The sequence below is a fragment of the Schistocerca piceifrons genome, chromosome 5, assembly GCF_021461385.2.
Source record: "Schistocerca piceifrons isolate TAMUIC-IGC-003096 chromosome 5, iqSchPice1.1, whole genome shotgun sequence".
NCBI lineage: Eukaryota > Metazoa > Arthropoda > Insecta > Orthoptera > Acrididae > Schistocerca > Schistocerca piceifrons.
This window is the reverse complement of record NC_060142.1, coordinates 109,902,579-109,974,667: the sequence shown is the minus strand read 5'-3', so window position 1 is coordinate 109,974,667 and position 72,089 is coordinate 109,902,579. Positions and strand designations below refer to the sequence as shown.

Genomic DNA, 72,089 nt, shown 5'->3' with positions numbered 1-72,089 from the left:
TTTTAAGGAACATTTACGCGATATGCAAGAATTGTGTCAAGGGCACAACGGGTGAAAGAACTGCGCTAAATGCGATGTACAAGCCGCCATTTACATGACAGAGAACAATTTACCAGTGACTGTAATTTCAGATACCGAGTCGCAGTTAAATGCCATATCACCAAACATGTTCCAGAGAATTTGTGAGCTGAAACAAGTTCCGATGCTTCAGTTAAGTAAGTGCAAGTTTCTTGGAGCCGTGAGCCCCACATTTAATTTCTATATCTGGTAAAAGTGAAGTGCTCAAACTTGTTCCTCATTGAGCAACCGAATCCACAGTAGGGCTAGATTTATTGGCCAGGAGGGATGCAATAATAGACCTCTTCGCTAACAAGCTGCATGCCAGCGTAGGGTATAATGACGTCATCTTGAACTTACCTACTATGGCCATTGGCCACGGCAAAGTCTCCCAAGGAGTAAGTATGCAACGTGTCGTCAAGATAACTGATCCTCGTCATCCATTCAAAGAAAATCTGTGTATCAATTTGTAAGAAGTCATTCACTCAAAAATGTAAGAGTCTGATTGTCTTCCTGCCGCCCAACAAGATAACGTAGAACAGACCTGCGTCACAGAGTTTTATGAACGTCCCAGAATCGTCTGTTGGTATGTGTGTAAACTTGATGTCTACCTGCACGAAACGTACAGTCACACGTTTTACAGTGTTCTCTGGATTTAGTGACCAGTGATCTCAAAGGAGATGGAAAACCATTAATTAAAGGACCAGGATAGATGTATAGATGTGTTACCGTTTCATTACACTCTTATGTGGTGGCCAGAATACCAAACTCTGGCAGGTATTCGCTAGTTCATCCAGAATCAGTAAGGGCGAAGGGGCTGTGCCCCTTTTCGTGATTTATAACTGTTCCACAAGTAACATGTGAACATAAAGGAGCTGTCTCTGCATCATACAGCAGAATGTATTTATTTCATGTATTTATTTATTTAAGCTGACCTGATTAGTTCCATCAGTCACTCTCTTATGCTGCACCAGGGTTTCACACATACAGAAGCTTTTTTATATCATATTTACCTAAGAAATAACAATTTTAATATGGTAAATACTATGTAAATGATTTGAGTGTCTTTAGCGACAATGTGAGTAAATACTATGAACTAATAAACGTTCCTCTGGCAGGACTTGTACTACTGCTACTCCTTTCACTAATGACAATAATCATAATTATTATTATAATAACAGATATAAAAAGACCTTATAGGTGTACAAAATAGAGATTTTCCAATAACGTGAGTTCTGGGAAAAGGAAAGTTAACGAGATTGCATCAACTAAGAATACTGGGAAATGAGGAAGATTTGGTTAAAAAGAAGGATGTACAAGGATAATGAGTGCGTACAAGGACAACGGTAATCACTACTGTTGCTTTAGTAGATGTGTTATTAACTTTCTTCTGAAGCTGGAGATGTTATTCAAGCCTCTAATACAATGTGGAAGGTTAGTCCAGAGTCGGGTTCTTGTTACTGAGAAGGACTTCTGAGAAAGTGGCTGAACGATGGAGTGAGACAGACAGGATTTTGTTCTGGTAGGAACGAGTATTTCTGTCATGTTGTTCAGACAAGAGCTTTAAGGTTGAGGAGGCATATGAGGGATAATTAATGGTGATAAGACAATAGAAAAGGCAGATGGTATTAAAATCTCTGTACGTGTCTGCGTGTATCCAGGATAGCTGTAGCTGTGCATGTGATAGTGAGATACGATCAAAGAGTCGAACATCACAGATATAACGAATAAAGATATTCGTAACCAGTTCCAGCCGCCGTGAGCTTTCCTGAGAAAGGCCTTGTAGGCTGATATCGCAGTAATCAATAATTCGTACAAGTTTCTTTTTCATGTCAAGAGGGAAGAGCTCGTTACATTTTTGTACGACATGGAGACATGCTGATGCCTTCTTGCACATTGCAGTTACATGGTCACTCCAATTTGGATATTCACCTATATCACTCCTAGACTCTTTGCTGAAGGAGACAAGTTGATATTTGTCACATCTAGCAATAAAGGTGGTAGGGATTCCCGATAATTTCAGTTAGTGAGCCTAGAACGGTCAACCAGTACCGCTTGGGTTTTGGATGGCTTGAGCTTTCACCCTATATCCTGCCCATTCTGGTAGTGCACACAGGCCGATGCTGACTTCCTCGATAGCTGTCTCCAGGTTTATTGGTTTTGCACTTAGATGCAACTGTAGGTCATCAGCGTACATGTTGTATTTGCAGTAGTACAAAAGAGGTGTCACATCATTGACGTACAATGGAAAGAGTATAGGTCCTAATACCGGACCCTAGCAAAGGCTTTACTGAAGTCTAAGAATCACATGATAGTCGCCTCTTGTGCATCCATGGCTAGCTTCAGGTCACCTCCTATCTTCATTAAGGCAGCAATTGTGCTGCAGTGTTAACGGGAATTTGATTGGTATTCGTCTGGTAGGTTGTTTGTGGCCTGGTGGTTTGTTAGCTGGTTGTGGAATACATATTCTAGGGTCTTGGATAGCGAAAAAAATATGCAAATGGGTCGGTAATTAGAGGGTGCTGTGGCAACGTCCTTTTTAGGTAGTGGCTTAACTAATGTTGTGCTCAGGCCTCAGGGAAAACACTTGTGGTTAAGGAAAGATTGAATATATCCGTTATATAGGGCTGTAGTGTGTCAATAATAAGCTTTACAATTTTGACTGTGATGCCTTCGTATCCAGTAGATTATTATCAGAAACGGATGATGGATTTTTTGACAGTATTGCAAGTAACATGCTTTAGACATAATTTTTCGTGACTGCAGTTGCTTACGTCTATGAAGTAATCAATGAGATTCTGTTTCGCTTTTAGTTTAATTGTGGTTGTCCGTAATGTGAAGTACCGGTTCAGTGCTTCAGCTGGGATAATTGGATCAGCTGCAGCTTTCACTTTGCGTATACCAAGGCCACGCAGGTTCTTCCATAGTACTGGTGGTCTATTTCAGTTGTCAGTTAATGTAAGGGCATGCCTGAGTTTACATTTCTCACAGCTTGACTGACTCTGTTCCGCATCTGATTTTCAGATGTAGAGGGAAATTTATATGTCCGATATGCAGCTCCCTCAGATTCATGACATGTTTTAGTTCTTCTGTTAGGTAAGTTGCAGGTTTCCTTCTTGCTTTTCCGGTCTTTAGGGGAGTATATTTGTCACACAGTTGAGTAAGTTTGTTAGTAAATCCATGAAGTTTATCGTTTATGTCCGAGAAGGGTATATAAGAAGTCTCACGAACTATTTCTTGCACCTCAGTTGCAAGTTCAGATAAATTAATGCATTTGCAGTCTCGGTATGTAGTCAATTGTGGTTTATTTCTGGGACATTCTAGCTAATATGTTATGAAAATGAAGTCTTGGGCACACATGCCGAGTAGAGACATTTGAGACATACGAATTATTCTGTTTGGGAATTTTGTTGCAAATATATCTATGAGGGTGCGACAACTGTTCGTATGATGGGTAGGAGCTAGATGCAGCAGCGACACATTTTAAGAAGAAAGCATTCACTTAAATTTCACACTGGACGAAATGTGTAGAAAATTTATGTTGGTGTCACCAGCTATAATTACATGGTCGTATATCGATTCAGAGTTAAAAGAGCTGTTTCGAAGCAGACAAACCAAAGTAATTGAAAAAGTTTGTAGAGGACACATACCAGGTACTTTCGGTGAAGGGATTTGATCTCTATGAACATATAATATATTCCACTTGTCTATCTTCATTATTGTTGGATGTGTGCACAGTGGGTAATAAATCACAGCTTATGCACGTCGCTACTTCTCTTCCTTGTCTTTGACATCTGTCGTGTCTTGGAAAGATGTAGCCATGGACGTCTATGGTTTGAAATATATGACGGAACTCATCGAGATGAGTGGCAGAGACTGGACATTTGAGGAATGTGGAGCTTGGTACGTTCAGGTATAAAACTCGCAAGGTTGCCGCGGCTGGACGTTAGAGACTCTGGATCAGCGATAGCGAGGGAACAAAGCATAGCGAAGCGCGCTAAAGGTGGGGAGGATGGGTTTCTTCAAGTGAAAGTGTCAGATACCTTCAAGGGGGAGAGAGGTTTTATGGCCAAAGGCAGCGGGCTTCGCAGCAGTTGCTAAAAAGTCGAATTATGAATGGAAAAGAAACTCACTAAACAGAGCTAGAATAATCACTGAATATGAATGTAACACTAGGCACTACTCACACGAATCTTGAATATGTTAAACTACTTGATAACACCCTAACTGCATGATAAAACTTCTAAATTTCCGGTAAACTTGCAAGCAGAACTAGCTGTCGTCACTCACTCACCGCCATCTTGCATGTAGTTAATACTGTTACGTTTTTATGTATGTCATTTGTAGACATTTGTTCAACTACACTGGTGTCAAAAATAAAAGTGACAAACGGAAAATTTTCAAGGTTACTTTTATTTTGCCATAAAACAGTATAAAAGATGATAGGAAAGTGGAAACGATGTAAATAATACAGAACGTAAACAACTGTAACATGCATAACGGTAGACAAAAATGTTCTTCGTTTTTTCCAACCTGACGGATTCGCACACACATTCCGAGAACTGGTTAATGTGCTCAGTATGGGGTGTGATGATGTTATGTCTCATGTAGAGGCAATAACGCCCATTGTTCCTGCAGAGCTGCTTGCAAGCCAGGGAGAGTGAATGGTGGATGCTAACGTATGCAAGCCGCGTGCGTAATGGTCACTTCAAATAAGACTTGAAACTCGGCGGCCGAACTTCGCCGGATGGCGCCTGCCAGCCTTCAATGTCACACGATCATTTTTTTCTGTGGGATTCAAACCGGGAGAGCGAACACTCCACGACATGACTGTAAAATCTTTATCAGTACGACGTCTGGGCCCACAGCACCTCGCAACAACCGCAAGTGAGGTCCCAAGATCTCGCTGCGATACCTGACAGCAGTTAAACCTTGCCGATTCACCCACGCAGTTTCATGGAGAGGTGTTCGAGTGCTAAACTTAATCCTTGCTCACACCGTTGGAGACCATCCTCGATCTTGGTCTCTTTCCACGATGTCTGGGTCCCGAAATCGTTTTCCACGTTCTCTCGAGATGCGAATCCATCAAGAATCACTCTCCAGACTAAATTGGGACTAATCTGTGGAAACAACATTGGCCCAGTGTTCGATCGTCCAGGCAGCATGTTGATGACTACACTCCAGACGTTCCCTTCTGTGAAGACGCCTCAGAGGTAGACATACAGGATGCCTCTGACAATAAAGGTCACTCTTCTGTAGCCCTCTGCACACAGTTTGGCTCGATACAACACATCCAGTTGATGCTGCGAGGTTAAATGCCGGTTTCCGTGCAGTACTAAACCGCTAATGTCGTGCACTTACAGCCAGATAACGGTCCCCTCTTTGTCTTCCGGATACAGTTTCGGTCTCTACAAACTGTCACCACATCCGAGAAGCAACAAAATGATTCACATTAACCCATCGGCCCAAATCAGTTTGTGACTGTCCTGTTTCCCTTCTTTGTATGGCCCTCTACCGCACAGAATCTGGTAGACATCATCTCTGTGGCATAGGCCTACCACACCGTCTGTGAGACAGCGATTGCGGATGTGGGACTACCCAGCAAACACTACCTTGTTTCACAGGTGCCCTGACCTCAGCCATCGCACGGTTGTCCGTTGACCGGAATGCCCTATTTCCTACAGAACACGATAGTACTGGTTGACAGTTTGTATGATAATAACGTCACACACCGTCAGGTGGCTTGTGGAGTATGGATGTAGATCTAGATGTAGAAATAGACACAGGGCGGGAAATAGCGGTTTGTTGCTTTGATTTTGGACACCAGTGTATATTGCATAATATAGATATAGATAGAGATATATGGTGTGATGGGCATAAGTGCATGTTTTTTATATATGATACCTTAATTTTTCCCTTGTGTCGAACAGTCTTCCCAAATACACATCGCAAACTTTACGACCTGATGCTTTCTGCATGGTCGTAACTGCACCACTAAGTGGACTGTGCCTGTTAGTACAGACTAACCATTTTGCATGCATGCATCCACACTTCAACATCTGACCTGCTGCCCAGGGGAAAATACCATTAATAGCTTGCTCTTGCCACATGTACCTACAGGTACAGCCCAAACTAAAAATGTACAGCTAATAGTAGGTATAATTATTAATCTGAAAATGACGGAAATACTGATGTAACGTTGTTCAGTACACAGTCCTTAGTCACCAATAGGTACATCTGCAATTATGCCCGTTACACACTGTGTATGTGTGTGTGTGTGTGTGAAACATTTTTATTCCGTGCATACTGGCCACGGGATAAGATGTTTACTTGTGATATGCTAATCGTGAAAGATATTAGTCACATTTCTGTGATATATAATACTGAGTGTCTGATATATTCACTATCTGCTTAGTATTTACACAGTTTGATAAGCACAGTTGCGTCTATAAACAGAGAATTTCAGTCAATATTATGTTCTGCCTTACGGAGGTCTTGTCATGGGGGAAGCTTCGTGAGAGAGGTCCACCGCATGAGCGTCTAGGAAAGTGATTCCAGTGGTGTTTTCCCGTTGTCTTCCACTAATAATGATAGAGTGATAATGAGGACAACACAACATCCAGTCCTTGAGCGGAGAAAATCCCCGACCCAGCCGGGATTCGAACCCGGGTCCCTTGGCATGACTGACCGCCGCGCTGACCTTATTTTTTTCCTTCGATATAGTTCGTTGCGTTTGGTCTGGGCGGACATCACAAGACATCCGTTCAAGCTGATCGTTGATTCCTTGACTCAGTTTTTTTATTACAGAGAGTACACAGCCCTCTGACCGAACACGCTGAGCTACCGTGCCGGCGACCACTCAGCTATCGGGGCGGACAATATTGCTAGAACTAGGGTAGTTGATCTGACGAGATATGCATCTATGGCCACTCTCCTTTTTCCAAATACCATGAACTATTGTCAGCACTTTGATACGCTGTTCTTCTGACAGTCGCAATAGGCACTGTACAGGGATTTGACGTATTGATGAGGACGTCGTGTTCTGTTTTAGATTTTGTTTATGTGTTGGTTGCACGCATTTATCACTCAGCTATGGGGAGGGTAGGAGTATTTATCTGCAGTAGAAGTAACTTGAAGGTGATCTTATTTATTTACTCTGTATGTAAATACCGAGGCGCACAGTTCGATGTTACTATCTAATCCCCAGGTTCGATTCACGGCCAGTTCGGGGATTTTCTAGGCCCAGGGACGGGGTGTTTGTGTTGTTCTCATCATCTCATGATCATCATTCGGGTAGTGGCGATATTGGAAATGGAAAGACTGGAACTTGTACTGGCGCTGATGACCACGATGTTGAGCGCCCCACAAATCATCATCATCATCATCATCACTACCTAAGCTGACTGCATTCAGATCTATGTTTATTCAGAACTGTTAGTGTCCATTCTCTGATAGTCAGTGAGATTAGAGACTAACATTAGGTGCAAGTAATTAACTCTCGGTATTTAGTGACGAAATATGTGTTCATACGAATTACAATGCGAAGTCACAGAAACTCTGGTGCTCTGTGCGGCGTATTGTAACTTGTTCGCCTGAATAATAATGAACATTACCGGATAGAAGGGCAGACTATACTTTAACGACGTGCAAGGAGCAGGCTTCGCACTGTTGAAGCTAAATCATTTGAAATTACTTTTAAAAAAATCTTCTCGATCTACTATCCATGTCATTTAGAATAAAACATTCGAGCTTTCGACAGCTGTCTCCACCGTCGTCATTAGGAGCTGAATTCTCAGTCAGAGAATTGACGTTTGGAGCATTATGTACAGGCCCCTCCAACCGGCTTGGGACTTTGGCGAAGAATTTCGCACGATGTTCCTCAGGAGAACACTCAACTACTCTGTCGATCAACGCCAAGCCGAACAACTGCTTGCATAATGCCCAGAAATGGGCAAATGCGTTATTGACTTGCTCAATTTGTGAAGCTCTTTCTTTTGAATTTTTCTGAAACTGTGATTGTTTGTTTGTCTGTACGTGAACATCACATCTGTCGATTTCCGTCCCGTTCGGATAATTCCTTCGTGGTGCGGCGTTTGCTTTTTACTTCCCTTAGAGCGTAAATTACCCTCAACGCTGTGATGATAGTTAAGTTCATACGGCTTCCTCTGCGAAAGTACATAGCGACATAAGTTCCCACACTGTAGAAAGCTCTGAAATGTTTATTAAGTCACGGAACGTATATCGGAAAGACACATTAGACACCATAGGAAGGCCGTGTTCATTACAGTCGACAAAAATATTGTCTCTATCGCTGTCAAAATTGAGTCTGACTGTGACGTTATCTGGATGCGCGTAATTGTCTAGGTTTAATCAGCTTCATTGTTGGATGTGTTTACTGGACACCCGGTTTCGCAGTGAAAGTTTTATAAGTCTACGGTCAGCACCTCGGAAAAACCCAGCAATATTGGCTGGTGGCGATTTTAGCCTACCGACTATAGACTGGGATGTGTTCACTGCAGGTATATTGACAAGCAGTCTTGTGAAGTACTCTTGAACACATTGTCTGAAAACTGTCTTGAGCAGCTAGATCTACAGCCCACACTCAATGGAAATATTTTAGACCTTGTAGCTACAAACATAAGTGATCCCATCGATGGTGCCATTACTGAGACAGGGATTAATAATTATGATGCCATCATACCGACAATGGGTCCTAAAATTAATAAATGTATCACTGTGTCTAGGAGAGTATTTTTGCTAGAATGCGCTGATATCAGATGTTAGCATCCCACTTTGACAATGAATGGACGCCATTTAGTTCCAGCATGGTGAACATAGAGGAATTAGGGGTAAAGTATAAACGGATTGTAAATTGGGCTCTGGAGAACTACATGTCGAGTAAGTGGATTAAGGACGGAAAGACACTCCATGGTTTAATAACAAAATTCCGAAAGTGCTGAGCAAGCGGACAGCGTTGCACTTTCAGTTCAAGAAAGAACGCACACATGACGACTGACCAAAGTTAATAGAGATTCGTGTGTCTGTAATAAGATAAATGCGCAAAGTAGACAACTTCCACCGTCATACCTTAGCAAAATAACCTGCCGAGAATCCGAGAATATTCTCGTATGACGTAAAATCGATAAGCGGGTCGAAGACTTCCGTACAGTCAGTCGTCGACCAGTTTGCGGTGGCAGTAGAAGACAGCAAAAGTAAAGCTAAAATTTTAAATTTTTCTTTTAAAAATCATAGACGCAGGAAGATCGTACAAACATATCTTCATTTGACTGTCTCACAGAGTCCATAATGGAGGACGTAGTAAGCATCTGAAAGAGTCGAAAACAAATAAGTCACCGAGTCCTGACGGAATTCCAGTTCGGTTTTACAGTTCCTAACGGCAATATCCCCTTATTTAGCCCGCATTTATCGCGAATCTCTCGACCAGCGCAATGCTCCGAGCAACTGAAAAAAAGCACAGATGACTGCTGTATATACAGTAACGTTCAAAAGTATTTTGAAAAAAATATTAGTTGGATTCATTACAAACAAATATGAAACATGAAAATCAGTACTTTATTTCACTGATGGATACTCAATGTTCTACGGAATACTGACCAAGTAGCCCTTGATTGCAACATGATAGAGTGTAATTTTTTTAGTGCGGATAATGGTGGGGCAAAAGTATTTTGACATTGTTGAAAAACAATTTAACACATAATTATGATTTACCATCGTAAGATAATCAACATTTAATGGGATATCCCTTGGATTTTATGACAGCGTCACACCGCGCCGGCACTGAGTCGACCAACTTTTGGAATCGATACAATGGAATTTTGTCCCACTCATTTATGAGAGCTTCAAAAAAAGCTCCTTTGTTCGAATAATTCTTTATTCTTATTCTGCGGTCCAACTCATCCCACGGATGTTCCGTAGGATTCAAATCCGGACTTTGACTTGGCCACTCCAAAACATTGACTTTTTTAAGTTTTAAAAAATCACTAATGTACTTGGATTTGTGCTTGCGATCGTTATCTTGTTGAAAATACCATCCAGATGGCATGTGGTGTTTAACGAATGGCAGCATTTGAATCTTCATTACTTTTTCGTGAACTAACTGATCCATATTACCTTCAATTCGAACTAACGGTCCAACTCCAAAGCGTGAAAAACATCCCCAAACCATCACACTGCCACCTTCATATTTGACGGTGGAAATTTGGTACCGAAAGTCATATTTGTTATTTACAGAACGTAGAATATGCTTGATACCATCAGATGATATTAAATTAAATTTGTCTTCGTCACTCTATGGAATTTTAGACCAATCTGAATTTGACCATGATCTGTCCCGTTTTGCAAACGCAAATCGGGCCTTCGTGTTTCTCGTAGATAGTAAAGGTCTCTTCGTCGGTATGCGTCCATGTACTCCAAAGAGTTTCAAGCGTTGTTTGATAGTGTAAAGGTGAATGTCGACGTTATATTTTTCTTTCTATTCTCTTGTATTATTACAGCCGACTTGCGAGCATCACATGTTGATAACTTTTTTACGAAATGATCGACGTCAGAAGGGTTTTTTTTTTTTTTTTTTTTTTTTTGGACGTACACTGCGAGGCTTATTTTCGACAGTCTTTCGTTTATTATACAATGCACTAATGAGCTGACGAGACACTTTAAAAAAAAACGAGCAACTTCGGATTGTTTCGGTCCTTGCTTTAGTGCATTTATCACGGTGTTTCCAAAGTCACTGGGATATTCCTCAAGTTTCGCCATACTGAAATAATCACTGTAAATAAATATCAATAGAAAGCACAGCTAAGAAGCAAGTAAAGTCAACGAATTCACGGAGCAAACTGCTTCTCAAAATACTTTCGAGCTCGCTGAGAGACGCATTCGTCCGGCAGCGCAAAGTGCAAACAAACGAGTCGCAACCTGACACCTTCAAATAATCGCAGTTATACTGCTCTCCACTATACTCAAGACGCTGTCCGATACTGTTTAATTTTAAGAGAAGTAATAAAGAATTTTATGTTGTCAAAGTACTTTTGAGCGCTACTGTAAGAAAGGTAAAAGAACGGACTCGCTAAATTACAGACTAATATTCTTGCCATCGGTTTGCTGCAGAATTCTTTAACATGTTCTCAGTACGAATCTAACATATGTTGAGTCCAGCACGGTTTAGAAAGTATCGCTCGTGCGAAGACCAGCTTGCCCTTCCCTCACATGAGATCCTGCAAACCATGAATGAAGGGCAATAGGCGGACTGCATGCCCCTAGATTCCCGAAAGCACTCAACACGGTGCCCTACTGCAAACTTTTAACCGAGGTACTAGCATGCGGAACTGATTCCCAAATATGTGAGTGGCTCGAAGGGTCTTTAGGTAATAGAAGCCAATAGGAGGTCCTCGACGGCGAGTGTTCATCAGAAACAAGGATATCGTCAGGAGTACCCCAGGGATGTGTGATAGGACCGCTGTTATTTTCTATGTACGTAAGACCCTTTTCACACTGGTACACTGGTGATGGCCACCAGCGACGGTCACCGACAGAGATACATTCGTTTGAACTCGAGCATTCACACCGGGACACTATACTGCCTCAACGAACCACTGTGACCCAGCAGTAACTCTCCCTCGCCACATGTGACGGACAAAGTCACTGTGTTCACAGCAGTCACCAGCGGACATACATCAGTGTGAACTGGAGTGTTCGCACTGGGACACAGATCACAGACACGGCGCTGCAGATTTGCGAACCGACAGGCAGCCATTTCTGACACAGTGATGCGAAACATTCACTGCACATTATACTGTACACACTGTAGCCATGAAATTAGATTTGATTAACACGGAAGATTTTATAAGTAAAGTAGAAAGTCGTCCTACTATTTGGGATGTGAAAAGCGATGACTATAGCAACAAAGTGATAAAAACGAATGCGTGGCAAGAAATTATAACGAAGTTTGTGCCTGATTTTAATGAGAAGAGCATGGGTGAGGAAAACACAATTGGTAAGTTGTATGCTCTTTTTTCAAATTTAGTACGTTATTTTTCGGACCATAAAACTCTAGCGAAATTTAGTTGCTACCCCTGTACGAGTCCATTTCACTAATAATCAGTTGGTAATACCTGCGGCGTCGGACACCAGTGATCCAGGAGTGTTCACCACGGTCACCGGTGACCATCACTGGCGACCATCACCAGTGGCCCAGTGTGAAACGGACCTAAATGATCTGGCGGACAGTAAGCAGCAGTATGTGGCTCTTTGGTGATGATATTGTGGCATATGGGAAGATGTCGTCATTGAGTGTGCGAGCTAACATCCCAAACATGTTCGGGCTACATGCGATTCCTCTTCGTATGTCTTGGCTCAAACTCGCCTAGGGGTTGAACTGCACGCGTCGCATTGTTAAACTGTCTGGCTGATGGCAAGTTTGCGAAATACAAAGTTAACATAACATACAATAACAGTAATAATAATATCTGGAATTAAATTAACGACCCATAAATGATGTAGGCCACATAATTGCAATTTTGTTAGAATAATGTTTATTCAGAAAGCAAACTGATGGCGAAAGTGGTCGTATTTAGAGTTACAGTTACACTCGAGTGCATATCCATTTGACACAGTTCGATCATTCACAATCTCCTCGCGAAACACAAGTCCGGTAAACTGCCTATTGGCTTCTGTCTCGGGTTCTTCGGCCGACGTTCATCTAATGATTTTTCTGACGTTTCGCCAGCACGAGTGGCTGGCATTGTCAAAGCTTCACCCTCCATTGCCGGTGGTGAACTGGAGCCGAGCTCGCGGGCGCAGACTATATGTACTTGGCGCGCCAACGTCCGAGGGCTTCTCCGCGGTCATTTCCGGTGCGGTTCTCCTCTTGCTACCTGCGACGGTCGTTCGCTGCAGTACGGGAAGCCAGGATCCGTTTACCTTAAGGCTTTCTTCTTTCTTGTTCAAACTGTTCGCGTGTTTTTGTATTTCTACAGCTTCTCTGAACAAGCGCGTGTGATAGTGCTTCTCTAAAGCCAGAACTTCCGTGTCGGCGAATTTTATTACGTGGTCGGTCTCATTCAGTGCGTGCTCTGCCACGGCCGATTTCTCCACCTGCCCCAACCTGCAATGCCGCTTATGCTCTTTGATCCTGGTGTTAATGGATCGTCCAGTCATTCCGACATAAACTTTTCCGCATGTACATGGTATACGGTATATTCCGGACATTGCAAGTGGATCTCTTTTCTCCTTCGCCGATCTAAGACACTCTTTGATCTTCCTTGTCGGTTTGAAAATCGTCTTTACGCCATGTTTGCGCAATATACGGCCGATTCTGTTCGTCAGTCACTCTGGGAATGTATGGCAGAAAGGCCGTACCCGACATTTCTTTTCCTGGTTCCTTACTTCGCCGAGTGTTTGGCTCTGTTACACTTCTGATATAATTTGTGGAGTAACCATTGCTCCTCAGGACAGTTTCCAGGTGTTGCATTTCTTCTTTGAGGTGTATCATCGACGTACCTATACCACACCATAGGTTTGCAAGTCGCACAGTCCAGTGGTGGCCAACTTCTTCATGGAACAATTCGAAGCACACGCACTGGACTCGGCGACTTGCAAACCTAAGGTGGCGGCACAGGTACGTCGATGATACTTTCGTTGTGTGGAGCCAAAATGAAGAACAGCTCGGTGACTTCCTAAGACACTTGAACAGCCTCCATGCCAACATAACATTTACCATGGAAGTAGAAAAGGACAACAAACTGCCATTTCTAGATGTGCTGGTCACAAGGGACGGCGAAAACCTGGGACACAGCGTGTATCGAAAACCGACACACACGGACCGATACTTGCACAAACTGTCAAACCACCATCCGAGCCAGAAAAGAGACATGATTAGTACGCTCGTAACGAGAGCAGGACGAATATGTGAGCCGCAACACCTCAAACAAGAAATGCAACACGTGGAAACTGTCCTGAGGAGCAATGGTTACTCCACAAATTATATTAGAAGTGTAACAGAGCCAAACACTCGGCGAAGTAAGGAACCAGGAAAAGAAATGTCGGGTACGGCCTTTCTGCCATACATTCCCAGAGTGACTGACGGACAGAATCGGCCGTATATTGCGCAAACATGGCGTAAAGACGATTTTCAAACCGACAAGGAAGATCAAAGAGTGTCTTAGATCGGCGAAGGAGAAAAGAGACCCACTTGCAATGTCCGGAATATACCGTATACCATGCACATGCGGAAAAGTTTATGTCGGAATGACTGGACGATCCATTAACACCAGAATCAAAGAGCATAAGCGGCATTGCAGGTTGGGGCAGGTGGAGAAATCGGCCGTGGCAGAGCACGCACTGAATGAGACCGACCACGTAATAAAATTCGCCGACACGGAAGTTCTGGCTGTAGAGAAGCACTATCACACGCGCTTGTTCAGAGAAGCTGTAGAAATACAAAAACACGCGAACAGTTTGAACAAGAAAGAGGAAAGCCTTAAGGTAAACGGATCCTGGCTTCCCGTACTGCAGCGAACGACCGTCGCAGGTAGCAAGAGGAGAACCGCACCGGAAATGACCGCGGAGAAGCCCTCGGACGTTGGCGCGCCAGGTACATATAGTCTGCGCCCGCGAGCTCGGCTCCAGTTCACCACCGGCAATGGAGGGTGAAGCTGGCGAAACGTCAGAAAAATTAGATGAACGTCGGCCGAAGAACCCGAGACAGAAGCCAATAGGCAGTTTGTCAACAAGTGGCCACGAAAGTCTTAACAATTTTGTACAAGTCCGGTACTCCACCTCGTCATTTACACGAAAAGTTAAAGTTCATACCATGCGCGCGGCTGCTCACCGCTCAGAGACTAAGTCTCGCAATACCACAAAACGCGAAATTTCCTAAGTCGTTTCACTTCCCAGCGGCCTAAAGACCGACTGTCCGCTTTCGCGTCTCAATCAGAACTGTACCCTTTGGTGTCTCCAGCCGAACTGTACTCTTTGGAGCCGGCCGCTGTGGCCGAGCGGTTCTAGACGCTTCAGTCCGGAACAGCGCTGCTGCTACATTCGCAGGTTCGAATCCTGCCTCGGGCATGGATGTGTGTAATGTCCTTATGTCAGCTAGGTTTAAGTAGTTGTAAGTCTAATGGACTGATGACCTCAAATGTTAAGTCCCGTAGTGCTTAGAGCCATTTGAACCATTTTTTGTACTCTTTAGTGTCTGGACCAGAACTGTCCCTCTCTGCCCGTCTCCGGCCGCTTTTACCCGCGCGCCGAACATCGTCACTCAACTGAATAGGGCAGTTCCCTTTCCTGGAGTCGTCCATCTGATTGACTTCAGCTTATTCTACATTATTTTACATTTTAACATATTTAAATAATCAAAGCTTGACCACTTTCACGTTCTAAATAAAGCAGCACTAATATCCATTACACACCAAAGGTTAAATTTTTTAAAATTAAAACCAATACAATTTCCTTCTTAGCTTTAGCAGCAGCCTTGCACCAAAGTCCTTTGTGATAAATAAACGAAGACCAAAAGTAACTATTATGCACTAATGTTTACAACAAGTATAAAGTTACTTAATGATTCAATAACGTGTCATGCTGTCATCGTTCAATGTGTTTTGTGTGGAAGAAATGATGAACTGATGATTAACTGTAAAGACTGATAATTGAAATTTACTATATCTTTTAAACAAATAAAGTTACAGACTTGATATTTACAACATTTGTCATTTTAATGATGCGCCTCTATATGAAACGTCGATCGTTAAGATCGACCAAAGCATTCAGATTTTAGCATTCAGGTCTTTGTTACAAAACTTGTTAATTTCACTTTAACAGTAAATCCTGAAGCATTATATATATGATCAATATTCAAGTTTTATTGCGATCACCATAAAAATTAATGGAGGATGGCAGATTAAAATTACTGTGGCTTGATTCCTTGCATTACTACAGAATTAAAAAGTTTTCATAAATGTTTCCCTTTATGGCCGATATTAGGTCTGCCATATTTAACACTGCTACGTCTCCTCGGCAACAAAAGCCTTCTACTGGGTTTCCCTACGACGTAGGCTCTCATCTGTCTCACTTGTACACTACAGCGCTTAGGCCTCAATAGACAATAGACGTCTGTGAGTTCCCCGATCTCGTAGTGAATCTGCGCCCTTTGTGGTATTCGGTCCTGGACGACAGGGTTCGTTTCACATTTCAGGAAGGTTGGCTCTTTCAGCCATACACTTAAATGAGAGAGCAATGCTTGTTAACTCACAAGTGACTGTAGGAGGATACAAGGTGACTTAGACAATATCTCCATTTGGTGCGATGAATGGCAGCTAGCTCTGTTAATTCAGGTGAGTTCGAAAAACAATACCGTAAAGATAGAATATAGGATTAATAGTTGCCTGACACAGTTACGTCGATTACATATCTAGGCGTAACTTTGCAAAGCGATATTAAATGGAACGAGATCTTGACAGTCGCAGGGAAAGCGAACGGTTTATCGGGAGAATTTTAGCATTCATCTGTAAAGGAGACTGCGCACAGAACAGAAGAGCGACCCACATTTGAATACAGCTCGGGTGGTTGGTATCCTTATCAGACATCGAAGCAATTCAGAGATATTCAACTAGATTTGTCACCATCAGGTTGGAACCACACATGAGTATTACGGAAGTGCTTCGTGAACACAAATGGGAATTCCTGGAGGGAAGGAGACGTTCTTTTCGAGGAACATTTCTGAAAAAATCTAGGGAACCGGTATTTGAAGCTGACTGCAGAACACTTCTACTGCCGCCAATATACACTTCGTGTAAGGACCACGAAGATAAGATACGGGAAATTAGGGTTCATATGATGAGGCCCCATACTCCGAGGAGTGTAGTGGACAATGCGGGAGACCCGCACCGCTTTACTAGGCAAGGTCCTAGCGGAGGTGGTTTGCCATTGCCTTCCTCCGACCGTAATGGGGATGAAGGATGTTGATGAAGACGATGCAACAACAACCAGTCATCTCGAGGTAGGCCGGGAATCGAACCCGGGACCCCGTGCGCAGGAAGCGATAACGCTACCGAAAGACCAGGAGCTGCGGACATGGCTCATATGGAGTCATATAAATAATCGTTTTTCCTTTGATCTCTTTGTGAATGCAACAGGTAAGGAGTAATAGGGGTGCAGGGTAATTTGGGCCACAGATCATCCGGTGCCTTGTGGAGTTCGAATGTAGATATGTAGACATAGATGCAGATGTACTGCCTGTATGAATATGTACAGCACGCGTCAGTTTCGGTGGCGCTCTTTGATTTAGGTCCACACGGTATTCCGGCGTGCCATCAATTTAGGATGTAGTTCTGTGGCGTCTTTCGGCATGCCGTCAGTTGAACAATGGTCACCATAAATAAACGCTGGAATGGGAATTCGTTGTTCCCCGACACGAGTCCTGCTGTAGCCTTAGGAAGAGTCACGACATCAACAAGTACAACTCCACTGACCCCACAAATCCCTAGTAGTACAAACTGCAAACACCTAGAAATCATTTGACTTTAAAGAGCGCCAGAGCTGGACACAGCGGTAGCAGTTTGAAAGAACCAAATCAAATTCAACAGCAAAAACTTCACTTCGATCGGCATGATGAGTCACCAGGCACTGCGAAAAGGCATTACGACTGGTAATAAAAGCAACGTTATCAAGTTTACTCTTTGCAGAGCCGTAAGTTTTACAATAACTGGTGAAGGCCTTTCGTAACATTAGAAAATGGCCTGACACACGTAAACTGAAATTTTTGGTTCAAAAAATGGTTCAAATGGCCCTGAGCACTATGGGACTTAACATCTGAGGTCATCAGTCCCCTAGACTTAGAACTACTAAAACCTAACTAACCTAAGGACATCACACATATCCATGCTCGAGGCAGGATTCGAACCTGCGACCGTAGCGGTCGCGGAGTTCCGGACTGAAGCGCCTAGAACAGCTCGGCCACCGCGGCCGGCTGAAATTTTTGGCACTGGATATAATTTTCTTCTACCATGGAGCAATAAGATCATGTTCTAAGATATGCAATGAGAAACGACGACCGAAAACGCTTGTACACATTCAGCTGTGGCCCGCTAGTCACCGTTCTGCCGCTTAAAGAACTCACACATCAACGTGTGGAGTTGCAAGGACCCTAACGGTACCTGTCGCTGGAGGTACTCTTGGCTACTAGCAACGCTGACACTTCCTGTAAAGACTATGTCACCGTAACATTATTCTTGCTTTGTGGACCATCAATAAGACTTAACTTCACTTCCGCACTCGCATTAGTTTATTGCTTTTAGCGTCAGTTGTCAGCCTATCACGGCATAAAAGTATGTCCCATTATTGTGGGATGCGATAGTTTTCATGTCTCGCTTAGAGATTCGTGTCTGTTCAGTCGTGTTAACGCTGTCAAAAGGAAAATATTTGAATACTCTGTGCAGGAAGGCTTCTGATGTGGGGCGATTAAAGGCAGCCCACGCTAATGTGCCGCACCACAAGTTCCTCTTAAAGGTTACCGTCACCGGAGTGGAGACTAGTTTTCCTCACCACACAAGTTTTTGACGTAATGCATCCTTCACAGAAGCAGCTCTCTGGTGTAAAAATTCAAACAAGAGAAAATCATAATAAAGCCAACTTTCTGCACCGATAATTATTTTCCGCGTTCTTGCTATACGTTCTCACACATGAAGCGTATAATTTCTTAGCTGAGCAGAAACCTTATGTTACGTAAACAAGCTCTCCAGTTAGTGAAATGATTGCGCCATGTCAAATTAAATGGGTCAAATGGCTCTAAGCATTATGGGACTTAACATCTGAGGTCATCAGTCGCCTAGACTTAGAACTACTTAAACCTAACTAACCTAAGGACAGCACACACATCCATGCCCGAGGCAGGATTCGAACCTGCGACCGTAGCAGCAGCGCGGTTTCGGACTGAAGCGCCTAGAACCGCTCGGCCACAGCGGCTGGCGATTGTGTCATGTGTACTATCTATTGAACTACGACTGTAGCTGTTTGGTTTGTGCGGTTTGGAACATCATCAAGATTTCAATTTAACCGCAACTGAGGAGTATGTACACTGAGGTGAAGAAAGTCATAGGATACACATCCTAATATCGTGTCGGACCACCTTTTGCCCGGCGTAATGAAGCAGTCCGACTTGGCGAGCACTTGACAAGTCATTGGAAGTTCCCTGCACAAATACTGAACCATGTTGAAGCTACAACCGTCCATAACTGCGAAAGTGTTGCTGGTGAAAGATTGTGTGCACGATCTGACCTCTCGATTATGTCCCATAAATGATCGCGAACACTTGTGGTCTGGTGACATGGCGCATTCTCATCCATAAAAATCCCTTCGTTACTTGCATACAGGGTGTTACAAAAAGGTACCGCCAAACTTTCAGGAAACATTCCTCACATACAAATAAAGAAAAGATGATACGTGGACATGCGTCCGGGAACGCTTAATTTCCATGTTAGAGCTCATTTTAGTTTCGTCCACCTACGCTCAATGGAGCACGTTATCATGACTTCATACGGGATACTCTACCTGCGCTGCTAGAACATGTGCCTTTACAAGTACGACACATCATGTGGTTCATGCGCGATGCAGCTCCTGCACATTTCAGTCGAAGTGTTCGTACGCTTCTCAACAACAGAATCGGTGACCGATGGATTGGTAGAGGCGGACCAATTCCATGGCCTCCACGCTCTCCTGACCTCAACCCTCTTGACTTTCATTTATGGGGGCATTTGAAAGCTCTCGCCTACGTAACCCCGCTACCAAATGTAGAGACTCTTCGTGCTCGTATTGTGGACGACTGTGATACAATACGCCATTCTCCAGGGCTGCATCAGCGCATCAGGGATTCCATGCGACGGAGGGTGGATGCATGTATCGTCGCTAACGGAGGACATTTTGAACATTTCCTGTAAGAAAGTATTTGAAATCACGCTGGTACGTTCTGTTGCTGTGTGTTTCCACTCCATGATTAATGTGATTTGAAGACAACTAATAAAATGAGCTCTAACATGGAAAGTAAGCGTTTCCGGACACATGTCCACATAACATATTTTCTTTTTTTGTGTGAGGAATGTTTCCTGAAGGTTTGGGCGTACCTTTTTGTAACACCCTGTATATGATGTCGCAGATGGTGTCAAAGTAGCCAAACATAACCATTTCCACTCAATGATCGGTTCAGTTTGACCATAAGCCCCAGCCCATACCATGGAAACACAACTCACACCGTTATGGAGCCACCAGCAGCCTGCACAGTCACCTGTTGACGGGTCCATGGCTTCGTGTGGTCTGCGCCACACTCGGACCCTACCATCAGCTCTTACCAGGGGATGAAGAGGGAAGACAAGGCAGGAGGGAGTGCAGAGACACTGAAGGGGAGCACAAGAGAGGGAGGGGGAGTAGGAGGGGTAAGCCGCTCAGGAGACGGGAGGGGGAGGATAGGGAGCCCTGAGGAAGAAGCAGGAGGAAGATGGGATTGGAGTTGGTAGGAAGGGTAGATGTCAGGGCGAAGCTCACCATCCGGGAGGGGTAGATGGTGGAAGTTGCGTTGGGAAAGGAGGCGGAGGGTGTGGAGATGGAGAGAGGGTGGAACACAACGGTAAAGGCGCGGCAGTGGGCTGGGGGTGGAGAGGAAAGGAGGCACCAGGGGGGTGAGGGGGATCAAGGCGGCGGACAATATATAGTGTGCGGATGTTTTCAAGGAAAAGCAGAAGGTGGGGGAAGTGGATGAGGTTGTAGAGGATGTGCATGGGGGACTGAAGGCGGATGCGGAAGGTGAGGCGGAGCGCATGGCGTTCGAGGATTTGGAGGACTTTATAGAACCTGGGAGGGGCGGAAATCCAAGCAGAGGATGGGGTGGATCTAGGATTTGTGGGTGTGAAGGATGGTGGAAGGATGCAGACCTCACATCCGGCCGGACAGGAGTTTCAGGAGGCGGAGTCTTTTATAAGCTTTGTGTTGGATGGTAAGGATATGGGGAGTCCAAGAGAGCTGACGGTCGAGGGTGAGGTCAAGGTATTTGAGGGTAGGAGTGAGGTGGATTGGACGGTACACAAACACAGTTACTTGGGGTTGGGGTTGTTTTTTGGGAAGGAGACCAGACAGTGAGGTCATTGGTCTCATCGGATCAGGGAAGGACGGGGAAAGAAGTCGGCCGTGCCCTTTGAAAGTAACCATCCCGGCATTTCCCTGTAGCGATTGAGGGAAATCACAGAAAACCTAAATCAGGATGGCTGGACGCGGGATTGAACCGTCGTCCTCCCGAATGTGAGTCCAATGTCTAACCACTGCGCCACCTCGCTCGGTACACCGTTACTCTCGGTCTTTAAGTGTTGGCCGTGGTGAGAAGTAATGCCTGAGGCTCGGTATTCTCGGCGCGCTCTTGACACTGTGGATCTCGTAATATTGAATTCCCTAATGATCTCCGAAGTAAAATGCCCCATGCTTCTAGCTCCAACTACCATTACGCGTTAAGAGCCTGTTATTTCCCGTCGTGCGGCCATAACCACGTCGGAAACCTTATCACATGAATCACCCACGTGCAAATGTCAGGTCCGCCAATCCGCTGCCCTTCTTTTATTTTGTGTACGCGATACTACCACCATCTGTATATGTACAATTCACTATCCCATTACTTTCGTTTCTTCAGTGTGTTTCTACCTACCAAGTAATTTTTGCATGATTAATCATGTTATGCGTTTCCTTAAACGTGAGTGAACTTGCAACGTTACATCAGCTTCGTTACCTCTATTACAGCTGCTGCAGAAGATGATGTAATGTTACCGCAAACATTCGTGGTCTCGCAAAAACGAAACGATGCGATGTCTTGTTTTCATCGCTAGTGACTCCTGACCTCTCGTAGTTGCTTGCCACCAGACTGACGTCGCAAGTTGCCACGAAAGGTTCTTCGCACTGCACTGCCACCGCCCGTATCAAACCGACCCCCAGTCGTGTTTACACTCTAAGGAAGAGAGATACTCTACGTTCACCTCGCTGCTGATGCAAATCAAATCAAACATCTCGCAACAGTTAGGCGTCGATCATCAGTGTTGTGCGACACACACGGTATGTGTGAGCGACACACTATTAACTGTTCATCATTTGTCCACAGTGTTACCAATGCGGATCCACATCTCGCCGAAATAAACTGCTGGTCAATTGAATTCTGATGTTCCGTAATTTCATGGAATTGTCGTGTCCGGAACTAATTTTTCTTTCCCAAAAATTGTTATTTTAACTTCATCTACTTGTGGAAACGCCACTTAAGTTCCTGGCACAGGGTTCATAGGACCCCTCACAGTAAATTTCTATTATTCCAATCTCTAACAGCGCGCAGATAAAAAGAACACCTATATCTGTCCGGGCGAGCTCTGATTTCCCTTATTTTATTATGATGATCGCTTCTCCCTATGTAGGCTAGCGTCAACAAAATACTTTTACATTCGGAGGACAAAGTTGGTGATTGGAATTTCGTGAAAAGAAAAATGGTTCAAATGGCTCTAAGCACTATGGGACTTAACATCTGATGTCATCTGTCCCCTAGACCGAAATAACCTAAGGACATCACACACATCCATGCTCGAGGCAGGATTCGAACCTGTGACCGTAGCAGCAGCGCGGTTCCGGACTGAAGCGCCTATAACCGCTCGGTCACAGCGGCCTGTCGCGAAAGGCACCCACCGCAATTAAAAATTCCTTTGTTTTAATGATTTCCACGCCAAATCTTGTATCTCTCCCATATTTCTCAATAATACAAAAAGTGGTGCTCTTCTTTGAACTTTCTCGATGTACTCCGTTAATCCTATGTGGTAAGGATCCCACACCGTGCAGCTGTACGCCAAACGAGGACCAACGAGTGTAGTGTAGGCAGTCTCTTTAGCAGATTTGTTGCATCTTCTAAGTGTTCTGCGAATAACACGCAGTCTTTGATTTGCCTTCCCCACAACATTTTATATGTGTTCTTTCCAATTTAACGTGTCTGTAATTATAATTTCTAGGTATTTAGTTTAATTTTTGGCCTTTAGATTTGATAGATTCATTGTGTACCCGAAGCTTAACGGATGTCTTTTAGCACTCATGTGAATGACCTCAAGTTTTCATTATTTAGGGTCAATCGCTAATTTTCGGTACAGGTATCTTATTCAAATCGTTTTGCAATTGTTTTTATTTTCTGATGAATTTGCTAGACGATAAACGGCAGTATCATGGTCGACAGAAATCACTTCTTTTTTACCCGATGACTTTCAGTCAGTTAGTACGAACTGTGACCTCTCTGACAGTAAATCGCCGGCCTGAGTGGCCGAGCGCTTCTAGGCGCTACAGTCTGGAGCCGCGCGACCGCTACGGTCGCAGGTTCGAATCCTGCCTCGGGCATGGATGTGTGTGATGTCCTTAGGTTAGTTAGGTTTAAGTAGTTCTAAGTTCTAGGGGACTGATGACCTCAGAAGTTAAGTTCCATAGTGCTCAGAGCCGTTTGAACCATCTGAACAGCAAATCACGAATCGTGTCGCATAATTGAGACGATATTCCATAAGCAGACATTTTCATTACAAGCGCTTGTGTGGTGCAATGTCAAAAGCCTTTCGAGAATCCAGAAATACGGAATCAATTTGAAATCCCCTGTCGATAGCACTCAGCACGTCGCGTGAGTAAAGACCTAGTTGTGTTTTACAAGTATGTTTTCTAAAGCCGTGTTGACTATGTGTCAATAGACCGTTCTCTTCGAGGTAATTCCGAATGCTCTATCAAAATATATGTTCCAAAGTCCTGCTGCAAATCGACGATAGTGATACGGGCCTGTAATTTAGTTGATTACTCCTACTATCTTTCTTGAATATTTATGTGACCTTCCGTCCAGCGAGTTGTTTATATGATTACTAAGCACGGAGCTATTGCATCAGCATGTTCCGAAAGGAACCTAATTGGTATACAATCTGGACCGGAAGTTAATTGATTTAAGTTGCGTGTTAACTCTGAGGATACCTCCTTCTAAGTTACTCATGTTGACGGCTCCTCTTGATTCGAATTCTTGAATATTTACTTCGTCTTCTTTGGTGAAGGAATTTTGGAAGGCTGTGTTTAGTGACTCTGCTTTATCAGCACTGTCATCGACAGTATTTCCATTGCTATCGCGTAGAGAAGACATCGACTGTGTCTTGCCACTAGCATACTTTACAAACGACCAGAATCTCTTCGGTTTTTCTGCCAGGTTTCGAGACACCGCCCTAAATTTCGAGCTTCTGCAAAAGACCGCCGAACTTGGGTGTTGTGCGATAGTTTAAGCTATTTTAAACTTGTCAGCTTTAAAAATTTTAATAAAGATTTTTGATACAGCGAACAAAGAAATTTTTAAAATTTTTTTTCTTTTTAAAATACAGTCTTGATCGCACCACGTATGCTACAAGAACATAGGTGACCGGTTTCGGTCATATCACAAGACCATCATCAGACCTGTAATTTAATTTAGAAACTGATAGAAACCTTACTAGACTGACAATAAAATATGACAAAGTGCTTATAAGGATAAAATACAATAAGACTTGTTATACCCATGGCATCCTTCGAAGATGGTAGGTGGAGCACTCTTCTCAGCTGCTGTGATGTCAACTGGTGCCAGCAAGTGACGGGCATACGCTTAAATACGAAGATGCTCCGCCTACCTCTTCTCCCTCTACCTCACGTCAACCAGTCAGTGTAAAACTGATTAACATAATCGTCAAAACGTCAAAAAAGACAGAATTTTAAAAAGAATTTTTTTAAAGCTTTAAAAAAGCTTTCTACCAACGGGATTCTTTCATTGTGACTTCCTTTGGAAACGACGAAATCTAATTCAGAGTGAAATAAGCTTACAAGTTTTGAAAAATTACCTATTTATATTCTTTAGCGTATCGCAGCAATTACTCGCCAATTGCTCGTAATACTGTTGGATGATAACTATCCGGAGGGAGCTATGTAATGTGAAACTGAGATCTACATGTCATGGGAGATGGAGCCGCCAGTATAAAAGGCGGCGGGGTGTCTTGTGTTGTCAGTAGAGAAGCAGTAACGACAGAATAACAGCAGAGCTCGGTGTCTACGAACGTGGACTACTAATTGAATGTCACCTGAGCAACACGTCCATCAGGGACGTTTCAACCCTTCTAAAGCAGCTAAAGTCGACTGTTGCTCATGTGACTGTGAAGTGGACACGCAAAGGAACAATCACAGTTAAACCAAGACCTCAAGTACTGACGAACAGGGATTGTCGGGCATTGTGGAGAGTCGCTGTAAAATCGGCGAAAGGCAACACTCACGCGATGCAAAGCGCTGCCGGCAGCCCAGCTAAAACTACGACTATCCGTATGAAGTTAAAACGAATGAGGCACTATGGCCGTGCGTCTCCTCATAAGCCACATAACTGAAGCGTCAAAGAAGGCACGCGTATTCAAATACAGAGATATGTAAACAGGCATAATACGACGCTGCGGTCGGTAACGCCTATGTAAGACAAGTGTATGGCGCAATTGTGAGATCGGCTACTGCTGCAATGGCAGGTTATCAAGATTTAAGTGAGTTTAAACGAGCGATGGGACGCAGCATCTCCGAGGCAGCGATGAAGTTGGGATTTTCCCGTACAACCATTTCACGAACGTACCGTGAATATCAGCAATCCTGTGAAACATGAGATCTCCGAGATCGCTACGGCCGGAAGAAGATCCTGCAAGAACGGGGTCAACGACGACTGAAGAGAATCGTTCAACGTGACATAAGTGCAACCCTTCCGCAAATTGCTGCAGATTCCAATGCTGGACCATCAACAAATGTCAGCGTGCGAACCATTCAGCGAAACATCATCGATATGGGCTTTCGGAGCCGAAGACCCACTCGTGTTCCCTTGATGACTGCACGACACAAAGCTTTACGCCTCGCCTGGGCCCGTCAACACCGACACTGGACTGTAGATGACTGGAAATATTTGCCTGGTCGGAGGACTCCCGTTTCAAACTGTATCTAGCGAATGGACGTCTACGGATAAGGAGACAACCTCATGAATCCATGGACCCTACATGTCAGCTGGGAACGGTTCAAGCTGGTGGAGACTCTGTAATGCTGCGGGGCGTTAGCTGTTGGAGTGATGTGGGACCCTTGGTACGGTACCTCTAGATACGACTCTGACAGTTGACTCGTACGTAAGCATCCTGTCTCATCACCTACATCCATTCATGTCCATTGTGCATTCCGACGGACTTGGGCAATTCCAGGAGGGCAATGCGACACCCCACACGTCCAGAATTACTACAGAGTGGCTTCAGGAACACTCTTCTGAGTTTAAACACTTCAGCTGGCCACCAGACTCCCCAGACATCAACATTATCGAGTTTATCTGGGATGCCTTGCAAAGTGCTGTCCAGAAGAGATCTCCACCCTCTCGTACTCATGGATTTATGGCCAGCCTTGCAGGATACATAGTGTCATTTCCCGCCAGCACTACTTGAGACATTAGTCGTGTCCAAGCCACGTCGCGTTGCGGCACTTCTGCGTGTTCGCGAGGTCTCTACACCATATTAGTCAGGTGTACCAGTTTCTTTGGACCTCCACTATGTTTTACAGAACCGTGTATTGCATACGGTTGAGAAATAGCTCGAAGGCGATGGCTGTTTGTATCAAAGTGACAATGCACCGTGTTATAAAGCTGCATCTGTGAGGCAGTGGCCTGTGGACAATAACGTTCCTGAAATGGACTGACAAGGCCGGAGTCCCAACCTGAACCCACTGGAGTACCTTGGCGACGAGTTAGAACGCCGACTTCGCTCCAGACGCCATCGTCCAACAACAATGACGTCTCTGGTTTTGGCTCTTGAGGAAGAATGGGTTTCCATTTGCCACTGAAATTCAGACACCTCACTGAAAGCGTTCTCAACAAAGTTGAAACCGTTGTAAAGGTGACGTGTGGACACGATCCCATATTATTGTCCAGTAATAACTGTCAGAATACTTTTAATGCGACGGTATGTGTCTTAAATAGAATACTTGTGAGCAACTAACATTAACTTGTTTGTGACAGACAGTCGATGTCTAGATGCCAGAGGTTTTGATGGATGCGGAATTCTCCAATGAAATCCTGAGTTATAATTACGTCGATCTGGATATCTGCTGGTATTTCTACAGGGATGAGCCGTAATAATTGCTTCGAGGGTAAAAGTTAAAAGACAGTGATTATATTACGATTTTCTGTCTAATCGCATTGCATGGGATGAGCCGTAATAATTGCTTCGAGGGTAAAAGTTAAAAGACTGTGATTATATTACGATTTTCTGTCTAATTGCATTACATGCGATGGACGTGACTGCATGAAACTGCACAGCACGGCAATTGTAAAGGCTGCTGAAACCTTTCAGTTTTGAAATATTTCCAAGCCACACTCTTCGCAAGTCCATTTCCTCAGTTACCTTGTAACTACTACCGTTAAAGCGGCCGCTGTTTACTGTACATTGCCGAGACCTTGTCTTTGCTGCAGTCTGTGAAGCGCCTGACGGTTGACTCACCTAGCCGCTGACTGAGTTGTTGCCTTGGGATTACCGTCCGATAACCCTCTGTAGCACTTGAGTGGTAAGTTAAATCGGTGTCGAACATCAGACTGCCGTGAGTGCGCTAATAATATCAGCTACACTGACATAATTTGGAGTAATTTGAAGCAACTAATGAGGAAAACTAAACTGAAATCCACTGAAGACAGAAATTTGGCTTCGTTTTCGATGGCATGGAGAAAAAGAAAACAGTTACTTAATTGTTGTTGTTGTTGTTGTTGTTGTGGTCTTCAGTCCAGACTGGTTTGATGCAGCTCTCCATGCTACTCTATCTTGTGCAAGTCTCTTCATCTCCGAATAGCTACTGCAACCTATATCCTTCTGAATCTGCTTAGTGTACTCATCTCTTGGTGTCCATCCACGGTTTTTGCCCTCCACGCTTCCCTCCAATACTAAATTGGTAGCCGGCCGTTGTGGCCGAGCGGTTCTAGGCGCTTCAGTCCGGAATCGCGCTGCTGCTACGGTCGCAGGTTCGAATCCTGCCTCGGGCATGGATGTGTGTGATGTCCTTAGGTTAGTTAGGTTTAAGTAGTTCTAAGTCTACGGGACTGATGACCTCAGATATTAAGTCCCATAGTGCTCAGAGCCATTTTATCCATTTTTGAACTAAATTGGTGATCCCTAGATGCATCAGAACAGGACCTACCGACTGATCGCTTCTTATAGTCAAATTGTAGAACAAATTTCTCTTCTCCCCAGTTTTATTCAGTACCTCCTCATTAGTTACGTGATCTACCCATCTAATCTTCACTATTCTCCTGTAGCACCACATTTCGAAAGCTTCTATTCTGTTCTCGTCTAGACCGTTTAAAGTCCATGTTTCACTTCCATACATGGCTACACTCGCTACAAATACTTTCACAAAAGACTTCCTAACACTTAAATCTATGCTCGATGTTAACAAATTTCACTTCTTCAGAAACGATTTCCTTGCCATAGCCAATCTACATTCTATATCCTCTCTACTTCGACCAGCATCAGTTATTTTGCTTCCCAAATAGCAAAACCCATTAACTACTTTACGTGTCTCATTTCCTAATCTAATTTCCTGAGCATTCCTTAATTTAATTCGACTACGTGACATTCGACTACGCGAATTAATTACGTAAAAAAATGTAATCTCACAGACAACACAAAACGGTAACTTCAAGTTTGTTAAAACAGAAGTGTAAGTCTGGACAAAATCGCATAACTGGTATTTTGTAACGTTAACAGAGATGTCAGAGTTCTCGAATTTCCCCCGAATATGAAGGCTTGGCGTCGAAAATGACTTTTCTTTTTAGCTTTAAACGTCGCATTTGGAGATGGTTACGTTGAAACTGCACAGTTCCTTATTGACTGGGAGCGGGAAGGGGGGGGGGGGAGGGTGCTAACGAGGTGCAGTGGCGTTTAAGGAACTGGTACCTCGTCGAATTATCACTTCGAGAAATTTTAAGGAAACCGCAGAACTTCTGCTCGAAATGTCAAAAGAGGCGATTTAGGAACACTTCAAGACTATAGATCTTATAATTAATTTTCCCAGAGACATTTTAAGTCTCACTTCTGTCTAGGATAATGATGGAAGCTGAAGAAATTATTGAAAATAAAAATAAAAAATCCCGGCTGTGGCACAAATTTTAATTCATTTCTTCAGCTTCCATCGTTATCGTAGTTCAAGACTATGGAGCATTGCATATGATCATGATTGTCCTCTATGTTCTTAATCTGTAGAATGTAAATTTCGAGATCGACATTGATAAGAAGAAAATTAAGCTCACGCGTTAGCCTACCGCCAGAGTACTGGTGCACAGAACGGTTTAAAGCGCGGTACAACTTTTGATATTCGCCAATGTGGATAACAGAGATGTGGTTGCGATTAAGGTAATTGCGGATGCGGTGCTAGTAGCATTTTTCGTATCAGTTCAGTCGTCTACCTCTTACCGCGCCATCGTACCTGTTCCTCGATTATGTCTCTAACGATCCCGACTTGAACGGGACGCTAAGCTCCAACTGCCTTCCTTTTCTCTATCCGTATTTGGGTCACCACTCGTCAAACGCGTTCGGTCGCCTTCTCCGTCGCTGCCGTCCTCTTTTCAGCTTGTCGTCGTCAGCAAATTAATAGCGGCTCTTCGGCCTGTCCGTAAGGGCGCTTGCCACTATGTACTTTGCTGCGTGAACTATGGGAAAATGACACAGGGGACCTGGGACTATTACAAGACTACTCAGCTTCCGCTACGGCCACGAAGTCCTCTATCCTTTGGTAAAGACGCAATGTTCTACAATGCTAACTGTCTAATTCTTCTCGCGTTATCAAGTGAACGGTAGCGTCGTCGTGAAGCAACATTTCAACATGTTTCTTTCTGCTCACCTTCAGACTTCGCCTGACTATGACGAGTAAGAAAGATGTTGAAACGTTACTTTAAGATGAAACTGTAACTCGACTGATAACCCGAGAAGATGTGATTTGTGACATTCTCCAAGGATTCCTGCAATCTCATATTATAAGAATAACAACGTACTGGTATATGTTTCTTAATACGCACCATATGCCATGAAATTACTATGACGCATCTTGAAGCTTTGGTGATGATAAGATCGTGCGTGTATTACTGTTCAGTGATGGAGAAAATATAACGCACTGAAGACGTCCAGTAATCCACATGCTCCCTGCGCTATGCTAACATTTTATTTTATTCAGTCTTTCATTAAATTATTAGTGGCTTATGAATGAGAAATCCTTGAGATGATGGACTGGTCTAGAGGCAAACTGGTTATGTGGTGTGACCAGTTATTATGACACACCTGCAGTGTGTTACAGTAGCGCGTGGAGCTACTTGTATACTAAGCGCAAATTAGGAATCCGAAAGCGATCATAATTTTTTACTCACCGAATTAATAGTCTCTGAAGAAAGAATACAAAGGTTTAAGTACCACAGAAAGCCCAGACTACTGCACTTCAAGTAGCTGTTCTCCCACACACACACTTGTCTTGGTACTTTTTTTCTGTATCAGATTCCTGTAACTGTCTCTGTCCTGCACCAGCCTCTTCACCTCAGAGTAGCACTTACACTCAACGTGTTCTGTTATATATTTTCTAATCTCTGTCTTTCCCTAAAATTTTTCCCTGACGTCTTACCACATGTTCTGTCAGAGTACCTCTTCTTCTGATTCTAACAGAGTGAGATAGTGCATTTTGTAGAAACATTGGCTTCTTATCATAGAGGTTCATGCCCTGACTAGCCATCCAGAGTTAGGTTTCCGTAATTTTCCTGAATCAGTTCGCTCAAATGCCAGGGTCTTTCCTTGAACAATGTCGCAGCTGATCATTTACCCTTTCCTTATTAAACACACATGTCTTCACGCATTATAAAATGATCTTTAGACGAGTAAATTACTGGTACTAACTTTTTCCACATATTCCTTTCGTTGCCGAGTATGCGCAGAACCCAGTTTCTTATCAGTCTCCTTAATTTTCAATATACCTGTGTAAAAAAAATACCTGAAACTCTAGAATTATCTATTTTCCCGATTTTCAGACAATCCATGATTCTCTTCGCTACAATACTGTGCTCCAGACGAACATTGTCACAAATTTATTGCTCGTATTAAAGCCTACGCCCTATGTATGGTGCGAATAGCCCTCTTTCGGTGAGGAATGTTCCCTTTACCCGTGCTAGTTTCATTCTTTTGCAAGGGTTACTCATCAAGTATTAATTATTGAATGATACTGCAAGGTACTGGGAGGATCAGCTTCGCGAAATATCTCATTTCCGATTTCCTAAATCCAAAGAATGACTATGCAAGTAGAGTCTACGATCGCTTGCCTCGAACAAGTACCTACTCAAAATTTATGAGTAGTGGGCCAAATTTATTTAAATATTAATTAGTTAAACTAATGAAAAGGAGCCACGCCACAGATCATTTGATGATTTAATAAAATACCAATCCATATATTGGATATAAAGTAATCACGATAAATTTCATTGAAGCATCGCTAATGGAGGAGGGAGGGGCTGCAAACGGATTTTTTAAGGATCCCAACTAGGAAGTGTAATGAAGTGGCGCTGTAAGATGTAATAGCAACGAATTTAAGAATAATTTTATTTCCTCATTAAAGGTAATTCACATACAGATGTTAAGATAAAATACAGTTACTTGGAATTCTGGCGCATGAATCTCGAGACATGGTACATAATACAACGCAACAACTGAACCGACACGTGTTGGGGTAAGTCTACTAAATTACTGGTTAAAATTTATCAAGGTCACACACACCACATTCACACTGATCACTCACACAACAAAAGATAGAATTTAGGAGAAAGCTTCCATACTCCACATGTAAGTTCACTGGGTCAGAATGAGACTGGTTATATCTGTCAATTTCAGACAACAAAGTCTACTTCCGAAATTCAGTGGCACTCAGTAATTTTGAGAGTAAATTTACCAAACGTGACCGCATCTACTCCACAATCAAACTGAGGATTCAATTCGAACACGAGAGGTATTTACGCCGAGTTGGAGCCTTATGGTTTACAAAGAAACGCACGTGATACAGCAGAGCACGAGCTACTAAGTCCATGGGAATGAAACCAAATTGGACGGTAAATGAAATTTAACACAATCATTCCACAAAGCACACGACACATTCATACATGATACACGAAACTAACTAAAACTGTACATCACGTGGAGGTAAACAGCTAGTCCACCTCAAGATGAAGTTGCACAAAAGATCTAATCGAATAAACTAGATACTAGTGAGATTAATACCGTTCTCTGACTGAAATAGGTGATGCTGTATGATTATCAATGCTACACACCAGAGTGACTATCAGAAACTGAAAGGAAGCTAACTCCTACACATTTCAACTTTGCAACTAGAGGTACTACTAGGAGCATACGAACTCATCGGCGTTCTAGGGAAGAGAAAAACTAACCTGCGCGTCGTCGGGGTCCACACAGTAACCTGGAAGGGCTGAGAGAGCGTAAGCAGTCACTACTTGTACCAACCTCACAATGGATGCTGACGAGTGGCCACTGATGCCTCTCTGACCCAACGCAACCGTATTCGAAGCTCTACAGAAAGGTTCGCTAAGCTGCCCTTAACATTCAAGGAAACCTTCTGCAACAAGAAAACCCGAAGTGCCAGCTACAGAAAAACCACAAATTCATACTAGCAGACTACAGTGGGGACAGGAAAGATATGACATGAACACATGATAATGGATTACACAGATACGTACAGAACATTGTTATGAATTTTGACCTGAAGTATACGTTCTCATTCGGCGTTGAAATGCCGCTGAGAAATGCCCCTGTTACATCACGCACTCTCTCGTCTATCTTTCTCACCACGTATAGACGTACTGAACATCTGAATCGTTAAGAATACATAGAAATAAGGATCCTTTATTGTATGATTATATGATAGCGAAACAAACACTGGTAGCAGTTACTTGTGTAAAATATCTGGGAGTATGCGTGCGGAACGATTTGAAGTGGAATGATCATATAAAATTAATTGTTGGTAAGGTGGGTGCCAGGTTGAGATTCATTGGGAGAGTCCTCAGAAAATGTAGACCATCAACAAAGGAGGTGGCTTACAAAACACTCGTTCGACCTATACTTAAGTATTGCTCATCAGTGTGGGATCCGTACCAGATCGGGTTGACGAAGGAGATAGAGAAGATCCAAAGAAGAGCTGCGCGTTTCGTCACAGGGTTATTTGGTAAGCGTAATAGCGTTACGAAGATGTTTAGCGAACTCAAGTGGCAGACTGCAAGAGAGGCGCTCTGCATCGCGGTGTAGCTTGCTGTCCAGGTTCCGAGAGGGTCCGTTTCTGGATGAGGTATCGAACATATTGCTTCCCCCTACTTATACCTCCCGAGGAGATCACGAATGTAAAATCAGAGAGATTCGAGCGCGCACGGAGGCTTTCCGGCAGTCGTTCTTCCCACGAACCATGCGCGACTGGAACAGGAAAGGGAGGTAATGACAGTGGTACGTAAAGTGCCCTCCGCCACACACCGTTGGGTGTCTTGCGAAGTATAAATGTAGATGTAGATGTAAGAACTGTAGCAAAACCGAAGGTTGCTTTCCAAGATCAGTGGAACGGCTCACATGGAGACGTTTCATCATCACCTCGAAAAAATAAAGGTTGGTAATGAATATTGACAGATGTCAATATTAAATGGATATAAAATGTAGATTGGCAATGGCAAGGAAAGCGTTTCTGAAGAAGAGAAATTTGTTAACATCGAGTATAGATTTAAGTGTCAGGAAGTCATTTCTGAAAGTATTTGTATGGAGTGTAGCCACGTATGGAAGTGAAACATGGACGATAAATAGTTTGGACAAGAAGAGAATAGAAGCTTTCGAAATGTGGTGCTACAGAAGAATGCTGAAGATTAGATGGGTAGATCACATAACTAATGAGGAAGTATTGAATAGGATTGGGGAGAAGAGAAGTGTGTGGCACAACTTGACCAGAAGAAGGGATCGGTTGGTAGGACATGTTCTGAGGCATCAAGGGATCACCAATTTAATATTGGAGGGCAGCGTGGAGGGTAAAAATCGTAGAGGGAGACCAAGAGATGAATACACTAAGCAGATTCAGAAGGATGTAGGTTGCAGTAGGTACTGGGAGATGAAAAAGCTTGCACAGGGTAGAGTAGCATGGAGAGCTGCATCAAACCAGTCTCAGGACTGAGGACCACAACAACAACAATGAATATTTTGTTTGTTTATAGGTACATGTCTGCAATCCTGGTACACATTGAAATCCCCGCACCACTGCACTTTAGCATGGCGCTAGAGGGACCAAAAGAATGCAGCAGCCCATTAATGAGATGGAGTATCTTGTGGTAATTCGTTTTCTGCATTTCTAGGGGAAGAAAACTAGAACAATCTATGCCGATCTGTTGCAAGTGTAGGCAACAATGCAGCGTTGTATGATAAAGTGGTACGTGGCCCTGACATTTGCATTGTGGCCAGTCAAGTCTAAATGAGACGCAGCGAAATGGTAGACAATCTCTTTGTGATGAACCGACAGTCGAAAGAGAATTGGAATACCAGGTGCTGGGATTCCGGGGTATCACAATCGAGGCCACAGTGGGAAAAGTGAAAATCATTCCCGGATCAGTTTTCAACATCTTGCACGACATTTTCAACATGACAAGGGTCGACCACCCGCTGGGTCCCGTGACTGCTCACAGTCTTTCAAAATAGCCGTCGAACTGGGGCAGCAGCGGAAATGCGGGTGCATAAGACCATCCAAATGTGTCCTGTAGCCACCTATTCACCATCGACGGGTGAATCACTATGACTCTGAGACAAGTGAGTAAAGCAAGCAGTGGAAACAAGTAGATCCACCAACGCCCAAATACGCGAAGACACAACGATCATGGAACATCTATGACGTACATATGTAGACTGAAGCGGTAAATGAAAATATGCAACATGGACGGAATTCGAACCGGGGTATGCTGCTCACAGGCAGATTCGCTAACCACTGCACCAACCTGGCACAGTGGCTTTGCATAACAGCACGGACTACCTTAGCCGGCCGAAGTGGCCGTGCGGTTAAAGGCGCTGCAATCTGGAACCGCAAGACCGCTACGGTCGCAGGTTCGAATCCTGCCTCGGGCATGGATGTTTGTGATGTCCTTAGGTTAGTTAGGTTTAACTAGTTCTAAGTTCTAGGGGACTAATGACCTCACCAGTTGAGTCCCATAGTGCTCAGAGCCATTTTTGAACGGACTACCTTAGCATGTTCTATCTACGAGGGTTGTTTCTTTTTCAACCTCCGATCGATCGCGAAATGGAAACATTTAGCTACATCTTCCAGATACTTCTCTGCATAGTCACCGCTCCGACTAAATTGTATGTCGTAGCGCTATGCTAAATTTCCAATACCCTAGTCATGCAGCCTGTGAATTCCGTCCGTTCCGTACACTGGTCAGCAGCTGGTGGTCTGTGCCAAAATGCTGTCCTCACAGCCAGTGGTTCATGTGAACGAGGAGATGAAAATGAGAGGGAACATGTCTGCGCTGTGCGCAGGGTGATAAAACATTTGTCATCGAAAACGCTGCACAACCGTCTTCAATGTATCTGCAGTGCGCGGCAGAGGACTGTCGTGAAAAAGAAAATGCATGACAATTACGTTATGTGGGCTGCACGAAATCAGGAGAATATTCTCAGTGAATGACAGCACGCACTTCACACTTGGTGGGAGACTGTATCGTTCTGGGCATCTTTATTTGCACACTGTGCACTCAGAACGTACTAGAGGCACTGCACAATTCATCTGCGCAACGCTTCAGAGGATTTTCGCTGTGGTTTTAATTTCACGACCAATCGGAGTTTACGACAAAAAATAGGCCTTTGCGTTTCGCGGCAAGTGGTGAACCGACTGAACTACCTGAGCGGGATTCAAGATTGGTCGTGATAGCTATACTGCCGACAGTACCCCATGTCCTACCTTTCAAGTTTCTCATAAGTTCTCCTACATACCTTGCAGAATTAGCACTTCTGGGAGAAAGGAAATATGATAGAAATGAAACTTCCTGGAAAATTAAAACTGTGTGCCGGACCGAGACTCGAACTCGGGACCTTTGCCTTTCGCGGGAAAGTGCTCTATATCCCTTCTTCCAGGAGTGCTAGTTCTGCAAGGTTCGCAGGAGAGTTTCTGTGAAGTTTGGAAGGTAGGAGAGGAGGTGCTGGCAGATGTAAAGCTGTGAGGACGGAGCGTGAGTCGTGCTTGGGGAGCTTAGATGGTAGAGCACTTGCCCGCGAAAGGCAGAGGTTCCGAATTCGAGTCTCGGTCCGGCACACAGTTTTAATTTGCCAGGAAGTTTCGTATCAGTGCACACTACGCTGCAGAGTGAAAATCTCATTCTGTGACACAAATGGCTTAGCAACAGGCTAGGGGGTTGTTCCTAGGGTTCATTTTCAATCTACAACGGAGTGTGCAGAACCAGGTACGAAAAGAATTAGTAAATTACTCGATGAAGGATCATTTTGCGACGATATACGATTTTTCAGCTTAATACAGGGAAAATAATGTCAAGTATACAGACACTGGAGTAAAGACATGAAAGTTTAATAAGGTGAGGGCAGGTGGTCAGGTGAAGCATTGTTGCAGGAAAGATTGTGGCATTTGCGTGAACTGATTTAAGAAAACCACATTAGGACATCTGGGCAGAGCATTAGCCTCTGTCATCCTGAATCTGAAGCCACTGTCTTAACAAATGTGCTACTTCATTTTGTTAAAAACAGAAGAAGGAACTCTCAGATAGTATATGTAGTAAGACGTCAGGGAATAGCTTCCGTTGTACTCAGACGACCGTAGATGTCAAAAATTGTTGGTGAAGACTGAGATTAGAGTGCATACAAGAGAGGACGTTGAGCGCTAGTGCTACTCCGACATGAAGAGGATGGTGCAGGATAGAAAAAAGTGACGGGCACATACAACCAGCTAGAAGTCTGGTGACATAGAAAAAAGGACCAAGCCAAGTGTGTGTGTGGGGGGGGGGGGGGGGAGGGAGGGGGGGGCGGGGGGAGAAAACTGCTTGAGGCAGTTGAGTACTCTGGGCCTCCTACGGTCCTATTTGCTTTGCATTCGTTCTGCACATACGAGTAATTTGGAGAACGAAAAATTACGCTTACTTTTTGATTAACAATTTGCTCTCAGTACAGAATACCTTCGTGTGTTACTCTAAACCATCAGACTGCTGTCCTCACAGCTTGACTCAAACTTGAGAAATCAGTTATGCTCTAAAGTAGTCCACACCCTCGAGGACTAATACCGTCTTCAGGTTTCACGCTCGCTGACGGAAGTTTACGAGTACTCGACTCGCCGCGCGGGATTGGCCGAGCGGCCTGAGGCGCTGCAGTCACGGACTGTGCGGCGGGTCCCAGCTGAGGTTCGAGTCCTCCCTCGGGAATGGGTGTATGTGTTTGTCTTTAGGATAATGTATGTTAAGTAGTGTGCAAGCTTAGGGACTGACGACCTTAGCAGTTAAGTCCCATAAGATTTCACACACATTTGAACTTTTTTTTTTTTTTTTGGTTAGGCGAGAGGTCTAACGCACGACGGGGAGGAGCGCCTGGTCCCCAGCACGAATCCGCCCGGCCAGTCTGTGGATGGTTTTTAGGCGGTTTTCCATCTGCCTCCGCGAATGCGGGCTCGTTCCCCTTATTCCGTCTTAGCTACACTATGTCGGCGATTGCTGCGCAAACAAGTTCTCCGCATACGCGTACACCACCATTACTCTACCACGCAAACATAGGGGTTACACTCGTGTGGTGTGAGACTTCCCTGAAGGAGGGGGGGGGGGGGGGGGTCCACCAGGGGCCTAACAGCACAACAACCCTGGGTTCGGTGTGGGGCGGCGGAGGGGTGAAGTGGACTGCGGTTGTGGACCACTGCGGCTGCGGCGAGGACGGAGCCTCTCCGTCGTTTCTAGGTCCCCGGTTAACATACAACCCACTTTGCGGCCACCTCATTGGTGAAAACATAGAAACAACACGGGCCATAAAACGCGACGTCGAGAAACATTTTAAGGAAATTGTAGTGGTTACTAGTTTCTGTGGTGACTCACGTTCTGAACATTTTCATTTTTTCTGCACGGCAAGTGTCATTTCATTGAGAGGCGTAGTTAGTTACGGCGGCAAGGCCGCTCCTTGCGGACAGTAATTACGGCGGGGAGCGCTCGACACCTGCACACGAACGAGGGGACGCGAGCGATCGGTGCGTGCGGCGGCGCTGGTTGGCCGGCGTCCAGTTACGTAAGGCACTTCCTGCACGCGGGAAGAGTTGGCCGCCGGCCGCCACCTCGGCTGCCGCACGACCAGTTTCCGCACCCCGCGAGCCAAGGGCGGCCCCGGCGCGGCGCGGCCGGCGAGTGAGCGACGCTGCACGCGCCGTTCCGATATCCGCGGACCAGGAAAGCAGGTGCCGGCGGCGGCGGCGGCGGCGGCAACGCCAATGGCAGCCGCCGCCGCAGCCCCCGCGGCACGCCCACAGGTAGCCAATGGTGGGCCACGCCACCACCGGGCTTCGGCCGCCGCGGGCCGCGTTTCGTCAGCCGACCCGGCGCTACTTATAGCCAAACGCGCGCCGCCCGCTTATCAGTTCGCGGTCGACGTCGCACCAGAGCGCAGGCGAGCCACTGTGACGTTGCCGCTCTCGCAGCCCCGCGTAGCACCACTTATCGCTCGCACGTCACGCGAAACCCCGAACGCAGTTCCTCCACAGGTAAGGGCGGCCACCGCAACAGCTTCCCTACGTTCTTAATCTCCATTATCAACGTCTCCTCTCTCTCTGTGTCCCATTTCCCGTCCCTCATTCTCTCTCCCTTCCTCTGTCTCACTCTCTCTCTCTTCCGACTCCTGCTCCACAAACAGTTGTTTATAATATGCAGAGGCACAAATCGGCATAAATAAAAACACTGCTTCTTTTCGACCGTGTACTGCAAAACCATCCAAAGATTTACCCAAGTGCTCTTTCATACCTCTGTTCTGCAATGGAACGCTTTTGTACTGTGCGCGTATGCAAATCTTCACAAAAAAGAAAACGGCAACGCTTCGACGCTCTCTGATGACCTCGACATCGATGGCATCTTAAACCACAATCCTCCTTCCTTGTTGGGATACTTTGAAAAGAGCAGAAAATTTCGTAGACTCCACCGCTGCAGAACAATCTGCTGGCGCTTCCATATGCACTTTATTAAAACAGCGGATGCTTTGTACTAATACTGCAGCCAGTTGCTTTATAACACTTTTCAGAAAACGTTTACTTTTCCACTGCGCAGTGTACTGCAAAACCATCCAAAGATTTGCCCAAGCGCTCTTTCATACCTCTGTTCTGCAAAGGAAGGCTTTCGTACTGTGCACGTATGCAAATCTCCACAAAAAAGAAAACTGCAACGTTTCGACGCTCCCTGATGACCTCAACATCGATGGCATCTTAAACCACAATCCTCCTTCCTTGTTCGGGTACTTTGAAAAGAGACAGAAAATATCGTAGACTCCACCGCTGCAGAACAATCTGCTGGCGTTTCCATATGCACTTTATTAAAACAGCGGATGCTTTGTACTAATACTGCAGCCAGTTGCTTTATAACACTTTTCAGAAAACGTTTACTTTTCCATTGCACTGGAGTCTCATCTTCAGATGGTCGGTATTTACAAGCACTTCATACATTACTCCAGGTGGACTGCCTGTTATTACTAACCATCTGAAGATGATCTTTTTCACTGACTCGAAAGATACGTAATCGAAAAGTAAATCATTTATGAAAAGTATTAAAAAGTGCCTGGTTGCAGTAATAAAACAAAGCATTCGCTATTTTTGCCGTAGCCTCACTTTCAACGTCTATTACAGATGAGACAAATGTAATCTGCTAACCGTATATTGTGTGGATTTATACTTAGCTTTCTCTTATTTAAGGCATATTTATATTGCTTTATCAATTTCTCGACTATAGAGTCACATGTTCACCTGTCAGTATAGCTGTTCCCATTACTCGAAATCCTAATATGTCGTCGTAACATAAACGGCATTCGCAGATTTCAAAATTCGCGTCACATCTAAGGGTATCATACGCGACTGATATGGCAGGAAAATACTAATCTCCTGTTACACCTTTCAAACATATGAACGCCATTTTGATTTGAATGTCGCATGTGTATTTCAGTTAATCAGAAGAACTTTTTGCATATCTGAAGTCGTGGTTGTATTGCTTAGAAATCGATAGTGCGATGTGAATATTTTAAATAAGGGGCTGGCGAATAGAAACTGAAGCAGTATACCTCTGCTAGAAAATAATTATTTGGTTTGCGTTTCTTAAGTCCATGAACGATGAGATGAAAATGTCTGTAGCAAAGTATCTCATCTTGTTAAAAATATCAATCTAGTGTATCTAACGTAAAGAAGCAAAAACTTACCGCTTGCGATAACGATGTACTCTGGTAATGCTGAAATCAATCCCACATGGCAGACAGATCAAAGGTATAAAGGCCACGTAAAATGTAGTCTTTGTTGCTACTAAATTAATCGTTAATAGTTTCTACTTTGGCTTCATTTAAATCGTAAAACGTGTTTCCTTCTTTCAGTTGTACGCTGTAGCGGCCAAGAGGAAATCAAACTTGTGTCTTTAGCACATATAATTGCCAGAATAGCTAAAATATACGAGAAACATCGTTGTATTATAAATATAAAATGCTACACTCGTTCATGCATTGGGGAACAGAATGCATTAATTTTTCTCCAGACGTAGAAACTATGCAACTATGTTTTTAGTACGGAAATCGGATTCTCACAGTGCATTCCTTATGAGCGGTTATCTGTAGATAGGGAGCAAATAAAATCTGTAATTTGGTTCAGGAGTTACTATCCTCCGATATCTGTACGTGGTAAGTAAACTAAACATCTAATCTAACGCGTTTTCAACGTTACTCTTCGTCGATCGACATTTTTCCTTTTTCGACGTTTAAGCGCTTTCCTTGGAAACTTCCGTAGTCGTCTCTTCGAATATTCATTTCTAGACGTATCTGACAGCGTGCGCCTGCTGCAGATGTCGATCACCACAAAGAGGCGTGTAGAGCAATGAACCTCCGACCCGAACGTCTAAACGAAGTTCAAGAACTCGGACTGGGAGGTCGCGCCTGTTAGTAGGCAAAGCGTTGCCTCCGTGTTGTGCGTGATGCCTGCCGGGTTGCATCACGGCGCTAATGGGTCTTCGTTTAATTTCAAAATTGACCCGTTAATTATAATAACAGGATGCCTTCGAAATGGTATATCTGCCGCACAAAAATAATTTTTGTATTACAGTTAGTAGCTAAAAGCATAGGAAAGTTTGAAGAATGGCGCGAGAAGAGATCTATTTTTAGTCTGAGGCTAACGGAGCTCCATTCTTTACGCGTACCTTTTTGAACAGGTCTCTACCTATTATCGATGCTTGCAGTGCGGTGTCGTTAAGAAGAGTACGCAGATGCAATTTGTGGTAGTGGTTACTGGTGGTAAATTTCGGTTTCACAATTGCAACTTTATTGGCAGAGAGGAACAGGAAAGTATATTAGCACTGAGCACTATGGGACTTAACATCTGAGGCCATCAGTCCCCTAGAATTTAGAACTACTTAAACCTAACCAACCTAAGGATATCATACACATCCATGCCCCAGGCAGGATTCGAACCTGCGACCGTAGCTGTTCCAGACTGAAGCGCCTAGAACCGCTCGGCCACACCGGCCGGCAGGAAAGTATATTGCAGTCAAATTCTCTCGTAAATTCTGTAATGGCGAAACCAGATTCGATGGACAAGTCATTTTCAGTTCCACGTCGAAACCGGTGTAGTCATTAAAGAATTCACGAGGGCATCTGACTGCAGTAAACTTTAATGTTAATCACAGGTTGTCACAGAACAATATGAAGTACGCATCTCTATTCCCAGAAATGTACAAATAGATACATCGCTGATTTCTCACATATCGTTTCTTGCTTGGATATATTGTGATGTTCGTAGCAGTATTTTTAACTGATGTTCCCATTCACGAAAAAAGAGTATTTGTCGAAGTGAATCTAGTATCTTTTGCGTGGAACGTAAAATTAGGAGCGCGAAAGCTTCCCAGAAAACGTTTAACGTCAGTTCCATGGTTTCTCCCTATGGCGCAGTAGGTATTGTGACTATTCTCCAGCGATATTATTCTTCTGTACAAAGGAACTTGAGTTTTTCAGCACTTTGATGTAAGTTTAAAGATATTCTAATACGCTCATTACGCGGCCTGTTATGAAAATGATGAGAAGATAGGTACGTTTTGCCTGCGTTTTACTGTATCCAGGTAATAACTGCTTCAAGTTTCAGAACGGTAGCGTAATGCTCCGCGTGTTAAACACGCTTCCCTGTTGTACGAAGCTCATTTTGAGGCTTTCGGCCCGAACTGTTATGCTTGGTATGGCAATGAAAGCTGCTGGCCACTCGAGTTTCAGGTCTCGCTATCTGACGCAAGAGCTGACGCAAGTCCGGTCATGACATTCGCAATACGCCCGAGTTCGGTTCTCGCTCGTTTTGGAAAGAGTTGAACCCTACTGCGTGCGCATCATGTGAGGCTGGGAGTAGCAAACTTTGCGCTGCGTAGCACATATCGTTCACTCTCCTGTCGTATACGATCGTCAGTCCTGCTGCATTAAGTCGGTTCGATTCTCGGCGGTGAAAGACGTTGACACCAGTCGTTAATCGGTTCGTGATCACCGGACTGTTCGGGCTTAGTGTACCCGACGTTTTTGCAGTGTCTCACGGAATCCGTCTCTCCCCTACCCTACCCCCTCCACTCGGACCATCCACGAAAAAGTCAGTGCTGCACTCCATACATACTCCGGTGAAGAAATACACCCGCGACAAAGGTATTTCAGTCTCTGTATTTAGTCTGCTCAACTTATTCTTTTATTGGCGTTGTCTTCTTTACTTATCTATACATTCATTAACATGTCAGCACAACGCTAAATAGGCTTCCTGTAAATAACGAACCTGTCTGAGTCAACGCTTCTCCGTACTTTTATTACGAAGCTATAGAAATATTACGTTTGCCCTGTGCCTTCTACTGACTTTGTTAAGCCGGACTCCAAGTCTAGAGTCTCAGTCAACAGATACCATGAGAAAGCCAGCAAGAAGAACATTGAGCGATAATCAGCTATGTTTGTAAACTCAAGGGACATAATTACACTGCCGTTGCGGTCTTTTTAATTTCACTCTCACAGTTGGTTACTGCTAGTGACCTTGATCATGTGGCGTATTGTGTACGAGTACATTTACTGATACAGCTTAGCTCTCTTTACATATTGGTCATTTTTGTTCGGTTTTTTGTTGTTCTGAAGAATGCTGATAACGAAAGAAACCGATACTCGTCCATATTAATTTGTAACTGTGACACAGATTAATAATCAGATGTATCTTCCCAACAGTAGCTGCGCCTCTCTGCTGACATTAGGCTTCCTCTATCGAAAGCCGGCCGGAGTGGCCGAGCGGTTCTAGGCGCTACAGTCTGGAACCGCGCGACTGCTTCGGTCGCAGGTTCGAATCCTGCCTCGGGCATGGATCTCTGTGATGTCCTTAGGTTAGTTAGGTGTAAGTGATTCTAAGTTCTAGGGGACTGATGACCTCAGAAGTGAAGTCCCATAGTGCTCAGAGCCATTTGAACCATTTGAACCTTTATCGAAGGAATCCATTTTCAACGAAGGGAAAAACATATTTCACCCTATTGACATTAGTCACTGCCTCGTGCGTGTCTTACTCCAACTTTAAACGCGGCCTTATCAAAGAACTGATGCGAAGCATTTCTAGTGCACCTGGTCTGGAAGCAAAGTGAGCAGTTCTAATAGGTTGATGCTGATACGGTGTTTCTCCAGATGTTTCTACATTCCGTTGCCATGGTAGCTGAGTGGCTACCATGCTGAGGACCCAGGTTCGATTCTCGGTACTAACAAGGACTTTCCCTTGGTGGCAGAACTGGAAGAGGGTGCTCTCAGACTCGTGATGCCAATTGTGGAGATGCTAGAATGACATGTAGTGGCTCAACAGTCTGGAAAGTCGCAAAATGGCCGGGAAAGAGGTGTGCTGACCAAGCGGCCTGCATGCCACGTCAGCATGACACTGCAAGGCAGAGGATGACACGGCGGTCGGTTATCATCCTTTATGCCTTCACGACCTGGACGAGGAGCTCGTTTCTTTTTCTGCATTGCCTTACTGTGGCCCACACATGATTATTTCTTATACACTACTGCCCATTAAAATTGCTACATCAAGAAGAAATGCATATGATAAACGGGTATTCATTGGACAAATATATTATGCTAGAACTGACATGTGATTACATTTTCATGCAATTTTGGTGCATAGATCCTGAGAAATCAGTACCCAGAACAATCACCTCTGGCCACGATAACGGCCTTGATGGCGTGTACAGGTATAGCTGCCCATGCAGCTTCAACACGATACCACAGTTCATCAAGAGTAGTGACTGGCGTATTGTGACGATCCAGTTGCTCGGCACCATTGACGTTTTCAATTGGTGAGAGATCTGGAGAATGTGCTGGCAAGGACAGCAGACGAACATTTTCTGAATCTAGAAAGGCCCGTACAACACCTACAACATGCGGTCGTGCATTATCCTGCTGAAATGTAGGGTTTCGCAGGGATCGAATGAAGGGTAGAGCCACGGGTCGTAACGCATCTGAAATGTAACGTCCACTGTTCAAAGTGCCGTCAATGCGAACAAGAGGTGACCGAGACGTGTAACCCCATCTGTTGACTCAGGGATCGAGAAGTGGCTGCACGATCCGTTACAGCCATGCGGATAAGATTCCTGTCATCTCGACTGCTAGTGATACGAGGCCGATCTAGGACACAGTCATTGGATCTCGAGCAAAGCGAGCAGCAATGTCGCGATACGATAAACCGCAATCGCGATAGGCTGCAATCCGACCTTTATCAAAGTCGGAAACGTGATGGTACGCATTTCTCCTCCTCACACGAGGCATCACAACAACGTTTCTCCAGGCAACGCCGGGCAACTGCTCTTGTGTATGAGAAATCGGTTGGAAACCTTCCAAATGTCAGCACGTTGTAGGTGTCGCCACTGGCGCCAACCTTGTGTGAATGCACTGGAAAGCTAATCATTTGCATATCACAGCATCTTCTTCCTGTCGGTTAAATTTCGCGTCTGTAGCACGTTATATTCGTGGTGTAGCAATTATAATGGCCAGTAGTGTAGATAGAAGCGTCGTCAGCTGATAGCTCTCCTGACGTTTCCGAACTCAATAGGAATTGAACTACTTCAGTTGTGAAAAGATGCCAAGAGGATGGGCGGTGGTGTGAGAGTAGGGGCACAGTGAGTATGACTTTCTGTGACGTTGATCAGGGTGGATGTCAGTACGGAGAACCGCTACACGAAGAGACCTGCAGTAGACTGCAGCACTTTGGCCTTTCTAGCTCCCGATCTAGGACTTGTCCTGGTGGGAAAGCGAACAGTGGCGAAACGTGATGGTGGAAAGACAGGCTGCGGCAGCAGCGAGGCGAAAGCCGCTGCAGTGCTCGCCGGGTTCACTGCCAAGGCCACGCCGCGGCGCGCCGAGCCGCTTCCGCCACACAATGACGCTCTCTCAGCACCGCCAGGGCTCCCTGCTGCAGCCGTGCGTCTCTGCGGAGAGTCTAGCGCCAGGAGGAACCAACCGCCGAGCGAGCTGGCGGCGTACCGTAAGGTACTGCGGCCGTCATCCGTCCAGACTCCATTACTCTCCGTGTCCGTTAACGTCCACGGGCTATACTTCCATACTGTCGACTCTCAGCTTTGTCTTAAATTACGGCTGAGATTTTCAGGATCCTGTATTTTATCAAATTGGTTCAAATGGCTCTGAGCACTATCGGTATTAGCATCTGAGGTCATCAGTCCCCTAGCCTTAGAACTACTTAAACCTAACTAACCTTAGGACATCACACACAGCCATGCCCGAGGCAACATTCGAACCTGCGACCGTAGCAGCAGCGCGGTTCCGGACTGTAGCGCCTAGAGCCACTCGTCCACAGCGGCCGCATTGAATTTTATCAGATTTCAAATTTGTAACCGTACATAAAGCAAATACGACTCGAACAACTTATGTAAAGACGTGATAGAACCTTTATAAGCGCAGAGGGTTTGTTTTCTGCAAAGCATTTCCAACCAGTACTGACTGAATATTATGCGTACTTCGTGCCTAAACAAGAACGAAAAGCGTTCTGAATCCTGACCTATGGGCTCGATTCGTGCACCGAAAATGTGCTCCCAGTTTGTTGCAGATATAATTTTAAAATTACTAAGCAGTAAGCAGAATTTCATGGCCTGACCTCTCATTGGCCCGCGCCGGTCCAAATGTAAGACCTCAATAAGATCCGACACGCAAGGACGCGTAAAGATTATTGCCGCTCACCTATCGACCGCTATGGTGACCACCTCGAACTTTTCGTTGGGCGACGAATTCTCCATCTTCTGTCGACGATTTCGTTCAAAACTGGACGCTGCAGGGCGACTCCAGGGGTCTAATTCTCGGAAGCTGTTGTGGTAGATGGGATGCCTACGGTAGAACACTTGCTTCTTCCTTAAATGTTCTTCCGTTACAGCTGGTGTTCCAACGGTTGAATCTGGTTACTTGGGCAGACTCTAAACACCCTGTGGAACTTGCCACAAACAGTTGACATAAGTAAGAGATCTGGATTGACTCTGAGCCCCGGTCAACTTTCCGGGTACTTCAGTCGTCCTGCTGATATAAGAGTAGTTCTGGTCGACTTTATCTCCTAGGCACGTCGCGTGTGCATTGTACTTCAGGATGACTACCCCTCCATTAGGCTTTGCGACCGCTAAGGTCGCAGGTTCGAATCCTGCCTCGGGCATGGATGTGTGTGATGTCCTTAGGTTAGTTAGGTTTAAGTAGTCCTAAGTTCTAGGGGATTGATGACCTCAGAAGTTAAGTCCCATAGTGCTCAGAGCCATTTGAATCATTTATTTCTCTTTGTCTATTCAGTCTGCTTCAACTTACCCTTCTCACCATTATGTTGACTTGTTACATGCTCCTCCTAGTAAGATAAAAAAAGAAAAACTGAACAGTTAACAAAAGATGAGTGAAATAAATTTATAAATGGTTCCTGATGCTTATAGAGAGTTTTTATCCATGTCTTAGAAGGAGTCTCTGAGTCTGAAGCAGCATTGTGTCAAAGGCATGAAGGGTCCCCATCTGGGTGTACATCTGACTACGATTTTTGCGTTTTATGACTCCCTGGCGTTTATATTTTGCAGCTATAGCTTTGTCTGTGTAGGGCTCGTCTACAGTTCGCGGTTCTACCGGAGAGTTCTCCTTGGTGGGAGGACTGCAGTGGAGTTCAGTCAGGCTCGTGATGCCAGTTGAGGAGCTACTTGAGCCAGTAGTGGCGGCTCCAGGTCACGAAAACTGACGACAGCCGGGAGAGCTTTTGACACCGTTCCTCACAAGCGACTTCTAATCAAGCTGCGGGCCTATGGGGTATTGTCTCAGTTGTGCGACTGGATTCGTGATTTCCTGTCAGGGAGGTCGCAGTTCGTAGTAATAGACGGCAAATCATCGAGTAAAACTGAAGTGATATCAGGTGTTCCCCAGGGAAGCGTTCTGGGACCTCTGCTGTTCCTGATCTATGTAAATGACCTGGGTGACAATCTGAGCAGTTCTCTTCGGTTGTTCGTAGGTAATGCTGCAATTTACCGTCTAGTAAGGTCATCCGAAGACCAGTACCAGTTGCAAAGCGATTTAGAAAAGATTGCTGTATGGTGTGGCAGGTGGCAGTTGACGGTAAAGAACGAAAACTGTGAGATGATCCGCATGAGTTCGAAAAGAAATCCGTTGGAATTCGACTACTCGATAAATAGTACAATTCTCAAGGCTGTCAATTCAGTTAAGTACCTGGGTGTTAAAAGTACGAACAACTTCAGTTGGAAAGGCCACATAGATAATATTGTGGGGAAGGCGAGCCAAAGGTTGCGTTTCATTGGCAGGACACTTAGTAGATGCAACAAGTCCACTAAAGAGACAGCTTACACTACATTCGTTCGTCCTCTGTTAGAATATTGCTGCGCGGTGTGGGATTCTTACCAGGTGGGATTGACGGAGGACATCGAGAGGGTGCAAAAAAGGGCAGCTCGTTTTGTATTATCACGTAATAGGGGAGAGAGTGTGGCAGATATGATATGCGAGTTGGGATGGAAGTCATTAAAGCAAAGACATTTTTCGTCGCGGCGAGATCTATTTACGAAATTTCAGTCACCAACTTTCTCTTCCGAATGCGAAAATATCTTGTTGAACCCAACCTACATAGGTAGGAATGATCATCAAAATAAAATAAGAGAAATCAGAGCTCGAACAGAAAGGTTTAGGCGTTCGTTTTACCCGCGCGCTGCTCGGGAGTGGAATGGTAGAGAGTGTACAGGTGCTCACAGATTGAGTACGGGAGTCCTTTATTTTCAATGCAAGAAAAGGGAATTTTTTTCCTAAATGCGTGAGCTATGGATGGCACTGGATCTTCACAAAGCCGTGCACGGGCCCTGGGTTGGCGACACATCAGATTTTTCCAGTATGTGCCGCTATCCCACGGCTTGTTCACGTGCTCGACGAACAAACAACCTTTCTGCTGACGGGGTGACTCTTAGGGAAGCGTCGCTTGCCTAGGCAGAGCTCCTACAGGAGCCAATCAGAAAGGTACAGGAGATCACGTGTGAGCGCCCACCGCGCCGAGCTGCGCGATCGAGGCGTGTGGATCGCTCTCTTTTACTGACAGGCCCCCGAGGAGATCAGACGCATTGGCCGGTTGCCTCCGTGCACTTTTCGAGCCCTGGCTCAATCTGTTTGCGCCTTAGGGCCGCTAAACTCACATAATGTACCCCGGCTAGGTCATCAGTAAATGTTTTTTTTTTTTTCAATAAACGGGACGCAGTTTGCCGACCGGAGTTGAAAAATTAACACTTGTTCTTTTTTAGACCCCACTTCCATCTCACCCACATCCTGACATGTACAAGAGATAGTATTATTGTGGTTCGATGAACCCTCTGCCAAGCACTTAAATGTGAATTACAGTGTAATCATGTGGATGTAGATGGAGATGTAGATGACCCCACAGCCGCTCCACACCGCATCGAGTGACGCTATTGGCGGAGGACGACACGGCGGTCGGTCGGTCTCAATGGGCTGTGGACGAAGTTTCTGCATAACATTGACTGCTGAACGTGGTAGCCGAGGTTTAACTGAGATAAGTCGAATTGCATCCTGACCGAGTTCGTGCTTACGTCCTACTCGCCGTACGAAGAGTTGCCAGCAAACGCTGGACACCCCACAATTGACGTTCTCGATCCCCTACTCGGCCGCAAGTAGGGTACCATGAAATGCGTCCAGTGTTCGCTGCGAGCGGCCGGCACCGCCGAGGAACGGGCGCTGCTGTGCCCCAAGCGGTCGGGCGGCTGTGGCTGCCTTACGTAAGGCAGGTGGCTGCGGCGGTGCAACGCAGCCGAGGCCGGCCATTGGTCGACGCTAGCGGTCGGCTGGCTTTTCCTCGTGCGGGACGCGCGACCGGGCAAGGTGAGCAGAACGTGAGCCTCACCTGACGGCGGGCGAGCCTCACGTGACCGCTGGCCGCAGACCGGTCTCCCGGCAACCCAACGCAGCGCCAGTCGCGAGGCAACCAGCACACCAGCCGGCCGATATCGCGATGCACGAACGATGCGTGCCGCTCACTCACACACACACACACACACACACACATGCACGAGCGCGCGCGCGCACCTGACCCTGCGAGGTCCAGCTTAGGCTGGCAAAACAGCTGTGACACATAAACCTTACAAGTTCCTAGTATGTAGGGTGGAAAGAACGACCAGGTAATTAGGTTGGGGCACGGTAAGGGGCATCGAATCGAGAGAAAGTTTCCACACGACCACAGATCGAAAATGCCCGGTTGTGGAACTTCGTACATACGATCACGACGGCCAGCCAACGACGATCGCACGGAAGTTCTTCCGGTAAGCGAATGTGTCTGGGTGTGTCTAGAAGAGCATTTTTGATCGACTAAGCCGATCTACTGTACTAATTCATTCAGTCTCTCTGTACATTATCAAAGTGTAATGCATGCAGCAATTGAGCTTCGGTATTTGTAATACTGCATCTTACACTATCCTACTGCAGTGCTCTTTCTGCGCTACGGCTTTCTTATACAAGGGGCGATTAAAAAGTATTCGTTTGAGTGCGCTGCTGCAGAGTATATGCAGTCGAGCGCTACTCTGATGCAGGTATGTAAGCATCGACACGAAAGTAAGGACTTGCTGTGGCCCTCAGACGGAATCTTTTTGATCGCCCCCTTATATTAACAAATTAGCTCCGCGTTAGTTTCATAATAGTTGATTTAGTAGCCAGTCTCTCCGCCTGCTTAGCTGAGTGCTAATATGTTTGCCTACCATGCAGCGGGCCCGGGTTGGATTCTCGGCCGGGTAGGAGATTTTTTCTCCGCCCGAGGACTGGGTGTTGTGTTGTTCTCATCATCACCGACGCAATTCCCAATGTGGCGCCACCTGAAATAAGACATGCAACCCGGTGGCCGAACTTTGCCGGACGAGGCCTACAGGCCAATAATGTCACACGATCATTTCGTTTCACATTATTAGTCATCCTTTATCCCATAAACTTTGCGAAAAATTCGTGTATAACATAACCAGCCATGGACAGCAATTTAAATTGTGTCTGTTCAGATGAAACCATTATCTTCTGCTATCACCGTCAGTCACTGCTCTCTTCAGCACAGCAACTGTTATGACGGGGCCATTCAAAACAAAACGATCCTGAACCCTGTAAACAGAAATGTGTACCTTTGTTTCAAAACTATTTATTATACAGCACTCTGCTCCTGTGACACGTGGCAGTGAATGTCCGTCAGGTAAAGTTCCTGCGCCTGCATTCTGAAAAAGTTCCGAACGTACGACTTAACGTCCTCGTTCGAGGTGAACGGTTTGCCTCTGTAAGCCGTCTTTAGCTCTCCAAAAATGGCAGGCCCGGACTGCGTGGAGGATGACCGGAAACCTCCCATTTAAACGTCTGCAAGAACTCCTTGACATCGTTTGCTGCTTGTGGCCTTGCAGTGATGTGGAGCAGAACGAGACGGCGGGTGAACCGCCCTGGACGGTTGGATTTGACCGTTTTGCGAAAGGTGGTCAAGGTCTGTATCACAGCCATTCACCGTTGTCCCATGCTACAAGTAATCGATAAGAAGGTGAGCACTACCTTTCCCGCACTTGTGTGGGTGGCTTTGGATTTTTTGGCTGACTGCTACCCAGCATGTTTTCGGTTGTATCTGAACTGATGGCAACGTGTCTCATCTCCATTTTGGAAAAAAAGGTTTATAACCATAGGCAAATGGAAGTTTTTCCTGGACACTGCATGGAATACGTAACTAGTACTACTTCTTCGGGCTAAGTCCATTTGTACATTGCAGTAACGAAATTGCAAGAAAATGTCGAACCTTAATTTTAAAAAATGCGTCTGACTACTTTGAGGAGAGACACCAGGTGTAAGACGCGTAGAGAGATACACAGGGTGACAACTACTGAACTATATGAAATAAAACCGTCGTAACGGAATAATCGGTGCGATATTCCTTGATGGCAACGTGACTACCGAACGGTATTTGCAGGTTTTCGAAGATGATTTCATCTCCATTATCCAAAATGACCATTATTTCGACAAGATGTGATTCATGCAAGACGGAGCTCGACCCCATCGAAGCAGGAGAGTATTTGATGTGCTGGAGGAGCACTTTGGTGACCGCATTCTGGCTATGGCGACCCAGAGACCGCTACCATGGGCCTCGATTGGCCGCCATGTTCTCCGAATCTGAACACACCTTTTTGTGGGGCTATATTATAGGCAAGGTGTAAGCAGTAACCCCAAAACCATTGCTGAGCTGAAAAGATCCATTCAAGAGATCATCAACAGCATCGATGTTCCGCCACTTCAGCAGCTCATGCAGAATTTCGCTATTCGCCAGCGCTACATCATCGCCAATGACGCCAGGCATATCGAATATGTCATAACCTAAATCCGAATACCTGTGGTGACGTTTACATATTGAATTAAGTGTGTGCACGCCGTAGTTTCTGTATAGTTTTTCATATAGTTCAATAATTGTGACTCTGTGCCATTTCTTTAGGTTTTCTGTTTAGATACGAGGCTCAGAACTTTCGTTATTGCATGTAATTCCACTGCCCGAAATTTCAGCCCATAAGGTGAAGTCACAAATACGTTAAAACGTTGAGAACTGAGACTCAGGATTAGTCGAGGGATGCTAAATATGAGATCCTTAAAATCCAAACCCGTAATTCCGAATTAGAAGGGACGAAGAGGTCAGCTGCACTAAATGTTTGGAATCACTTAGTATAAAATGTTTCGATACGTGTAAATAATACGACGACTTATCTCACGCATAAATAATGTCTTTACACGCTATGCTCACAGTGAATATGATATTTACCTTATCGATGTGTATTAATTTGGACAGTAAAACACGAAAGTGACGCAACAAAGTAACAAGTAATTATATATCGAATTTTTAAAAGGTATTCCGCAGCACTGTATAAACGAGAGATGTTGTTTCTGCTGTTGCAGGTGCCAGAGCAGACTTCTGAGTCGCCAGAAAGATGGCAGCTTCTCTCGGCAGTGAAAGTCAGCCAATCACAGTGCCTCCCACCACGGTAAGTTTCCATCATTCTTCAGGAGCAGTGTTCGGTGTTAGCACAGTTTACTGTCGTTACTTATTGCTTGCGATAGAAAGGTACAGCCCAATACACGGACCATGCAGTGCATCACACACACACACACACACACACACATAAACACAAACTTTTTTTTTATTTTTGCCTGGGACTTGATTATCCCATAATTAGGTTAAAAAAAGTGCGAATCAGCTGATTGCTACAAAGGTTTTCGGGATGATTGCCTTGGTTTTAAGGCAAATACAGGAACTATTAAGCCTCTCCTGCTTACTCCAATTTGGTCATCTTTCTACGCCACAACCTCATCTCCTAGTAGTTGGATCGAAAGAACTGTGTCCCTGTAAAGGGGCGGCCGGAGTGGCCGAGCGGTTCTAGACGCTCAGTCCGGAACCGCGCAACCGCTACGGTCGCAGGTTCGAATCCTGCCTCGGGCATGGTTGTGTCTGATGTCCTTAGGTTGGTTAGGTTTAAGTAGTTCTAAGATCTAGGGGACTCATGACCTCAGAAGTTAAGTCCCATAGTGCTCAGAGCCATTTTTGAACCTGTAATGGGCCAGATCACAAACACTCCACTCTATATATCACAAACTATCTCCTAAAATTCTACTGCATCCAGAGGAGTAAGAATTAATTCCTAGACTAAAATTCTGTATTATTGTTAAGATTCTCCAGGCAACATACTTGTGTGCACATGTGAAGTTAAAATTTTCAACTTTTCGCCATTGCATTACCATAATGCCCTGTGCCGCTGGAAGTCATGAGCTTCTCACCTGTCCTTCCCCTTTCCATCCCCTTTCGGTATCTCATATAAACTTCCTCATTAGCTATCTCGCCTACCCATTTGATCTCATTATTCTTCTGTAACACCACATTTCATAAACTTCTGTTGTCTTCTTGCCTCAAGCATTTATAGTCTTTGTATCACTTCATTCAGATAAAACATCTTCGGTAAAGACTTCCCAACACTTCAATTTATGTTCGACAGTAGCAAATTTCTCTTGATCGGAAAAGCTTTCGTGGTATTGCAGCTCTGCCTTTTATACCTTCCGTGCTTCAGTCATCATCAATTGTTTCACTGCTAAAATAGCAAGACTCATCTCATAATTTTAGTACCAGTATCTAATTTCCTAATATAATTCCTTCAGCATCACTTTATTTAATTCGACTACATTCCATTACCCTTGTTTCACTTCTGTTGATTTCTAACTTATAAATTCGTTTCAAGACGTTATCAATTCCGTTCAATTGCTCTTTCAAATCCTATGTCGTCTCCAACGTAATTAAGATGTCACGAAATAATACCTCTCCAAGTTTCCTCTCGTTCCCTTTACTGCTTGTTCAATGTACAGATTGAATAACATCGCGTGCAGGCTACAACCCTGTCTCATTCCCTTCTCAGGTAATGTCTCCTTTTCAGTTCCTTCAATTTTATCCCTTCTGCCCTCAAATTGCAAAGAGTATTCCAGTCAACATTGTCAAAAGTTTCGCTAAATCTGAAAATGTTATTCATATAACTTTTTCTAAACGTAAAAATGCTGTACATATGGATTTGCCTCTCTTTAACATATCTTACAAGACGAATCGTAGGATCAGCATTGCCTTTCATGTTCCTGTCTTTCCCTGGAACCCAGGCTAATCTTCCTGCTACCACACTTTAGTAATTCCCACTGCATCTAACTTCAACTTACCCATTTCCCTTTTCAAATTCCGTAAGCTATCAATCCGATTAAGAGATCTTACATGTCATGTTTCAACCACTAGCACGCCAGATTGCTTTTTTTCTGATGATGTCCTCCTGAATAATCGGCTCCCAGAGACCTGAATGAGAGAATATTTTAACTCTGGAATATGTTACCCAAGAAGATGACAATATGCTTAAACGGTACAGTTGAGCTACAAGGCATCACGAAACGTAAAAACTGTAGCATTGTCCCTACTTTCAGCTGTTCGCAGTACAATTTAGCATACCCATATAGATGTTAAAAGGTCAGATACATCAGCCATCGAGACTGTCGATCCTTCAGCTACTGAGAAGGCTGCAACACCCATCCATACATCACCTATAATAAGGCTAAGTGTATTGTCTATGTGCCCCACCACGGCAAAGTCCATGGTTTGTGGGCTTTGCCTTCCATATCCTCCCCCCATCCTGAGCTTGTGACTGGATACGGGACCTTGACCCCTAGACATACGACTATCCTTCCTTTCTCCCCACTCCTCCCTTCTCCCTTTTCTTTTTTCTCTCTTTCTGTCTCTCTCTCGCAATGCTGCTACTTTTACGGGGCCATGCTGGACAGTCTGACCTTTATACACACTCTCATCCTTCCTTTCTTCTCCCTTCCATCTTTTTTTCTCTTTCTGTCTCTCTGTCTATCTCTCTCTCTCTCTCTCTCTCTCTCTCTCTCCATCTCTGTCTCCCTCTCTCTCTCTCTCTCTCTCCCTCCCTCTCCCTCTCTGTCTCTCTCTCTCTCTCTCTATCTATCTCAATGCTGCCAGATTGGCGCACTCCATGTAGCAGTGCCTGTCCCCTCCACAGAATAATATTTCCTTCCTCCTACCCCCCCCCCCCCCCCCACTGTATTCACAGTCTCTTCCTTTCTGCCTCTATTGCTAACGCTTCAATTGCTGACATGTCCCGTGAAGCACAGGTTGACTCCTTGACATATACTTATCCTTCCCATCCTGCCCCGCTGCCCTATTTTCTTGCTTCCTCCCTTTCTGTCTCTCTCACAGAATGCTGCCATGTTGACGCACCTGTGCTGCAAAGCCTGATCCCTAAGCACTCCCGCGCTGCTGCTACGTTCGCAGGTTCGAATCCTGCCTCGGGCATGGATGTGGTTGATGTCCTTAGGTTAGTTAGTTTTGACTAGTACTAAGTCTAGGGGACTGATGACCTCAGATGTTAAGCCCCATAGTGCTTAGAGCCATTTGAACCATTTTGAACGTAAACACTCGCTCACCAATCCTTCATTCCCCCTCCCCATTTTTTTCTCTCTTTATGTCTCTCTCACAACAGTGCCATGTTGGCGTGCCCCACGCAGCGGTATTGACTCCTCATACACGCTTGTCCTTCCTTCCTTCCTGCTCCCCACCTCTATCTGCCCATCTATCGCACACCCGTGTTGCTACACCCAGTGCTGACTGCCCTGCACGTCAGTACTTGGCCCTGTACTGGAGCTTATCCTTCCTTCCTTCGTGCTCCCCTCTGTCTGCCCCTCCCTCGCAACACTGCCATGCTGAAACTGCCCCATGCAACTGCGGTTGACACCTCGACACCTGCTGCAACAGTCTGCAAAGTAGTATGGCATTGTTACAGGCGGCGGCCAACCTGCTCTCGCTGGCTGGTGATGCGCTATGCCTCGCTGTGACCGCGCTGCGGCTCAGGGACCAGCAGCCGCCACAGGTGTCTTTATCAGAAGTCGCCTGCCATGACTGCCCTGATGACTGCTGGATCATTATCAATGACCGCGTCTATGACATCACGGACTTCCTCTCCAAGGTAACTACCTACCTCTCTCTCTCTCTGTCAGGGTGTAACGGGTATAATTGCAGATATTTTTATATGTGGACCTTAATATGTACCCACAACCGTGTGTTGGTTGTTTTGTCTCCGCATCGACTGGTCTTGCCACAAAAGCGTCACAAGCTTTACGACGTAATGTCTTCCGCACTGCTGTAACTGTACCACTAAGTACCGAGCGAGGTGGCGCAGTGGTTAGACACTGGACTCGCATTCGGAAGGACGACGGTTCAATCCCGCGTCCGGCCATCCTGATTTAGGTTTTCCGTGATTTCCCTAAATCGCTCCAGGCAAATGCCGGGATGGTTCTTTTCAAAGGGCACGGCCGACTTCCTTCCCCGTCCTTCCCTAATACGATGAGACCGATGACCTCGCTGTCTGGTCTCCTTCTCCAAACCAACCAACCAACCAACCACTAAGTGGGCTGTACCTATCAGTATAGACTAACCGTTTTGCGTTCATGCAACCTGACTTCAATACCTGATCTGCTGCCCCTGCTTGTCACATACATTTGGAGGTACTAACCAACCTAAAAATATAAGACTTGTAACAATTATACTTATTAGTCAGCAAATGGCGTAAAAACTGATGTAATGTTGTTCAGTATGCTATCCTCAGTTACCAGTAGAGACATCTGCACTTATACCCGCTACAATGTGCATATAAGCCGTCTAGACCAGATACTGGTCACTCTCACTCTCTCCTAAAAGGAATGATGAACCACTGTCAGCCATGTAAGATGAAGTAAGAATACTGGTCATAGAAACATTCGAATGTACAGGGAACGAAAGATGAGTGTCATGCCTTGTCAGTGGCAATCGGTTATAAACCTGCCAGTGGATGTAGGTCCATCTAACCAATGTCCAATCAAACATAATGAAGGGAACAGCGTGCAATGGTCATATGAAATCGGGTGCCTGGCAAAGAGACGTAGCTCACAGCGGTACATAAAGCTGTAGATACTGAATGGTCCAAACAAACGTATACTTGACACTAGTTGACTGGTGGCTGGCATGTACTGTGGTCATGCAGGTCACGCTTTTACCTCTTTTCAGATGATAAAAGGCACTGCATTAACTGGCGGCGCAGTTACGCGTTTAAGCTGCAGTATTTGGAGGGTATAGTTGAGGCCAGATGTGGTTACGCAAGGTTAATGACGTGTTTTTCTTGCCATGATTTTGGTCCACTCATTCATGTTGCTGTGAACATGAACCACGATGTTTATTCAAGACCCGGTGACTAGGTGTGCCTTTCTTCTACATCTTCATGATGAATGTCATGTGGATACTACTGCTTTCCCATATAAAATGTGAGGGACTGTTTACAACAACAGGTGAAAGACAGTAATCACCATTTTCACAACTTGGTATCTGAATGGGATCTAATCATCAATGAGTAGTTTTAGCTGCGTATGGGATATCATAAGAAGGTTGGGATTTCTCTTCCTCAGTGAAATCAGACCATTACCAACACTAGAGGCTGTCATTGGGGACATGATAAAAATGTGTGCCCCGACCGGGACTCGAACCTGTCCAATGAAGTATATCAACACCTGTTTGCAGCTAGGGTGTCCATTTAATTATCATTTCATTTCTAGCAAAGCTGCATGGCCATTAACGGTAACTGTTCTTTAGGGAAAAGATACTACCGTCATATATAACTAGAGGCTGTATTGCAATGTACTAGCGTAAGCCTCCTAGACTGACTAATATTTCATACATGCAGCTTACATACACGCTTATTCATAAATACCTCCGAGGGTTTCAGAAATCTACTGTGCGAATACTACAAGGCATTCCGAAAATATACACATGTGAAAGGACAGAGCATCTTTCCCAGTTTGTAACTCACATTACAAGTGTTCATTACGGGCTCCGTTTGTGATGCGTCTAATGTCAACGCAGGCGGGCAGTTCACTGAAGTCGTTGACAAGAATTGCCCAGAAACGTACGACAGCAGCTTGCTTCGGACATCTGTACACTGGGTTGCCTAACCTCAAGCATCAGCTGATAATAATGAGCGCGTGGCATTGGTGGCCGGGAGACCCCTTGCAGAAGGGTTCGGCCGCCACTCCACAAGTTCTTTAACGCCACTACGGCGACTTGCGAGTGAATGACGATGAAATGATGATGAAAGACACGCAACACCCAGTCATCTCGAGGCAGAGAAAATCCCTGACCCCGCCGGGAATCGAACCCGGGACCCCGTGCGCGGGACCACGAGCCGCGAACAAGCATCAGCTAATTTGAGGCGACAACACACTGTGGATGATAGCTCTACACGTTCTGTGACACCTACTCCGCTAGTGGAACAACGCTGCAGCGCGTATTACGAATCACAACTTGGAAAGATTGTCTATCCACTGATATGCGTCAGTTTTCTGTGTGTCTTCTGTTATTCACGCATCGTCTCTTGAAACACCAGAGGTACTTAAGAATAACCCTGTGTACTAGTTGGCTGATTTGGGCGAGGGGATCAAACAGCGAGATCATCGGACCCATTGGATTAGGGAAGGATGGGGAAGGAAGTCGGGCGTGCCCTTTCTAAGGAACCATCCCGGGATGCATCTCAAGTGACTAGGGAAATCACGGATTACCTAAATCAGAAAAGCCAGACATGGGTTTGAACCATCGTCCTCCCGAATCACTGTCCAGTGTGCTAGCCCTGTGTACTAAATATGACACTTGCCAATCAGTCGTCGTCGGCTGATACTCGTATCCGAGTTTTCATTTCTCTCCTGAGATTTCCTTTGTCACGGTTCAGGCGTGGAAGTATCGTTGATGGCTTAGCAATCCAATCCTAGAGTTGAACAGGCGGCCACAGACATTACAGCTGATGGAAGGTGGAGGACGTGGCTGAGCCTGGAGGAGTTTACGTCTCCGGCGTTTGTCATTCTCCATTCTTCGACGTTCCATCTCAAAGTTTTGAAGAGCATTTGAGGTAACTGAGCGCCAGCGACTTCGATCTTCTACTGTTGTGGACCACTTACTTGGATCGATGTTCACGTTTTTCAGATTTTTCTTGTACTGATCCTTACAACGTTTGAGAGGGACACCTCGTGGCCTTTTACCTGTGTTCACTTTGCTGTACAGCATTTGGCGTAGAAGTCCGTCATTTTTCATCCGCTGGACACGTCCGACCCATCTGAGTTGATGCCCAATGATAAGAGCTTCCATGCTATACATTTTTGCTTTCTCAAGAACAGCCGTGTTGGATATGAAGTCATCCCATTTCAGGTTCATGATATATTTCAGCTTCTGTTGGTTGAAGCGTTCTAGTTTCTTCAGATCACAGCGATATAACGTCCAGGTTATATATACCTTAAGGTCGATTTAACAAGAACAGGAGTCGTTCAGAGGGTAACCGTAGCTCGTCTTTCCTTGCAGCACCCCGGTGGCGAGGAGATTCTGCTGGAGTACGCAGGCCGCGACGCCAGCCTCGCCTTCCAGGGCATCGGCCACGGGCCGGACATGGTGGCCGTGCTGGAGCCCAACCTAGTGGGCGTGTTGCCGCCCAGTGAGCGCCTCTTCGACGCCAACGGTCGCATCCGCCCTGTCGAGCTGTAAGCGGGGCGCCTCCAGCGAGACAGCAGACAGCAGACAGCACGTCCCCTTCCGCGCCTCCGAGCGCCACATCTCACAGGCTCGCAGCTCCGGCCGGCCCATGCTGGGCCAACCCGCCGTGACGTCACAGGGAGGAGGAAGACTGGCTCACGCCTCATCACCACAACCCCCGTCTGCGTGCTACGCGCCACAGACGCCAACCACTGCAGCATAGCTGGAACTGAAAACTCGCCGTCAGTGTCACGACAGAAATCCCACATCCGTTGACTGGTCTCCCACAGAGTCTCCCAGGGTCCACACCGCTCCATGCTTGGGTGTCATCTGGTAGATGTCAAAGACAGCTATCCTAAGCATGAGCTGCCATTTCCACCATGCAGGGATCTACTTCCTCAAGCCAACAAGACACTCTCTGCTTCATTCACCAGTGGTAAAATCCTACTACGGTTAGCTGGCATACTGTCAACTTCTGAGGCTTAATATGTAGCTAAGGTGACATCCTCACCCAGCTAGCACCGGAAGAGAAAGGCCAACTCCCTCTACCGACAACGAAAATGTCATTGTGAGATAATTCTGTTACAAACTTTGATGCACCAGCGGTCTTCTTCGTTAATGGGTACTGGTTGTCAATAGGGTGTTCCTAGTTTGTAGGGGTGGATTCCTCCAGATATCATGTAGCAAAGCTACAGATCAGATCCACATTCCTGAATCCTTATTTAATTTTTTACTATTTATTTGCTTAATCTGTCCTGTGTTTGTATTATGAAGCTCCATTGATGCTCACTTCGCTAGTATTATTTCTTCTGTAAGTGAACTGTATTGTCATTGTATTACGTAAGTGTAGCACTGAGCGATCACGCCAGTATTATCATAGTATTTACGTGTGTTCATACCACGTGTGTGTGTGTGTGTGTGTGTGTGTGTGTGTGTGTGTTTCTGCCCTAGAGGTAGCAAAGTATGAATTTTTATACGTTTGTGCTCGACGATTCGTTATCAGTTTTCAATAAAATGTGCTTTTCCAGTAATTGTAAGTGGTTATCTCAGTTTTTCCCATCCTTTCAGTTTCTTTTATAAGCACCCACACCACAGTGCACATGAATATGCTTGTATTTTACACCACTAAAATAAAAATGACTGTTAACATGTTTCATCATTACTAGTAACACGTTTCCAACTCCTGTGACGTAAGCAATGGCTCATTGTTAGTTATAAAGAAAACACATGGTGGCAGCAAATGAATGCTGGTCTAAAATAATTACCACCGAGTAAACAAACGGAAGGGACAAGATGGTTGTTTTGAGAAACTGAGCAGTAAAGTTTGAATAAAATCTCGCAAATAAGATGTGACAAGTACATCGGCTGTGATTTTTTATTTATTTGTTTTGAAATATGTCCAGAGTAGCGACATATTTTTAGAATTGTTAATTCTAACCAAAGTTTTATTCTTAAAAATACTTCAATCGATACATAACATCGTTTGCTTGAAACTGAGTGCATTTAACGTCAGTTCTTATTGACTTACCGTTGATTAATTGTTGCGATTGTTAACCAATCATTACTGTGAAACTTTACAAATATACAGATTTAAAAATTCCGAATTCTTTAAAATTAAGATACTAAGATTTGCATTTTCAGGTTTTGGAATGATAGAGCATAGCAACCTCAAAATTAATCTATGATTCGGCACAAAATAAAACTTGTTATCGTCTTACTACAACATGTAAACAATTTTAGGGATTGTTCATAACATTTCTGACATAACAATGTCACGAGAATTCACGTAAACATTGGTACTCAGCACTGGTTAACATTGTTTACCCGCTTAAATAATTATTCACATTTACCCGATTTTGAAGCGCATTTGCGTACACGAAAACATTCAGGATCATTACCCTCGGATTTGTACACATCGTCCCTGAAAAGCGTCTTCCTGGAACGAACACCTGAGGAGTTTCTCTTCTGGCAGCCATCTTTTTGGGAGTACTACTGTTTACGAGCATACATCCTGACAAAGTTACCATTAGTAAGAATTTGGAATTAGATATAGAGTCGCCATTTCTCAGTTTGTCGTGTAACTATCAACTAATATGAATAAAACATATCACGTACCATGTTTTACCCGCAATTACTCTGTTTCTCACCGATTTCCCCTTAAAAACTTTTACATCCGAGATCTTCAAATCAACTTTAGATAAAAAAAAAATGTAACGGATGAAGAGAGTGGCGACAGATACAGGAATAACTGTCAAGTTTGTCTTCTAATTGAAGTTAAACGCCAAATTAATTTGCTTCCCACACTACGACAGTATTGGCAAATATTTTAGGCAATTCTTGTATCAACGTGGCAATAATTTTTTACACCAAAGTTCAAAGAAAATCCTGTGGGTCAGTTGGGCCGTAAGCATACAAAACTAATTGTATCTCAAACTGCTGATAATAATTCACCTAGGGCTTTTAACGTAAACTACTTTGATATCGAAGCATTACGTGTTGTTCAGTGGTGTACGGAATCTTTTGATTTTAATATGAATATGAATTATGGGTTTTCTGTTCAACTATCTGAAATTATATCATCATACACTACCGGAAAAGATGTTACTACCCCCTATTAGACGTTTTCAGTTCACACAAGATTTATTGTTAAAACAATGCATATAGCAGGTACATTAAATGATTACGTTTACAGATCAATAGGACAAGCGGTACCAGGTATCGAGCGTGCTGAAACACTCTTATTAGTACGTGGTGTAGCCTCTAGAGGCAGCAATACAGGAGCTGATTCTGATATCCACTCGATCGTACTGATGGCAAATACTGTCGTGGGTTCGCCCTCCCAGCTAGCCGTGCCGTCTAACGCGCTGCTTCCCGAGCGGGAAGGCGTGCCGGTCGCCGGCAGAACTCCGCCCGGCGGATTTTAGTGTCGAGGGCCGGTGTGCCGGCCAGCCTGTGGATGGCTTTTAAGGCAGTTTTCCATCTGCCTCGGCGAATGCCGGCTTGTTCCCCTTATACCGCATCAGTTACACTATGTCGGCGATTGCTACGCGAACACTGTCTCCACGTATGCGTACGCCATACTTACCCTACCACGCAAACATTGGCGTTACACTTGCCTGGAATGAGTCGTTCCCGGGGTGTCCACTGGGGGCCGAACCCCACAATAACCCTGGGTTCGGCGTGGGGCGGTGGTTGGGTGAGTGGACTGCTGCAGCCTGTTCAAATGGCTCTGAGCACTATGGGACTTACCATCTGAGGTCATCAGTCCCCTAGAACTTACAACTACTTAAAACTAACTAACCTAAGGACATCACACACATCCATGCCCGAGGCAGAATTCGAACCTGCGAGCGTAGGAATCGCGCGGTTCCGGACTGAAGCGCCTAGAACCGCTCGGCCACGGCGGCCGGTTGTAGCCTGTTGTGGGGTTTTGTACCACTGAGGGCTTCGGCGGGGACGAAGCCTCTCCGTCTTTTCTAGGTCCCCAGTTCAACACATACATACATACATATTGTCGTGAGATACGTAATGCCACGTCTATTCGACCTGTTCACGTAGTTCCGTGCCCATTCGACCTGTTCACGTTGTTCCGTAAGAGTTATTGGTTGACGAGTTGCACCCATCATATCCCATACATACTCGATTGGAGACAAGTTGGGAGATCGTGCTTTACACGGAAGCTGTTACACGTCTTGCAGAGCACGTTGAGATTCACGGGCAGTGTGTGAGCGAGCATTATCTTGTTGGAACAACACACCACCTTCCTGTTGCAAGAACGGCAAAAGAACGGGTCTAACAACATTCTGCATGTACCGAACGCTGTTTAGCATCCCCTCCAGAAACACCAAAGGCGAACGGGAGTTGTAGCTTAGGCCGTGGTTGGGGCCAGTGTGTCTTGGACGAATGCACTCTACGAGGCAGCGCTCACCAGGCCTAAGTCGTACGGGCAAACAGCAGTTAGTTGCGTAGTAGCAGAATCTTTACCGCTGAAGTCAACTGCGCGCCATTCCATCTTCCAAGTGCCTCTGATAACACCGGTCGAACCATGCACATCGGTACGGTGGCGTGAGTGTAAGACGGGCTAGAGATGTGTGTGCCCATAGAACCAATGGTAATAACCGCCGGCCGCGGTGGCCGAGCGGTTCTAGGCGCTTCATTCCGGAATCGTGCGACTGCTACAGTCGCAGGTTCGAATCCTGCCTCGGGCATGGATGCGTGTGATGTCCTTAGGTTAGTTAGGTTTAAGTAGTTCTAAGTTCTAGGGGACTGATGACCTCCGATATTAAGTCCCATACTGCTCAGAGCCATTTGAACCATTTTTGAGCTAATAACTGGTTCGCAACAGTTCTTGCTGTCAGGCCTCAAAAGCCCTCTTATCTGTGCAGTGGTAGCTGTACGTTCTGCCATTGCTTGCCTTACAGTTCGACGATCCTTGCGGACACCTGTGATGTGTGGACGTCCAGAACCCCGTCTACGCGTGTGAGAATGTTCACGTGGCCACTGATACGAGCATCGTTGCACAATTGAAGCAGCATACATCCAAGTTGTGTGGAAGTTCTCCGAAAGGACCATCCCGTTTCCCGGAAGACCACAATTTCACCAATTTCAGACTCGCTCGATTGGCTGTAGGAAACACGAGATCGTATATGTGGCATGGTTGCCTTCTTGCTTCTCATGTCTGAACGATGCTGAACCTTCTGGCTGTGAGCTTTCCCTATTAAAGGGTAGACACAGATGTGGCTCTGGCAGCTGTGCCACTACGATTTGTGTTGGCGGACAACGTTCAAACCATTATCAGCACATATACTACCCTACAGTTGGAATATACCGTCAGGATCGACGTCGTCTGTGTGCGGTTAGATTCAAGCTATATTTTGAATTATGAAATACAGGTGGAAATATTCACAAAAAATTTATTATGTTGCAATAATATTAGGTTAATACTGATATTCATAACAACTAAGAAAATCTGTTGGACAAAATCAACCAACAAAAAATACTACTTTTAGTGCTTTACGAAGTGATGAAACAGGGAACGGACTTTAAAAAAAACACTTCGACTTCGGTGACATTTAAACACTCTGGTTCCTTACGAAACTTCATATCTGATCACGTCAATGGATTTATAGCTCGTTTTCTATTTGTAACCAGACACAGCAAAAGTTGAATAAAACGTGTTTTAAACGTTAACTTTTTTGTGTTGGTTGGAAAGAGCGTAACACATGGCCAGCGTCGACTGGATCAATCCGCGAAGTCTCCCAAGACTACGTTCAAATTGGCCGGTAAAATCAGTGTTTACAGCTTAGGAGCAAATAAAGGCTGTCCTCGTCTCCTTAGTTTGTTACATTACTGCAAAGTCGTGTCAACTAGACAGCAGAATTTGTAGTTCCACGACTGCATATGCAGCTGCGTTGCTCCCCGTATACCGGGTGGTTATAAATAAAATTTCTCAATTTGACACGTTATAACACAGGAACTTATTACCGTAAGAGGACCAAACTTAGTAGTATTAATGTTAAGGACATGGGAAAGAGAAATAATGTAGAATCAGTTCAACTGAAATACTTTTAATGTTTCCAAAATGAGATTTTCACTCTGCAGCGGAGCGTGCGTTGATATGAAACTTCCTGACAGATTAAAAGTGTGTCCCGGATCGAGACTCGAACTGGGGACATTTGCCTTTCGCGGGCAAGTGCTCTTAGCGACTGAGGTACCCAAGCACGACTCACGACCCGTTCTCACAGCTTCAACTCTGCCAGTACCTCCTCTCCAAACTTCACAGAAGCTCTTTTGCGAACCTTGCAGAAATAGCACTCCTGGAAGAAAGGATATTGCGGAGACATGGCTTAGCCACAGCCTGGGGAATGTTTCCAGAATGAGATTTTCACCCCGCATCGGCGTGTGCGCTGATATGAAACTACCTGGCATATTAAAACTGTGAGCCGGACGGAGACTCGAACTCGGGACCTTTGCCTTACGCCGGCAAGTGCTCTAATTTTTAATGTGTTGCTATGGTACATCATACCTTTACGTACCGATACCATTACTGCTACAAAAAGGGCTCAATATGGCGCCCATCAGTGTCGTGAAGAATCTGAATGCGCAGGATTGCATTCTGCTCAGCATAACAAAGCAGATCTGTTGGTATGCTGGCTACCTCTCTTCATATGCTGCTCTTCAGATCAGCACATATGTTAATGGTCCCCTGGTAAGCCCTGTCCTTCAGGTAGCCCCACAACCAGAAATCACAGGGAGTGAGTTCAGGTGATCGTGCTGGCCAAGCATCTGGAAACGATCGGCTGATAATTCCAAATGTGTTTCGGAGAAGGAGGTGAACTTCAAGAGCGATGTGCGGCGGGGCACCATCTTTCATGAAAACTGTTGACTTCAGTGCGTCTCTGTCCATTATGGTGTGTATGGCATGCTGGCGAAGCATATCGTAGTAACGCTGGCCAGCCACAATGCACGTCTTTGGTCCTAAAGCGCCAACCTGTTGAAAAAATAATGGGCCAATGACGAACGTAGCCGTGAAGCCACACAATACGGCGACACATTCATCATACAGAGGAACTTCAAGCACAGTGACTGGAAGTGAAGATTCCCACACGGCAATTTTTTGTGTTCACCTTACCCTTAGAGAGGATGGTCCATGGCCAGCTCTCGTCAATTTCAATCTGAGCCGTGGCGGCTGGCGCTAGGGTGTTCTACTTGCATTGCTGATATCGATATTCGGCTGTCTTGTTATCTTTGACTGCTCCCGCCGGCGGGTTTTCCGGGTGAACGTGTGACGGAAGAGTCTCCGGTCGGCGTTCATCGAGCCAACTTGTGTTGAAAACAAGCTCGCGTCCCTAACCGTGGTGCGTGGGCCTCACCGTACTCGCCGCCCTTGTCTTTTTTCGCGTCGGATATACGTTGCCGATCATTGGGCACCTTGACGTGCAAAATTATGCTGAATTCGTCGTCTCACGCTGAACAGCTTCCAAGCTCAAAGTTATTCTGTGTTTAACTAAGAAGATTGTTCAAATGGTTCAAATGACTCTGAGCACTATGGGACTTAACTTCTGAGTTCATCAGTCCCCTAGAACTTAGAACTACTTAAACCCAACTAACCTAAGGACATCACACACATCCATGCCCGAAGCAGGATTCGAACCTGCGACCGCAGCGGTAGCGCAGTTCCAGACTGTAGCGCCTAGAACCGCTCGGCCACCCAGGCCGGCAAGAAGATTGTTGAAACTTATTGTGGCATGGGTAGCTGCCGGAGATGGTTCTGAACTCGGTTCCACAGTGGCTGTTTGTAAGGAGGCCGATGTTCATCAATTCGTTTCTCATCATTTCTGGAGTGTGTTTTAAGTGGTTTTCATGCAGGTTTTAACTTGTTTTAGGACACATTGACCGCTTGAGGACTGGTTGCCGTCGTGTAGGCGCCCGGCAGTCGTAGAGTTAATGGTTTAATCATTTCTCACGGCAGGATTTGGTACGTTTACTTAACGTTGAAAGTGCCTTAAGGCAACTGCAAGCGACCTCTAAGTTTCCTGCTAATTTACTGGGAGACGGGTACTGTTAGAGTATTGCTCCATAAGAATTTGGGGGCATGTTTATTATATATTTCAGTGTGGCTGCGATTTGACCATGTTTTCATTGCAACCTATTTGTGCTGCAGGCCATTTGCTCGTTTCCTGGCATGGGTGCGGTTATGGATTCTTGTCAGGACCGCGCATTATGAGGCCGGTCGGACTATTAATAAATGTATATCGCGTGCTTGTGAACCTGTGTACATGCCGTGGGAAGTGAACGCTCGCACTTCCTGCCGACCGTAGCGTTATTGCTTCCAAATACTTCTGTGGGCCTTAACGCTGTTCTCTAAAGTTAAGTGAGGCCACTTTGTTAGAATTAGCGTTTCTGTAAGCTATTTTACTGGTCATTACTAGCCATTCTTTTTCAACACTTATGTTAATCATTTGTATCTTTAATGAATGTGCAACTTGTTATTTTTCCTGTGTGCCAGTTTTGCGACCTTGGTTGACTCATTTTGCATTTTTAGTATAAGCATGTTTCACTGTGGACTTTTACGTGGGCAGTTCAGTTTTATTAAGCTTTAAGATCTTTGTTGTTTTTTTATGAAGTTCTGGTACTATGTGGCTGTGTAACTTCGGGTTGGAAGTGTATAGTGTTACTAGCCTTTTGAGATATGGTTAGACAAGAACGATTGTTTATGATTGATTATTCACCGTGTCTACTATCTATGTTTTTGGTTGCGGATGCAAAATATGATTCTTATTCGTGTTTATGTAATCGAATTAAAGTGAAAATTTTATATTGCAGGAGGTGTTGTTGTGGTCTTCAGTCCTGAGACTGGTTTGATGCAGCTCTCCATGCTACTCTATCCTGTGCAAGCCTCTTCATCTCCCAGTACCTACTGCAGCCTACATCCTTCTGAATCTGCTTGGTGTATTCATCTCCTGGTCTCCCTCTACGATTTTTACCCTCCACGCTGCCCTCCAGTACCAAACTGGTGATCCCTTGATGCCTCAGAACATGTCTTACCAACCGATCCCTTCTTCTAGTCAAGTTGTGCCACAAACTCCTCTTCTCCCCAATTCTATTCAATACCTCCTCATTAGTTACGTGATCTACCCATCTAATCTTCAGCATTCTTCTGTAGCACCACATTTCGAAAGCTTCTATTCTCTTCTTGTCTAAACTATTTATTGTCCATGTTTCACTTCCATACATGGCTACACCCCATACAAATACTTTCAGAAACGACTTCCTAACACTTAAATCAATACTCGATGTTAACAAATTTCTCTTCTTCAGAAGCGCTTTCCTTACCATTGCCAGTCTACATTTTATATCCTCTCTACTTCGACCATCATCAGTTATTTTGCTCCCCAAATAGCAAAGCTCCTTTACTACATTAAGTGTCTCATTTCCTAATCTAATTCCCTCAGCATCACCTGACTTAATTCGACTACGTTTCATTATCCTCGTTTTGCTTTTGTTGATGTTCATCCTATACAGATTGAATAGCATCGGGGAAAGGCTACAACTCTGTCTCACTCCCTTCCCAACGACTGCTTCCCTTTCACGTCCCTCGACTCTTATAACTGCCATCTGGTTTCTGTACAAATTGTAAATAGCCTTTCGCTCCCTGTATTTCACCCCTACACGAGTAAGAGTGCAAATGTCCGAATTGAAGTTTATAATAAAGTCTGTCTGATTCAAATTAAAATTGTAAAACAATCACCAGCTTGTCCATCACCAGTGATCCCGGGCTTCCTATTTTCTTTAAATAACTGTCGTGAGATTATAATTTTAATTTTCTAAAAAATTGAGTTGTACCACGGTTCAAAATCCTTGCGAGAAAGTGGAGAGCGAAGTCAACACGTCGTTGTGGGTCCAGCGGCGCAAACTGCTGTACGATATGGCTCTTGTACAGATACCACTAGAGAATGTTTGGGAGCACCTTCCGTACAGTGGACCACTGGATGTTTACCGATCGTGACACAGCACGCGCCCTATCTGACGATCGGAAATTGCTCGCAGCGTTGTCTGCTGTAGCAACAGCGATTTCAACAACCACTTGTGGTGCAACCGGTCGTTGGCCTCTTCGCGGTGCGACGCCCAGTTCTCCAGTGGATCCAAACTTCTTCATCATGCTCCACGCAGCAGGCGAAGAGAGAGGACCTTCCGTAATCGTTTCAGCCGGCGGTATTCTCGAAGTGCAGCTGCAGCATTACTTTTGTTTTGATAACAGAGCTTGACCAATAATGCCCTGCTCCTTTTGTCCAAGCTCATGTTGACACGTCAAGAATCGCACTGCGACTGGTCAGTTGTGTGAGACTATGAATCACGATGACTGATCACGGCACCTGGGGGTCACAGTTGGAATCAGACGGTGGCGCTGTGACGCATGAAAATCATGCAGCCCGTACTCTGGACATTATTGCTACCAAATTTGGTACTTATTTTCAATGTTATAACTTGTTAAATAGAGAAAGTTTATAGAACAAGTCCCAGTTCTTGTAGAGGACATCGTTTCGACAGTTTTAAGAAGGCATACACTCTCTCTCTCTCTTTCTCTCTCTCTCTCTCTCTCTCTCTCTCTCTCTCTCTCTCTCTCTCGCTTATGAAGGGCTGGACGAGTTAACAGGACGCTCGTTTATGTTGCAAGATTTTCCCTCTGTCTTGTCCTGCAGCAAGACGTTTGCTGTGTCTAGTTTGTGGTATTCATGTGAGTATCATATCCGATATTTTAATTGTAACAGGCAACATCACATTTGTTTGCTAAAATACAGCCCGATTTCTGATAAGCCGAGTCCCCCTCTTGTCTCCCATAAACCCTTAATTAATAATCAGAAAACCCTGCTAAAAGAGACGTATTGTGTATTTAAAGTAGGGACCTAGAAACGACGAAGAGGCTTCGTCCCACCATAGCCCTCAGTGGCTCACAACCCCACAACAGGCCACAGCAGTCCACCCACCCCACCGCCGCCCCACACCGAGTCCAGGGTTGTTGTGCGGTTTGGCCTCTAGTGGACCTGTGGACCTCTTCCCCCCCCCCCCCTCCCCCATTACTTTAGGGGAAAGTTGTATCTTAGAACACTTTCCAGACTTCGTATGTCTCCCGCCATATAACAGGGGCTAAACATTCAGTGGTTGGAAATATGGAAACATCGCGCCAAATGCATGCTTAAAGATAAATGCAGATGGTAGCCAAGACCGCAGGTTGCACTGTTGCACTTTACCACGGACGGCACCTGCGCGTTGTCGCCAATAGGCTGCAAGTGAGAATCGGGTCAGAACTGTGTTCCGTGTAGTTGTGAGTGCATTATGTCAGAACTAAGTGAATTCGAACGTGGGCAGACCGTTAGCGATCGTACGCTGGGTGCTCCCGTAACCAAGGGAGCCGAAGTGTTTCGCGTTTCTTGTTTCGCCGTACGGAAGTTTTACACCGCATACAGGGAACGCATCCGCTAAGTCACTACACTGACAAAATTCTGTGTTGAGTGATCCTGAAAGACAGTTATCGAAGAAGGTTGTGACGATGATGAGAGACGTCTCGCACAACGACTCGTCGTGCTTTCATCCACTGACAGGTCTCTGTAGATCTTCTGCAGCACCTATGAATATCTGCGATTCTCTGGTTTTCCGCTGAAATGAAACTCAATGGCAGCTCTCTGCTTGGAATGCGCCTCCGTTACAGATGCCATTTACGGGTAGCGCCGCCACCTATCGTATCTTCATGAAACTATAGGGGCTGAAGCGGGAATATTCCAAAATTTCCCACAGCAAATTCCGTGTTTTTTCAACTAAAATCGTCCGACAAAAAGAATGTGTTGCATTACTTATGGAACGCCCTTCGTATGTGAGGAAAGGGAAACAACAAGTGAGTGGATAAATCACTCATCGAGCAACACCTTCGTGAAACAGATAAAAATCACGAAATCTCTGAATAAAGAGTACACGATTAAAATGGTTAGATTAAAGAATGACGAACGGGGAACAGATGAACGAGACCAGGGAAGCTGAAGGCCCTACTGGCTGATGCAACACTTGGTACCCACAAACAAAATACAGGCGTTCAAATAACAGATTATACTCTGATCACTGAATCTAACTGGGCTCGCGAGTTGTAATACAAAAACTAGAGCTGAGGACCTACTGAACGAGGAATACGTGGAAACAGGTGTAACTAATCATACGCAGAAATCGGTATAGCCAAGTAAATATTAATTTCAGGCAGTAAAGGACCCATAAATCGGAAGAAGAAAAAAAATTAACGTGCGCGAAGACACGCTTATTCTCATATTCACCCAAGGTGAAGATCGCTCCAACTTGACATAATTATTACGCGGCGGAGAACGTTCCACAACACAATGTACCAATGGTAGACCTGAATGCCGCACTATCGAACCCTGTCAGCACCCAAAGAACACGAGGGGAGTAGCACAAGCGGGGGGTCCGCAGGTCGTGGTCTAATGGCTAGCGTTGCTGCCTCTGGATCACGGGTTCCCGGGTTCGATTCCCGGCCGGGTTGGGAATTTTCTTTGCCCAGGGTTGGGTGTCTGTAT

The 72,089-nt window shown here is 45.0% G+C and overlaps 1 protein-coding gene across 1 annotated transcript; it reads left to right on the top strand.

Annotated features, from left to right (window-relative positions):
* Positions 1-38,715: 38,715 nt before the first annotated feature.
* LOC124798643 (probable cytochrome b5 2) lies at positions 38,716-61,043 on the top strand. Its single transcript, XM_047262140.1, has 4 exons — positions 38,716-38,892; positions 52,833-52,918; positions 56,255-56,437; positions 59,845-61,043. The coding sequence occupies exons 2-4, from the start codon at positions 52,865-52,867 to the stop codon at positions 60,022-60,024; spliced, it is 417 nt and encodes a 138-aa protein (XP_047118096.1). The 5' UTR covers positions 38,716-38,892; positions 52,833-52,864; the 3' UTR covers positions 60,025-61,043.
* The last annotated feature ends 11,046 nt before the right edge of the window (positions 61,044-72,089 follow it).

Bases quoted from the DNA above. Each gene is read 5' to 3' on its own strand.
- LOC124798643 (XM_047262140.1), top strand. From the start codon at position 52,865: ATGGCAGCTTCTCTCGGCAGTGAAAGTCAGCCAATCACAGTGCCTCCC. The intron at 52,919-56,254 runs GTAAGTTTCCAT...GCATTGTTACAG, and splicing joins TCACAGTGCCTCCCACCACG to GCGGCGGCCAACCTGCTCTC. The intron at 56,438-59,844 runs GTAACTACCTAC...CTTTCCTTGCAG, and splicing joins TCACGGACTTCCTCTCCAAG to CACCCCGGTGGCGAGGAGAT.